This window comes from Nansenia antarctica (assembly GCF_963989245.1).
Source record: "Nansenia antarctica genome assembly, chromosome: 16".
Classification (NCBI taxonomy): Eukaryota; Metazoa; Chordata; class Actinopteri; order Argentiniformes; family Microstomatidae; genus Nansenia; species Nansenia antarctica.
In genome coordinates, this window is record NC_137686.1 from 1,468,213 (window position 1) to 1,535,000 (window position 66,788).

Here is a 66,788-nt window from a genome sequence, read left to right on the forward strand (position 1 = left end):
TAGGACTAACACTGCTTTATTTACTATAGGACTAACTGCATTATTTACTATAGGACTAACACTGCTGTATTTACTATAGGACTAACACTGCTTTATTTACTATAGGACTAACTGCTTTATTTACTATAGGACTAACTGCTTTATTTACTATAGAACTAACTGCTTTATTTACTATAGGACTAACTGCTTTATTTACTATAGGACTAACACTGCTTTATTTACTATAGGACTAACTGCTTTATTTACTATAGGACTAACTGTTGTATTTACTATAGGACTAACTGCTGTATTTACTATAGGACTAACACTGCTTTATTTACTATAGGACTAACTGCTTTATTTACTATAGGACTAACTGCTGTATTTACTATAGGACTAACACTGCTTTATTTACTATAGGACTAACACTGCTTTATTTACTATAGGACAACACCGCTTTATTTACTATAGGACTAACTGCTTTATTTACTATAGGACAACACTGCTTTATTTACTATAGGACTAACTGCTTTATTTACTATAGGATTAACTGCTTTATTTACTATAGGACTAACTGCTTTATTTACTATAGGACTAACACTGCTTTATTTACTATAGGACTAACTGCTTTATTTACTATAGGACTAACTGCTTTATTTACTATAGGACTAACTGCTTTATTTACTATAGGACTAACACTGCTTTATTTACTATAGGACTAACTGCTTTATTTACTATAGGACTAACTGCGTTATTTACTATAGGACTAACTGCTTTATTTACTATAGGACTAACTGCTGTATTTACTATAGGACTAACTGCTTTATTTACTATAGGACTAACACTGCTTTATTTACTATAGGACTAACTGCTTTATTTACTATAGGACTAACTGCTTTATTTACTATAGGACTAACTGCTTTATTTACTATAGGACTAACTGCTTTATTTACTATAGGACTAACACTGCTTTATTTACTATAGGACTAACTGCTTTATTTACTATAGGACTAACTGCTTTATTTACTATAGGACTAACTGCTTTATTTACTATATGACTAACACTGCTTTATTTACTATAGGACTAACTGCTTTATTTACTATAGGACTAACTGCTTTATTTACTATAGCTTAACTGCTTTATTTACTATAGGACTAACTGCTCAAAGATAAGGACTAACACTGCTTCTGAATGGCTATATGACTTTGGTTTCAGTACAGAATACTGGATTCTTCCTAATGATGGTAACAAATGGTGCAGTCAAGGATCATTATCCACGTTTTAAATGACGCGGTACAGTGAAATCAATGAGGTTATACAGTCAAATCTCAGCTATTTACCAGCTGTATACTAGTTGATGAATACAAAGCGACACAAAGTTGGTGCAAGGGCGACACCCAGTGGTTGACCTCTAATGTAGCTCCTAGGCTGTGAGCTTGTTATGCAAAGGCGTCCACTCAGCATGCTGTCAAACAGTACATTTAGCCTAGGTCTAGTTTAGCCAAATGCCTATACTGAATGAATATACTTCCATCTCCAATAATGCACCAGCCCATGTTCTAATCCTAATGCACCACCCCATGTTCTAATCCTAATCAGTTTGATTGGCAGGTAGACTAGCCAGTGCAACACCTACAGACACGTGTGTCTCTGATTGATAAAACAATCAGAGGCAGCTGCGTGTGAGTGTACCTCCATACAGCTTGAACAGTCATACAGAGCTCAAACCATACTCGTGTATCAAACGGTGGGTCTAGTTAAACCATCATACTGTTAATTGTGTATCTTCTAGTTGCTAAAATGACTAACGATGCAATCAAAAAGAAGGGGAAGGGAACTGGCGAGAAAAAGGGCAAAAGACGCGCCAAGAGAAGGGAAACGTACGCGGTGTATATCTATAAAGTGTTGAAGCAGGTGAGCGCCATCGATGAGCACTTCATTCAATCTATACACGTGACTGTTCCTGCAGGTGGGAACACAACGTTATTGTGTGTTTGCCTTCCCCAGGTCCATCCTGACACTTGTTTGCCTTCCCCAGGTCCATCCTGACACCGGCATCTCCAGCAGAGCGATGAGCATCATGAACTCCTTCGTCAACGACGTGTTCGAGCGCATCGCCACCGAGGCGTCCCGTCTGACCCAGTACAACAAGCGGTCCACCATCACCAGCCGGGAGGTGCAGACGGCCGTGCGCCTGCTGCTGCCCGGGGAGCTGGCCAAGCACGCGGTGTCCGAGGGCACCAAGGCTGTCACCAAGTACACCAGCTCCAAGTAGGCTGTCACCAAGTACACCAGCTCCAAGTAAAACATGATTCACCAGATCCAATGGCTCAAAGGGAGGACTGCAGTTTTGCAAGCAGGGTTGCACTATTGACCAAAAAGCTGTTTATGTTGACTTATTATTTTTGGTAAATAAATCCCCCAAAATGCATGATGTGTCCTGTTATTTTCCTCCAAGATATGTTTAATGTGGGTATGTGTGTGGTAGTGTGCATTTTTATTAAAGCGCCAGGTTTACGTTTTTTTGTTTGTTGTTGCAGTCTTTTAGATGAAGCCCTAGGGCCTAGATTAATATAGGTGATTGATGTAACGGGTCTTTCACGTTGTAATTTCCAAACATCCCTGGATCTAAAAAGTAACTTATTTCTCTATTTTTATCATTGTTATCCTTATGTTCCCATTCCTTCCCTGGTCATTGAAATGCATGACAGTTCCCCTAGTGAGATTCTTTCATAGATATACTCCTTCAATGCTCAATTATTTCTCTGCCTTGCAGTGTCTCGTTTTGCAGTTAGATGTTACTACATTGTTGGTGAGTTACTTTGGCACAAACTTTAAGTGAAGAGAGAACAGGTCGTTTTTCTAGCGTGCAAAATATACTGTCCTAGATCAAACAAGGTTACTTGTTTGTAGTAACTTAAACTGCATAGTTTTCTTACCATTATATTTATAATGAATGGGAAAATATTTTTTTCAAACTGCTCTCATATTTGGAGATGGTCAACATACTGTTCACATTTTCACAGTGTTACATCAACCTCGTGCAAATTCCATGTAAAACTCATCAAGGCGCAATGTTCCATTTGTAACGCTAGGTGGCACCATTGCTTTAGTATTTTTCTATCAACCATAGGCCTGTGTAAGTTTTGTTACCCCAGCTTTATGTGATTCACTCCACATGTCCTTATCAAAAATAGTTTAAAGTGATATAATATAAATATAACAAATGAATTGTTCTTTGATAGTACTGTAAGCAGGGTTTAATTACAGGTGTGGCATCTTTAATTGATATTTGTCAAAGGTACAGCAGAATATCAGATCTTTATCTGATATTTTAGAATGTGGTGAGTCAACTTCTATAATCTGCTTCCTACTAATTTCAGACAGTCTTAAACAATTGTAATACAATATGATACCATTTGTTGATCATTTGCATGGAAATACATTTTTATGAGGTCAGCATACAAGATACACCAATGAATACGCTATAATAATCAATATACCATACAACTGTACAACAAGACTGGACTGTGAGCACACAGCTAGTAAGCCCTTTCTGAATTGTTAGAAAATGGAAACTTGATTCCTTGTGTCCTCTCCACTCTCCTCCCCTCACTTCCTACTCCAAACGCATCAGAAGAGAAGATCTACCAGCTTCCTTCCTTTAGACATCCTTCTAAGCCCTAATCGCACGGGACTAGTATTATCTGGTGACCTCTGGTCATTTGTAATAATTATGGAGGTCGTCTGTGTTCTTCATCCTGTGCGAGTCGGCCATGTCCGTAAAAATGTCTGTAAAGAATTCCACTACAAATCACCTACCATATTTCGCTGACTACGGAGGTCCTGTGATGATAGTAAACGCGTGCAAATCGGCATTTCGATTGAATGAATGAATGAATGGTCTTTATTGTCATTAATACAGTACAGGTACCATACAACGAAATTTAGGAGGGGGGGCTCCCCTGGTGCTTGGAAAAAAGACTAAAAACAAGAGGGCCAAGGGTAAAATAAAATGGAAAAGAGCTGGTTTACATAAATAAAGGCTACATTTTGGTAATTTGGGGTGAGTTTGTTTTCTCCGCCCCCTTCTTTTGCCGCATTTTCGAGAACTAACCAATGCCTGTTGTTCATGAAGCGGATGTTTCATACAGCCATGACAACATATCCGGGGGAATGGGTTAGGATAGGTTAGAATGGGTTAGGATAGGTTAGAATGGGTTAGGATAGGTTAGAATGGGTTAGGGATTTCTAAACTACAGAGGTCACCAGACTAGTCCTGTGCGGATACGGTGGTGGAGTGGAGGATGGAGGAGAGGAGGAGAGGAATCTAGTTTCTAAACAATTCAGAAAAAAGACCCATCGTTCCTGGCATGGCCCTGCCATGTATTGGGCCTCCTTAATGACCTATGACCCATTGTTCCAAAGCCTGATGGCTGTAGGGATGAAGCTGGCTCTGCTTACTAAACAGTGGGACCTTATATTGCCTTCCAGAGAGCAGCAACTCATGGCATTGAGCAAGGTTCTGTGTGGGTCCTCTAGGATTCTGTTGGTGTTGTCCCTGACCTGATTTTCCTAGAGCCCCTGAAGCCCCTGCACTCCAGGCCTCAGAGAGCCCATCCTCCTGAGGATGTTCTTGTTAGTGGCAGGTAGAATAGTTGAGAGAGAGAGAATCTTACATTCAAATCTCTCTGCTTACATTCAAAATCTCTCTGATTTAAAAGTCAGTCTTGTTAGATTGTGTCTTTGTTGTTTTGAATCTCGTCAAACAGACCGACATCCGAAGCAGGAGAAAAAGCGAAAGATAATGGAAATGGTAGAGAATCATCACGTTTTCTAATTGAGTGAAAATATATGGTGTAATCCTATGGTGTGGAATCACTGAATAGTCTTTGATTACTGAATAATAACACTAATGAAGTCTAATGAATATGCAATCTGTGAGAAGAGGAAAATTATTTATTTTCTCTGAATAGGATCATGTTTCTATTAATCTCTACATACACCTATTACCCCTATCAGCAGCCCAGAAAGTCAAACACCCCCCTCTCCCCCTCCCACACACACACACACACACTCTCTCTCCTGTCACTCTCATGTGACTCATTTCAGATGTGTCCTGATATGTTGCTAATGATGTCACATCTACGGACACATAATCATGAGTGTGATACGATCATTAATGCGCAGTGTTTTTCTAAATGATTGTCATCGTGACCATTTGCGGGCTGGTATCCACCCCTCCCCCTATATCCCCACTCCAGCCTCCGTGCCTCCTCCTCGTAGTCATTGCCATCTCCTTTAGGGAGAGTGTTATAAACACATTATGGATGGATACATTAGTGACTGATGCGGGGCCCAAGCTCGCCTTGTTTTGGTGCGAGAGTGCATCATTAGAAAATGTTCCACTTGGTGGGGAAGCGCGTATTAACTGCACTCGCAATGAAATGAGGTTATGATAGATGGTTAAAGTTATAGAGAGACTATTAGGTTGAAATATGAACCTCTCAATTGTCATAATGAAGCAGAGGGCTATTTGCGTGGCGATCAGAGCGTCGGGAAGACAATTGGAATCTGCGACGACAGACACAATGCGTTATAGGTAGTGGGTTTAGAGAGGCCTTAAGAGAGGGGGGAAAAGTAATCATGCCTTTGCCGAACGGTACAGGGCTGCCATCAACCAACAATTCAAAGGTCTCTACATTCATTGTGGTTCCTCCTACGATTTTTTTTGCAAAGTGATGAGACTGACGTTGGACTGGCACGCGGCAGCAGGTCTCAGTGCAAGTCTTTGATGACTTGATGGACTATAGATGAGAGCATGACTCATCACCATGCGTCTGTTGGCCATCAGAGGTATGTATGTGGCCCGTTAAAGAGGAGCGTACACAGAGGCATGCCAGTGTGGCATATATGGCACCTCTACCGTGTCATACCGTCTGACACATTAAAGACTTTGACAATGAAGTAAAAGTGCATTTGGGGAAATGGCAGGCTAATGCTATGGTGCCTAACTCTTCTTAGCCGGTTAAAGATCCCTATTACACCTTGTCTCCCACCCCATCAATAGTGACATCCACGCATGTGGAAAGTAATACAAATAAGGTCAAATAAGCAACCTGCATGCATTATAAGATACAGGTTCACAATGAAAGACAAGGGCTCCCTGAAACTCTCTAAAAGTTCACACTGCAATCCATTGCCCCCCCCCCCAAAAAAAAATGTGACCCTGCATTCTGAGTGTCCAAACTGCATCTACTGTAATCGTTTTCATGAACTTTTGAAATAATTAAATAATTAAATGTTTTGAGATGAGAGTAGGAAGGAGAGCATCTCTAGAGTTCTAACCTGAGGTACTGTAGAATGTCTTTCTACATCATAATCTAATTACAAAGAACAATTTCAACGCCATAAGCTGTTAATATTTCTGTAACTACTGTGTTTATTCCATTATGGTTTCAGTATATCAGATGACAGCTCTTTGTGGAAGGGAGGGCTATAGTTGAAACCCTTCCACTGCCTGCCTTCCTACTCAAAACAGCATTGAGAGCCAAGTAATCAGAGGGAACTAATTGCCTAATTGCCTAAATGAAGTGCCCCAGACACATTAGCTGTTTGGAGGAGGAGGAGATTGACCATCGAGGAGGTTGAAACCTCCACAATGCAGAAACCCTCATAGTCAGGATGCTAGTAGATCACCATAGGAAATCAAAGATGTCGCATGTCCACAGAGGGGCTATAAGGACAGGAGGGGTGTCACCGCCGACAATGTTTTTTGTCAAAAGAGTCCCCGCTTCACAGAGAGAGAGAGGGGGGAAAAAGAGTGAATGCCCACCATTTGAGAAATGAATTTATCGAAGTCACTGTCTTTTCCCCCATTAGTAAGTGTTTAGTTCAGCGTTTTAAATAATTGCGTTACCAGGAATGATATTTAAAATACATTTGGGAGTCAATGAGGCGGGAAAGTGCCTACATGTTTTGCTGATGACACCCGGGCCATTTGGAAGACATGGAAGTAGAGAGGAGGTAGCCCAGATGCATATTATAAACTCATTATGGATATCATTTAAAAAGGATGTACTCCAGCAGCAAAAAACAATATTCCCAGTCTCTCTCTAGTAATGTGTGTTTGCAAAGTCGAAACTCTTAGACGCCTTCAGTTTAATGTGGCATCTATTATCAAACTGTAACATGAAATAAATGGTATTGATTTCCATACCAGAATAGTCATTAAGGTATAGATGAGATGCAACTGTGTGAGTCTCTGTTTTCAAATGGAAAAGAGGAATCAAAACGGAAAAGAGGAAAATGCACTTCAAAATATCATCATGAATTCTCCCACAGGTAGTGCAACTCAGCTTAGCAGTAATATGCCTCTTTTGAAGAACATGCAAGCGAGCAGACATCTCTCATCTCTCTAAGCACATATAAACACACAGACAGACAGACAGACAGATACATAACACAGTCACACAACATCTCAATAAAACCTGGTCAGTCACACTGTCAGAACAATTTAGAAGTCTATTTCCATAGGTACAGCAGTCCGACGGTGATTATGCAATGTCTATTCCTTTAGACATCCCTGCCACCCCTACAGACTCTCCCTGCACCTCTACAGACTCTCCCTGCTCCCCTACAGACTCTCCCTGCTCCCCTACAGACTCTCCCTGCTCCCCTACAGACTCTCCCTGCTCCCCTACAGACTCTCCCTGCCTGCACCCCTACAGACTCTCCCTGCACCCCTACAGACTCTCCCTGCCTGCCTACAGAAACATCCCTGCACCCCTACAGAAACCTAGATTTGGTATCTACAGAAATCTACAAAAGGCACAGGATGTATGTGTTGATGATGGGCACAGTTTATTCCCAGCCAGGAAAATGGAAGTTCATCCTTCAAAAGAGACGTGTGTGTCAGATGCCCAGCGAGTAGTGAGCTTAAGAGCCTTAATTGTGTGCTGCTCCTCCGCCATCATAACACTACCCGTGGGGTGGAGGAGCCCAGCGGTGGCCACTCGTTCAGCCTAATGTCCTTTAATGTAGAAGCCATGTGGATGCAGGGGATCCATGACCATTAATGTCCATTAGGGCCCGAGCACAAATACTGAGCTGAAAGTCCCATTTGAGTGTTCATGTGTAGAGGGTTCTGTATCCTGTCATGTTGTTTGGGATTCATGGATTGATGTCAAGCCTGATAAAAGAACAACATATAAACAAGGAAGACAGTGAAGTCATATTTAGAAAGGGAATATGGTTTGGCAGTATAGGTGGTATGTTCCCTACAGCAGAAAGGGAATATGGTTTGGCAGTATAGGTGGTATGTTCCCTACAGCAGAAAGGGAGTATGGTTTGGCAGTATAGGTGGTATGTTCCCTACAGCAGAAAGGGAGTATGGGTTGGCAGTATAGGTGGTATGTTCCCTACAGCAGAAAGGGAGTATGGGTTGGCAGTATAGGTGGTATGTTCCCTACAGCAGTATAGGTGGTATGTTCCCTACAGCAGTATAGGTGGTATGTTCCCTGTGTGTGTGTGTGTGTGTGTGTGTGTGTGTGTGTGTGTGTGTGTGTGTGTGTGTAGCAGTATAGGTGGTATGTTCCCTGTGTGTGTGTGTGTGTGTGTGTGTGTGTGTGTGTGTGTGTGTGTGTGTGTGTGTGTGTGTGTGTGTGTGTGTGTAGCAGTATAGGTGGTATGTTCCCTACAGCAGAAAGGGAACATGGTTTGGCAGTATAGGTGGTATGTTCCCTGTGTGTGTGTGTGTGTGTGTGTGTGTGTGTGTGTGTGTGTGTGTGTGTGTGTGTGTGTGTGTGTGTGTAGCAGTATAGGTGGTATGTTCCCTGTGTGTGTGTGTGTGTGTGTGTGTGTGTGTGTGTGTGTGTGTGTAGCAGTATAGGTGCTATGTTCCCTGTGTGTGTGCGGGGGTGTGAGTGTGTGTGTGTGTGTGTGTGTGTGTGTGTGTGTGTGTGTGTGTGTAGCAGTATAGGTGGTATGTTCCCTACAGCAGAAAGGGGATATGGTTTGGCAGTATAGGTGGTATGTTCCCTACAGCAGACAGTATAGGTGGTATGTTCCCTGTGTGTGTGTGTGTGTGTGTGTGTGTGTGTGTGTGTGTGTGTGTGTGTGTAGCAGTATAGGTGGTATGTTCCCTACAGCAGTACAGAGGTATATAGACAGAGGTATATAGACAGAGGTATATAGGTGGTATGTTCCCTACAGCAGAAAGGGAATCTGGTTTGGCAGTATAGGTGTATAGGTATATATATATATATATATATATATATATATACAGTATAGGTGGTATGTGGTATAGGTGTATGTTCCCTACAGCAGAAGGTAGGGTAGTGTAGGAACATGGTTTGACAGTATAGGTGTATATAGTATAGGTATATAGGTGTATAGGTATAGGTGTATGTTCCCTGCAGCAAACAAGAGTACTGTTTTGGTCAGAATCAGATCATAATCAGAAGCGCTTTTTCTTCTTTTTCTTTTTAGACAACAAACATCTAGACGTCACAACAAGGACAGACATTGGTAAGTTTTTAGACAACAAACATCTAGACGTCACAACAAGGACAGACATTAAGGGAAAACAAATAACTACATGAAGTAGAAAGTAAGAAAAATAATGTAATTATAAGACAAAACACAACAGCAAACTAAAGCCCCTTTCACACATAGTTCCCTGTAAATTCTATGGAATCCCGACCCGGGTCTGCCAGGCATGTGCACCGTTCACACATGACCGAATTGCCCGACGATTACCGGGTTGCTCCCTTTCACACATGCAAGTACATTCCCTGGTTAGCACGTGATCTGGTACTGCAGAAGATGGCATTAATGCAACTGTTGCACTATTAATACTTACTTATGCTTAGTTTAATGATGGAATGTTGATTTGACTCTGGGACTTCTGGATTTATAACAGTGCCCTAACAGCCTAACAGGCTTTGTATACTGTTGCTAGTGTTGTACAATAAAGACTTACTATGCCTTTTTTATGCCTACGTTTAATTCAATTGTGCAGTGTTGAGTTGTCTCAGGGACTTATGAATCTTTAAATAGCCTACATGAAATAGAAGTGAAAAGCATATAGCTTAACCATGATCTGTATTCATGTCCAAGCCTCAGTTAAGGTTCAAGCCAATCACATACATTTCCAGTCTGCATCTGCGATGCAAATTATGAAGAGGTTATTGGGGATTCACCCCCACTTGAGACACAAAGGCCACAGCATGGTTCTGGTCTGGTTATTGGAGTGTTGGTTCTGGTCTGGTTATTGGAGTGTTGGTTCTGGTCTGGTTATTGGAGTGTTGGTTCTGGTCTGGTTATTGGAGTGTTGGTTCTGGTCTGGTTATTGGAGTGTTGGTTCTGGTCTGGTTATTGGAGTGTTGGTTCTGGTCTGGTTATTGGAGTGTTGGTTCTGGTCTGGTTATTGGAGTGTTGGTTCTGGTCTGGTTATTGGAGTGTTGGTTCTGGTCTGGTTATTGGAGTGTTGGTTCTGGGGAAACAAAGGCCCAGAACTGCTTTAGATTGCTCAGGTCAAGAGAAAAGAGAGCAATTAGGTTTTGTGATCATTTAAATGTGTCTGTTGTCTAGCCAATGCCATAGTAGTAATAGTAGATAGATAGTAGTAATGACAAAACAAAAATGTTTTCCCCCTACAAAGCGTAGTAATATCAAACCTGTAGTGTACATTATGGAAGAGCCTCAGTCTACAGATTTCTATCACAAAATGTACATTTGAAGTAAAAGTAAGCTAGCTAAGTAAGTCATCCAAACTATGATTGGAAACGAAGTACTATCCAGTTAGAATTATAGAAGATCTAGTTGTGTTTTCCTGCTGGTCTCGCTGCCTGGGTTTGAACAGACTTTGGGATCAACTACAACATCTCCATAGGCTACATTATAACTTCGCATCCTTTGAAAAAAATGGTGTGATGTAAGGATCTTGTAACATCGCAAACAATAGCAGCATTTAAATAGTAGTAATAAAGGTAGTGAGCAGTGAGCACAGAATTTCGTGTTTTGACTCTGCTGGGAGTTCGTTAAACATGCCTTTAAAAAAAAGCCATTAATATATATAAATTTGCCATATATCATACCTCCACTATGATTGGAAATTAAGTAGTGTCCAGTTGTGGAATTATATTTAGCAGTAGCGATATTGAGGCAGTTCTTGTGCGCTCTGCCCTGCTGGTTGTGCGATGCAGGACAGCTGTGAAAGGAGTCTGACCAGGCAATAATCAGGGTCCATTCAGACATGCAGCGACCCTGTAAATTTCATGGAATTATACATGGTCTCGACCAGGGAAATTGCCTGTGCGGATTTCTCTGGTCAGTCCCATTCACACTTACACCGACCCTGGAAATTTCATGGAATCTACTGGGAAGGCTCGTATGTGTGAAAGGGGCTTAAAAAGACAATAAGCAACCGCAAAAAGACAAAAACAAAAACAAATATTACATATGCCAGTAATCAAACATGTGTGTGCAATGGGGGAAGGGGGGGGGGGGCATTACCACCATCAACAAAGCATTCATATATCTAAAAAAAAATACATTAAAATTAAAATTAAAAAGTGGGTCTCAAATAACTTTAGTAAATTAGTAACATTGTCATGGATTCTCTTCCATAAAAGATAAGAAGGGGGACCACACTTCTGAAAACACAGAACACAGTGTGTTTCTCTGCTATTTGGTTTGAGGTGTCCCAACATTAAAATAAGCATATCTTCTTCAACTAAAGTTTTTCAGTTTTTCAAAACTGAAAAATGACATTGCCCTTCTTGAGGACTTTTTCACCAGTCCCTGTCACACATACTTGCCTTCTATGTATGTCTCCTACATGCAGTATTTTCAGCCACTGGGCAATATCACAGCATTGCTGTTATATCAACCAAAAATAACTGAATGATGAAAATACACATACTGTGTGTATACGTCTGTTAAATGTCTATATTGCTGAGGTTCAAATTGTTGATGTGTTTGATATGACGTTAGTTCCTAGAAAAGCATGATTGGGATTGTTTGGTTTAGTTATTGTGCTGTGGCCTGATCTTGAGGCCCGGTCTTTTGCCCCACAGAATAACAGTAGCAGCAGAGTTGACACCTGACTAAAGGGTGACCAGGGTGACCAGGGGAGGCAGTGGCCATGTGAGAGGGGTAATAACAGTAGCAGCAGAGTTGACACCTGACTAAAGGGTGACCAGGGGGACCAGGGGAGGCACAGAATAACAGTAGCAGCAGAGTTGACACCTGACTAAAGGGTGACCAGGGTGACCAGGGGAGGCAGTGGCCATGTGAGAGGGGTAATAACAGTAGCAGCAGAGTTGACACCTGACTAAAGGGTGACCAGGGTGACCAGGGGAGGCAGTGGCCATGTGAGAGGGTGACCAGGGTGACCAGGGGAGGCAGTGGCCATGTGAGAGGGTTACAGTAGCAGCAGAGTTGACACCTGACTAAAGGGTGACCAGGGTGACCAGGGGAGGCAGTGGCCATGTGAGAGGGGTAAAAATAGCCCTTCTCCTCATGCTGCAGGGCGGCTCATATTAGATATCAAAACAAGCGCACTGAACAGCTGGAAGGAAGAAAAGTGGACACGAGAGAGGGATAGAGAGAGAGAGAGAGAGAGAGAAAAGACAGACAGACCTTTGACTACCCTCACTCAGGTTCCACACATACCACCTGAGCAAGAAGCCGGTCAGTCGTTTAAAACATGTCGCGAGGCACTTTCGTTTTTACCCCCACGGCCCTTCGCTCTTTCCAGCTGGATGAGGACATGCTCGAGAGGTACAAGTACAAAAAGCAGCTGGCCACCTATCAGCTCAATGGCTATCTACTGAAGAAGGAGGCCAGGGACAGGGGGGTGCTGAGGTCGAGAGTTGCCATACCTCCAGCAGTGTGCCATGATCTGGTCATCCAGAATGCTCTGTATACAGGGGACTCAGACGCTGTGCAGCGTGTCTTCCCAAAAGGCACCACGGCCAACCTCATCATCGAGCCACAGGGAGGGAACATGCGCTGGGTGGCCAGGGGGGAAGGTAAGAGCAAAGAATAACTCTCTAAAATATTGTATCTGGTATTATAGTGAGGATTGAAATTGTTTGGCTCTGTGCTAGTCTAGGCATGAGCAAAGCATCAGGTGATTGTTAAAAGGATAGTATGGTTTAAACGTCATGTCCAAATCATCTAAAAGGAGCTTCAAGGAAGTGGAAGAACTACACAGCCCCATTCAGAATGACTATTTAGATTACCTAGACATGAAATACAATTTTAAAACATGCTAATTTGAAGACACTGCTATTTTGGAACGATTACAAAATCCTTTCCTGTGAAAAGTGACCAATTTCATTTGGGAATGTTAGCACATTTTCGAGAGTGAACATTAAAGCATGTTCAAACAAATATGAGTGGACATTTTGAAAATATATAGCCTACCAACTAATTTATCTTGCAAATATGTCTATAATATAATATAATATATATATATATATAATAATATGCCTGTTTTTATCTGTTGCAATACTGTGAAATCAGCAACCCGTAACCAGATCTAATTATAATTTATGTAGACTTTAGTATTTATAGATACCGTCCACCCCAAGTCCAGCACAAACATTCCAGCAGTAAGCCAACTTAGTATTAGTCATGTGCTTAACTTGTGTACACATGCCTTGTTTAAATGGATTCTCTTGTGGCTAGGTGGCTATAATCATTGCAGCTGTGTGTTCTGTCTGTGAGCATGATTTCTGGATTGGACTCTTCATAATTCACGTTTACATATAATTCATAATTCACTGTTGAATTGTGTAGGAGAGGGTTATTCAGTTCAGGGCCTATACAGCAGCCTCATTGGTTTTCTCCCTTGTACTGTTGTTATTTGATCATCAATATTCTGATTAATCTCATGAGAGTTATCGAAAATAAACCTGGATTTTCCTTTAGCAACATTGATCCCAACTTTATATTAGATAGCATTCCTTCTGTCACAACTTCCTTCCTTCAGATTTTTTGAGGCTACTGGAGGTGGGGGTTTTGATACAAATGTGTACACTCATTTCTACATAGAACCATTCAGCTTAGCAGAACTCTTTGGTTTTCCCTCAAAAAAAGGTTCCAGGTAGAACCGGAAATGTCTCTGCCTGCCCTGACAGGGGTCTATGTGGAACCTCCTTTAGAAGGTTCTTCTATGGTGATAAATTGTAAAACCGAACCCTTTTAGTTCCACATAGAACCTACAGTAGAAGGCTTCTACTTAGCACCAAGGGTAATGATGAACTGATGAAAAAACAAGAATCCTTGTTTGGGACAATTTGGAACCTTTTTTTCAACTACATTATCTTACTTTTATTCTGTGGGGCCAGGACTAAATCACACTTTCAATGAAAACTATTCAGCCTTTTACGTCTAGAAGCAGGCTTGGTTTTTGTCTTTTGTCTGGGAAACTCGCCTTCGAGGTTTTGAATAGTGAGCGCAGTTCATCTGTCCAGTGACTACACACTAGGAGGTTGAGTAACCTGAAAGTGCTACATATAATTAGCTCTTGCACCATTGGCAGGTGGTTTCTGGGCCATCCAAAATATCACATAACACTCACTGTGCCCTCACTGAAATAGCCCCCTCTGGAGTAGCAGGCTTCATAAGAGCACAACATTTTCCCACAGGAGAAACCACCAATACTGCTGCAAGATCAAAACAAAACACCTCAAACGGACCAGCGACAGTTTGGCAATTTTGACTTTCCATTGCCTGTTGACGGCAGGCTGTTGACGGCAGCTCCATCTGCATCACACATGGGTACTAAGGTCAAGTATGACACGCCGAAGCGGTACCGCAGCGACGTGATTGCCACGGCAAAGGCGACGGGTGACATCCTTCAGTTCTGGAACTCTCTTATTGTGGGCGATGACCTGACTCTAATCAGCATCATTGATGATCCTGAGTGCGTCCATCTTATCAATGCCATTTACGACACCAGCGACATCGAGGAGTGGAAAAACTTCAGGTTCAACTATAGAGGGCTGAGTAGGTCTAAGAGTGCTTTACAATATGTCACGGTTTGAAATCAAGCTTGTCTACTCCGTTGTACAGAGATGTTAATGACCTCTGTTCCTCTTATGGCTCCCAGTTGTTGGATGTGTGATCTACAGTATGTGTCGTGCATAAGTGATTATGTCAAGCCAACAATGTAAACAACCAACTTTTTTTCTCACAATTTCTTATGTTTGGAGGCGTTAGAAAACACAGTGTATATTACTACACATAAAGACATAAGAGTCTTTACATATTATATTGATATCCATTGCCCTTGTTCTGTACATACCACACTGTACATACATCTTTACTGTACATATCATATTGATATTCATGCTCATATACTGACTTTTTATATTCATATTCATTGCACATACTGACTCTTTATTTATTTACTTATACACATTGTAATACCTTACACCAGCACTGTCCAGACACTCACGTTTTTTGTTTGTTTTGATTTTATCCCTTTTTCACCCAATTTGGTATCCAATTGAACCCAACCTGAACCTAGCATCCAATTATCCCCTGCCTATTGCGTAGGATCCGCCGCACGACCCCGTGGCCGGCAGCCCCAGAGGAGACCGCCAGGCAGACTAGCTGACTGGCTCCTCGAGCCCAGCACCGTTATTCCGGCACCCCGGGGGCGCTGTTGCGCGACGGATCCTTGTCCGGAAATATTCCTATACCGCCCTCGGGAGCGGCCGCTCAATATGCCGCTCCCTGTGTGTGCCTCGGCCATATCCGGGTCTGGCGAGCTGGTGGGCAGCTTGCACTAGTGGCCAGTGCTTAGACCGCTACACCACCGCGGGGCGACACTGGTGGTTTTTGCACTATGTGTATCTGGTTAGACGCCCAACTGCGCTTCCTTGTCTTTGTACTCTGTCAACGACAATAACGTTGAATCTAATCTGTACACATGTCCGTCCGTCCCGTCCCGTCCCCCCCCTCGTCCCGTCCCGTCCCCCCCCCCCCGTCCCCCCCCCGTCCCCCCCACCCTGTAGGACTCTGGTCTCTGACCTACGAGCAGCAGCTGACCACGCCTCTCCACATCACGGCGGGCCGGGGGTTTTCTGACTGCCTGAGGCACCTGCTTCTGCGCGGGGCGGACGTGGAGCTGGCCCCCGGGGGGACCGCCGCCCTGCACGAGGCCTGCGAGAGCAGCCAGCCCCGCTGTGTGGAGCTGCTCCTCTCCCACGGCGCCAACGCCAACGTCATGAGCGAGGACGGCCTCATGCCACTGCACATGTGCACCAGCCCAGAGTCCCTGGAGTGAGTCCAGCCCGTCCAGCTAATAAGGGAACCTGAATTTGAATTCAACAGGGCAGCTGTGGCGCAGGAGGTAGAGCTGCTGTCTAATGATCGCAAGGTTGGCAGATCGGCGGGTCGAGCCCTGGCTGGCCACATGTCGAAGTGTCCTTGGGCAAGACACTGAACCCCAAATTGTTCCCAGTGAGCGGGCCGGCGCCTTGCATGGTAGCTAGCCGCCATTGGTGTGTGAATGTGTGTGTGGATGGGTGAATGAGAGGCCGTTGTAAAGTGCTTTGGATTAAGGCGCTATATAAGTGCAGTCCATTTTTTCCAAATCAATTCAGACTTTTTTTTTTACATTTCATGAATGCTCTGTTCACAATTGTATGCTCTTGAAAACAAACAAAGTAAAAAATAAAATAAAAAAATAAAAAAGTACAGAGGAGCGGCTTCACTTCTGGGGCCACCAGAACCTTCCACATTCATTTTCTCTGTCCGGATTTCTTTCTAGTAATTATTATAAATTCAGTGTTCAGTGAATGTCTAAAAGGAATTTCCCTGATTGTTAATCCAGCCAATATCTTATCTTCTTATATATATAATATCTTCTATCTTATCTTATCTGGCAAAACTGTATAAAAAAAATATACGAAAATGATCTTGTAACTTGTAAACTTGTAACTTTAAAAGTCACAATGGTTGCTTTTCAGGAATACAAGTCATTTGAAATCAGTGATTAATCTCACAAATTGTTGAATGGGTGCGTTCATGCTTTGAAATGGTATGAATTGCCACTCGTAAAATGCCTCTGGCGAAATGTGCAAGGAATTATAAAGTGGACCCAGCAACTACATTACGTCTGCTCCTCTGCACTGTGTAGACCTGAGAAGACTGCTCCTCTGCACTGTGTAGACCTGAGAAGACTGGAGAGGTGTAAACAACATGGTCATATTACTGTAGCTTCATCTAACGATATTGGCCGTTTTTATCATACTTTTTACACCCATCCAATCCTCTCAGTTCTACACATGTAAATAGGGGGTAGGGGCTAAAGGTTAATTTGGGATTCAGGGTGAGACTAGAGTTTACAGTGCTTGTACAGTAGCTCTGTCTATAGCCTTATATCATATGTGACACGGTCTGGTGAAAGGGGTAACAAGTCGGCAGCCGATTTAATGTTCAGACAATGACACATCGCTAGTCAACTAACACAGCTTCTTTAGTGAGCCTTCTAACAATGTAAAGTAGTGTTGTAGTTAACTAGGTAGCAGTGGGGATTACTCACCGAATTCATTACATTGCACTATTTTGGCTTGACTAGCGAGTTTGCATCGTGATTTTCAACAACGTCGACACAACAAACACAACAATGTATTTCCGCGTTTCAAAACGAACGTGAACGTTTTGATGGGTTGCCGACTTGTTCCCCCTTTTCACCAGACCGTGTCACATACCTGCAGAGCCAGAGAGAACATTCCCTTTTTTTTACATTTGACCTGCTTATTGGGTCTACAGATGTGCCAAATACCTCCTCAAGTTTGGTGCCGCAATCAATGGGCGGAGTCTGGAGGAGGATGACACGCCTCTCCACGTGGCGGCCAGGCACGGCCTCCTGGGCCACACAGAGCTGTACCTGCGCTACGGCGCCGCTCTGGACAAGCACAACCACGAAGGCCACACGCCGCTCAATGCTGCCTGCTCCCAGCCGCAGGAGCTGCAAGACCTAGACCGCTACCACCAGGTAAGACCTAGACCGCTACCACCAGGTAAGACCTAGACCACCAGGTAAGACCTAGACCACCAGGTAAGACCTAGACCGCTACCACCAGGTAAGACCTAGACCACCAGGTAAGACCTAGACCACCAGGTAAGACCTAGACCACCAGGTAAGACCTAGACCACCAGGTAAGACCTAGACCGCTACCACCAGGTAAGACCTAGACCACCAGGTAAGACCTAGACCACCAGGTAAGACCGCTACCACCAGGTAAGACCTAGACCACCAGGTAAGACCTAGACCACCAGGTAAGACCTAGACCACCAGGTAAGACCTAGACCACCAGGTAAGACCTAGACCACCAGGTAAGACCTAGACCACCAGGTAAGACCTAGACCGCTACCACCAGGTAAGACCTAGACCACCAGGTAAGACCTAGACCACCAGGTAAGACCTAGACCACCAGGTAAGACCTAGACCACCAGGTAAGACCTAGACCACCAGGTAAGACCTAGACCACCAGGTAAGACCTAGACCACTACCACCAGGTAAGATTTAACACTAGAACAGCCATGGGTGGGGCCATTTAACACTAGAACAGCCATGGGTGGGGTCATTTAACACTAGAACAGCCATGGGTGGGGTCATTTAACACTAGAACAGCCATGGGTGTGGTCATTTAACACTAGAACAGCCATGGGTGGGGTCATTTAACACTAGAACAGCCAAAAAACATTTAGTGAGTCAAATCGTCAAATTTTGTAAAAGTTTGTGGTGCGACGGATTATTGCATCACAATGGGATAATTGGGAAAACTTCAACTGGTCTATCTAAATTAATTGAGTCACTCATAACGGGAAGAGAGACTGGAGCATACATTTTACACGCGTCTTTCGGTCATAGACAGCTAGCTTGCTGAGCATCAACTAATTTTCCATAACGTAAAAAGGAGGCGGTTGGTTGTGGGTCTACGAGATTCTGCAGTCTCACAATGAAATGAGAGTTCAACTTGGTCAACAGTTGAGGCTTTAGTGTACAGGAGGACCGCTCCAGACAACTTACTTCAGGTTGAACAGACAGGAGTTTGACGTGGATCTGGGAGAGATTGGAGCCGTCGTCTCCAAGATGCCAACCACATTGCGAGAGTATAAAATATGTGCTTTAAGGAGGGTATTCAGGGCTGCCAAGTTTCACCAAAAGTTTGGAGTGAGATTTTTTGGCGGTAGAGCGACCCAAAACTGTGCACGTTTTGGCAGCGGCGGCCCCTCTCTCCCACCCAATTATTTGTGCTAGTTTCCTGCAATTTTACATGTTGTTCATAATAAACCAGCACAAGAAATGAAAATAATTAACATTTTATAAAACAATAAAAAATTTCAGACAATATATCATATTTATGAAATCTTAATAAACAAATACAGTAGCCTACAGACTCTAAAAGAAAAATTGGCCCCATCAACAGGACTCAGCCCCTTGGTCAGCAGCAGAAAGACCCTTGGTCATCATCTTATATACAGTGCATTGCTCATAGATGGTTATCATGTTATACAGTACATACCAGGGTTTTTCCTGGGTCAGAATGAGGGCTTGGTGGTGGGTGATTTTGTGCGCGCACAGCGCGCCCACATTTTTTTTGAGGGACCCCCAATTGTTGTATTTGTATTGTAAATTGTAATTATTAATAATAATTATTATTATTAATGTACCTGGTTATGTTACAGTAGAGAAACAAAAAACTGTTACCAAAACTGAGTATTTACTAGCTAAGATTGGCAAAAGATTGGCGTGGTGCAACCGAAATTAGTAAACAACTAGTTTGAAACTAGCTAGTAACAACTAGGGGTTTAGTTAGTTAGTTAGTCCTCTTCACCCCGTTGAGGGGCATAGGGCGTCCACCAGAGCTCTCCATCTCACTCTCTTTTGGGCCTGGGCCTTTGTTTCTTGCCAGCTCACCCCGATGTTCTTCAGGTCTTGGAGTGTGGAACGTCTCCAGGTGTTTTTCGGCCTTCCAACTTTCCTCTTCCCCTGCGGGTTGTAGTCCAAGGCCTGTCTAGTAATGTTGTTGGAGTCCTTCCTAAGGGTGTGCCCTATCCAGCTCCACTTTCTCCTTTTGATGGTGGTAACTATGCTGTCCTGGTTTGTTATTCTCCACAGCTCTTCATTTGTGATTCTGATGGGCCACCACAGCTTGACTAGGGGTTTAGTAACTACTAAATGCCTGCATTTAGTAATGACTTACGCCATATTGGTGCAACCCAGTCCAGTAGGCTACCAGATACGATGTTGTAATGTATGCACATATTTTGCTACCACGGTTGCCAGACGGAATTGACAATGTCCAGCCCAACCGGTCTAAAAGCTGCCGAATCCACCCGTCCAGTGTGACCAAAAGTAGCCCAATTTGGCAACACTGCTTGCTACGTTCTTGCAGCTCGCGTGAACACAGGTTCTTCCATCAGCACTCGCCTGCCGCTTCGATTGCATTACTCAAGTTAACGCGCGTGCAGAAAGATGCCACGAAACTCATGTCCGGTAGCTTTCTTTCAAGGAATTTCAAAAATAAAAGTCCCGTAAAACAATTGTTATTTCTCGCCGTGAGAAATAGAGATGCGGCGTGAGAGCGCGAGAACTGGTTGAAATGCGTGAGTCTCACGGTGATTGCGTGAGACTTGGCAGCTCTGCAGGGTATTGTAGTGCCAAAAAACGAGAGTCGTAGGCGGAGCGGAGACATTTCGGAGCTAGCATCAAAACACTAGTCTATTAGGGTACTGTACTGTTATAAACTGTTTAATAACAGCTTCCAATACAAACGGAACCAAATTAATTGTAACAGTTGTTTGTTTCTACCTGGCTGGCCTGGCCCTGGCTCACAAACAAAGAGGTGGCTAGCTGGCTAGCTAACATTTCGGAGCTAGCATCAAAACACTAGTCTATTACGTTACTGTACTCTTATAAACTGTTTAATAACAGCTTCCAATACAAACGGAACCAAATTAATTGTAACAATAGTTTGAAAAACATTAGTGTAACATACATAATACATACATGCAGGGCCGTTTGGGAGATATGCGAGGCCCTGTGCGAAGTCAGATTTGCGAGGCCTTTTATAATGATGTAGGCTACTATTATAACCGCGCGACACGCACGCACCGATGAATGAATGAATGAAAGCTTTATTTCGAACATGTGAAAAAAGAAATAGTTATAACAACAAAAAACAAAACAAAAACAAGAAAAAACTAAACAAAAACAAGAAAAAACTAAACAAAACAAAAAACACTATTTACTTAACATGTCCGAAAAGGAGTAGGAAGAAGCATAAACATATTTAATCCTACCCCTTCTCCAATAATCAGAGATTAATAATTAATAATCTGCAGTTAACTTCAATATTAATATCATATTTTTAAAATTAAATCACATTTATTTACGTATTTACATATTTACCAACAATAGAAAACAGATAATGTAAATAAACAAATAATCTGTGAAAACAACTGGGCCATATTCCACTAACGGTGGCTTAATATAGCTGCGCTATAATTAAATGCGGCGCTCAGGGACCTCGAGATTGGTATTCAAGCCTCAGGTGATTCCTCGAATGAGGATCAGCCTTGTGTCATCAGTGTTCACAGAAGACAGGCTTACAAATCTTCGATATGGGCGCGTGCTGCTGGCAAGTGTCGATCTGTCGAAATGAAGATACTCCACTCTGCAGGGGTACTACATTTGCGCAGCATTCCGAATTATTGATTTTTATGAAGACGGAAAAATAAGATGTAAAATAGTGCAATACTGCCGCAATTAACAAGGCGAGGGAAATGGTTTGGCAAGAAATTGCTGACCGATTAAATGCGTAGGTCATACTAGCCCCAGTTATTGTTATATGTTCATATTTTAATAAATGAATATTTACTACTGTGGTGATATCAGCAGCAGGCTACAAACTGTCATATCGCCACAATGGCCTAGTGGTATCGACCGCTGCCATAGGATTTATTCGTCATTTTATATCGGTGGTTCAAATCCCTCTTCAGGCGCACTTTTTACTGCATTTCGTTGTCTGAATCTAATCTAAAATCTCATCTAAAAAAGTATGTAGGCTATAAAATTATGGTGCAGGCTAATTTACAAGAACTGACACGATTACAATGGTGTTTGAAACCTTTGCATGAAATCTTCGGTTAAATGTAAAAAAAAAAAAATGAATGACTTAGTCAAGTCTCGAACCCGCAACCTTTGGAACTCGAGTCCGCAGCCTTAACCACTACGCCAACCAGACCGCTGTGATGATAGCAATGCAAGTTGAGACAATTACTTCTTTTTTTTTTTACACTCTTTTCTTTATCGATCTATCTATCACACTTTCAAAATATCAAGTTATCTATCACACAATCAAACTATCTATCGATCGATCACACTTTCAAAATATCAAATTATCTATCTATCACACAGTCAAACTATCTAATCAAACTATCTAATCTATCTATCTCGTGTGAAGTGGGAACTAATATTTCCTAAAAGACACATGAGGAACTTTCGTTCAGGGTTTAGTTTCCGCCTGTGAGCCTTTTTTGACGCACGGATGACTATAGCCTGTGTTTTAGCCTGGTCGGGACCAGGCTAATTATATCTGACTCAGAAGGAGCTCAACCAAGCAGCGAATTATTTGAGCCACATTGATGGCACCGAAAGCAAGCTAACATTTTCGAGGCTTAGAACTTTATCGAGGCTTAGAACTTTATCGAGCTTTGTGGAATATGGCCCTGGTGACTATCAAAGCCCTTCTTCCTCCTCGTACCTGGTGAAAACCATGTTTTTATACCGCTTTTTGAACTGGGTCATGCTTGGACAACGCTTTAGCTCCACACTCAATCCGTTCCACAGCTTCACTCCACATATAGAAATACAAAAACTTGTTAACGTTGTACGTACATAAATATGTTTTAAATGTAACTCCCCCCCTCAAATTATAACTCCCATCTCTATCAAAAAACAATTTTTGAATATTCCCAGGGAGTAGGTTGGTATTTGCTTTATACATTATTTGTGCTGTTAGGAGGTGGACCAGATCTGTGAATTTTAATGTTTTTGATTTTAAGAATAATTAATTTGTGTGATCTCTATAACCGGAATTATGAATTAACCTTATGGCTCTTTTTTTGCAATATTAATAGTGATTGTAGTCTACATTTATAAGTGTTGCCGATATATTGAAAGAAATGCGCTCACATGCTGTGCTGATAGACAATAGAATATCTACTTATTTAGATAGTTGACAACCATGTTTGTTTCATTTCAAACCTTTTATACTCGTAAAGGATTAGGATTTAGGATAAAGCAGTCATCATACCCAACATTAAATACGCACAAGCCATTATTGACATGAATAGAGATGTTACTCACCACCATGTAGGCCTATCCTTTATGTTGAAAAGCTTACAGCAAAAGCAAAAAGACATATCCCGTTTTTGACATATCCCGTTTTTTCCCCATTTGGTAGTTTTCTGAGAAATAAAGTTTCACTAGTTTCTGTTCTCATTATTTTTAGGATAACTAAATCCAGGTTTCATCTTTGGGGGACCTCTTCTAATGATCACATCTGTAACAGTAGAGTGTACCGGCCAATTACCAGGATCATTATCATACATGACATCTGACACCGTAGGCTCGTCTTGCGTTCCATCACCTGTGGCTGCGTCCATGTCAATTAGCTTCTCAACACTTGGCTAGAACAGTTTGGGAAAAAGGTTTTATCTGACAGACTTTAATGGTCAGTCTTACCTGTAACTGCCTCCATCGTTAACACCGTCGTGTAGTATAACAGTTTAAAACGTTCAAAGTAATATATAAACATATAAAACTATATGAATATAGAATTGAACTGAAGTCCTTTATGTTGTGTGTCTTTAATCCCCGCGGTGAAACTGTCATATCGGCTCGCGCTGGCGCAGCGCAAAGCCCGCCAAAGCAGCCTGTAAACAGGGTTGCCAGATGGGATTGACATATTCCTGCCTAACCACAGTGTAAAAACCACTAAATCCATAAAAAAAAAAAGCCCAAAACCTTAGATTATCAGAAAAACTCTATTTACTATTGTGCAGGTGCCCAAATGCTCCCCCCCCCCCCCCCCCCCCAGCCCAGTGTGATCAAAAGTAGCCCCATTACATGGTAACCCGCCCCACCTGGCAACCTTGGTCTCGCGGTCTATCGGGAGATTGTGTTACTGTAGAGCAGAGCTGTTACAGGCCCTTGTACTTTCCTGACGTAAAAAATAAAAAGCTAGCTAGCTAAACACAACGTTATTCTGAGGTACTTTTGCTAGAGGAGTTTTTTGTCCTGTGGTAGGCTACCTGCTTCAGTACCACGGACAGCTCCAAGTACGACATTGAGCTCTATGTCAATACAACCCAACTTGTGTCCTCAATAAGTTTATTAAAGCCGCTAGCAGATGTGGACAAATTAAGCTAATTAGCTATACTTACCCATAATTGATGATTGTCGTAAGAGAATATAGGTCCTGATTCAAAAATTCCCGCTATGAACGTCTCTATTAATAACCGCACGCTCCTCGCGCTCGGTGGAGCGGGTAGAACGTGACGTTGACGCAACGCTAGGTGGAGCCATATAAATGCAGGGCTCTCAAGTTTTGAACAGAGTTCAGAGTGAGATTTTGGCGGCGGCGGGGGGGGGACGGGGGTCTGATCTGATTAATGACATCAATTTGTAAAAAAAATAAAATAAAAAATCACACACACACAGTCTCAGCGTCAAAGGATATGGTCTTCTCCCACGTCGACCAGTCTGGAGCCACTTCCAGATGTGAATGATCAATTCAAATGATCTGTCCTCTCCTGTGTAGCGAGCATCTGAATCAATAGCTCCAGTCAGCCTGTGTCGTTGGAATCAGAACGTTGTTTGTTGTAGCGGGAATATCAAAATGTTACCCGGATACAGCAATGCTATTATTTTCTGATTGGCTGTTCGGTAGCTATATTTTTTTTGTTGATTAGCTGGTGCGTGGCCTTCTGAACTCTAGGGGAACCAGAGGGAACTGACTTGATTCTCTACCTGTTCTATTGTTAAAAAAAATGCGGCGCAACTAGGTGGGCGTTAACCTGGTAATTTCTCTGCGTGAGAAATACAAGGTGTGGCGTGTGAGCATGTGAACGGGTTGAAATGCGTGTGTCTCACGCCCAATGCGTGAGACTTGTGAGCCCTGTTTTTATATAAGGACTGTTGCTAAGAATCTCCCTGTCCTCACAGTCTACAGGTATGCTAGATTTTAGATACAGTATATGATTGACTATGAGTATCACATGTGTGAACATTTAGAAATGTATTAAAGGCAAAAATAATAATATGGTCCCTTGCCTGGCGCTTTGGAGGGCCTCGCCAGCCAGGTTTATTTTTATTTATTTATTTTTACCCTGCCTCACGCGAGGCCCTCCAAAGCGCGAGGCCCTGTGCCACCGCCCCAGCTAGCCCCCCCTAAAAGCGGCCCTGCATACATGCAATTTCAAATTACAAATATAGTGTTGTCAGGGCTTGACATTAATGTTAATGTTAATGTTAATTTTATTTATAATGCGCCCCCCATCCAACTTTTACATCGGCCCGGGGCGCAGCCCGGGTAAAGGAACAGATAAAGACAAAGACAAGGAACACAGAAAGCAATCAGACATAGACGACTTAAACGTAAATCTCAGGCATACAATTCACAACAAATAGGGAGTAGACTTAGGGAATATCATTTAGGAAGAGGTGGGTTTTTAACTTGGCTCTAAAGGAGTCCAGAGTGGGGGCAAACTTGATGGCAGAAGGGAGCGCGTTCTATCACCGCAAAGGCACGGTCACCCATCCTCTTGAGGTTGGTACGTGGGACCCTCAGGCTGAGTTGGACGTCGGACCTGAGCCTGGGTCTGGGCCTTGAGGAGGTAGACTGGTCCAGGAGGTCCTTGATGTAGGGTGGGGCGAGACTGTTGAGAGCTTTAAAAACAAAGGTGCAGATTTTGAACTTCACTCTCTTCTTCACTGGGAGCCAGTGAAGGGAGATGAGGACAGGGGAGATGTGGTCCCTCATTTTGGTGCCTGACACCAGCCTGGCAGCGGCATTTTGGACTAGCTGCAGGTGGTAGATGGTCTTATCAGGAAGTCCAGCATAGAGTGAGTTGCAGTAGTCAAGCCTAGATGAGATTAGCATGAGGACGACCCTCCTCAGGTCGCTGGGGGTGAGGAAGGACTTGATCTTGGCTATGATGCGTAGTTGGTAGAAACATGCCTTCCCGACGGAGCTCACTTGTCAGTCAAGGTTAAGCTCTGAGTCAAAGATGACACAGAGGTTCTTGACATGTGGTCTGACAAGGGTGGACAGGCTTCCCATGTTGGTGCTGAGCTGAGTGATGGCGGTGGTGTTGCCGATGAGGAGGATTTCCCCCTTGCTCTCATTCAGCTGTAGGAAGCTCTGGGCCATCCACTCCTTCCCATCGCGGAGGCAGTCCATCAGGCGCTTCAGATCGGCGGGGTCGTCAGTGTTGATTAACAGGTAGAGCTGGGTGTCGTCCGCATAGCAGTGGAATGAGATCTTGTAGCGTTGAGGGATTAGACATAGGGGGAGCATGTAGAGGGAGAACAAGATGGGACCGAGGATGGAGCCCTGAGGGACCCCACAGGTGAGGTTGGCTTGTCTGGAGGAGCTGTCTGCTATGTGGACGGCGTGGGTTCTATTTCTGAGGTAGGACTTAAACCACGACAAAGCGGTGTCGGTGATGCCAACCTCCAGCTGGAGGCGATCGAGGAGGATGGCGTGGTCTATAGTGTCAAAAGCTGCGCTGAGGTCCAGGAGGACCAGGGCAGCACATTTCCTGGAGTCTGCGATGAGGAGGAGGTCGTTCCAAACCTTTAAAAGTGCCGACTCAGTGCTATGGCCAGGTCTGAAGCCAGACTGAAACTTCTCCAGGATGTTGTTCTGTTGGAGGTAGGGCCACAGCTGGCTGAGGACAGCCTTTTCCAGGAGCTTGGACACAACTGGGAGCTTGGAAATAGGTCTGTAGTTACTGGGGTTGGAGGGGTCCAGGTTGGGTTTCTTAAGGAGAGGCTGGACCACTGCTTGTTTGAGGCTGGGCGGAACAATGCCAGTGGCCAGCGAGCTACATTAAGCTTTTTCAGTGAACTTATCTATAACTTTGCATACCTGCATTCTTATGAATATGTTGGTTTTGTTTATACATGCTTTAGGGAGGGTATTAAGTTATTTAACATGATGGCATATTTTACATGTGAATAAAATATTACTAAAAAGGTATTATCATTGTTGTTATTTGTATTTTGTACTGTGCAGCCAAAAAGGCTATCGTAAATCTTTGAGCAAGTAACTTATTTATACTTATAATATATACTATACTATATATATTATATTAGTTTACTCAAAGATCTACGATAGTGTTTTTGGCTGCACGGGGTTGCCAGATTTCTAGCACGACTGAATGACCAGCCAAATTGTACACACGTTGTATAGACACTGTCCACTGAAAACCGGACATCTGGCAACCCAAAATTAATATTTACTCTACTGTACGTACGTTGTTAAGTGAAATGCATTATATATGTCCTCAGTTGAATATATTGTGTTTATCCTATGCCCAGGTTAATGAGGGGATGCAGTGCTGTTGTTGTACCACTGGGGGGCGCTGCATAAGACTGCAGGCTTGTGTGTTGTTAATATTGTAGCGAACGGGAACTTGGTAGTGTAACTCGCCCCATGCGGGGGTCGAACCCCGATCTCCCGCATAACCGCCGGCCGCGCTAACCACAACACCAAGAGAGTTAACTCCATTGGTGGAGCTGCTAACGGACCTCATACAGGTTCGTTACAATAATGTGTTGATGCACTTGTCCGAGTTGTTGTCTACCATTCTAAGTTAGCTCGGCTGAGCGAAAGAGTTTTATTCCTTTGGGTGAGGAGAAAATAAAACCATGCCCGAGGGCAAAACAGTTCATCGTCTCAGATATTGATTCTCCCCGAGTGCAACGTAGGTGGAAGCTGCCATCATAAACGTTAACATACGTGTATGTAATTTACCGGTAACCTGAATGGATGAAATGGATGACGAAAAGCTCATAACTTGTCAACCAGTCAACATGACATCTTCAATTGTGGATGGAGCAATCATCTATTTTAACGGTTTGACAGTCAAGGGCAAGATATGAACATCACCATCAGCCAGCCACTACACCTATATAGCCCACAGCTGCAACTATACACATTACTAGCTATACGAATTACTGCATGCATGATTTATTTCCGTGTCATGCCACATAGCTACACGGCCCATCTCACATACAAGACGCCTATATTACATAATAATAACAATCGAGCATGTAGGCACAATATTGTAGCGTGAACGCAGGAACATTCGTCAGCCAGACGGACTTACATATTGAGCCTTGATTGATTGATTGAAAACTTTATTAGAAGATTTGCAGAAGTAGGTACATGAAAGTACATATTACATACAAGGTCAACTAAAAGGATAAAAACCCAAGAAAGCCACTGGCTTATTTCAATTGGGGTCCTTGATTCTCAATTCATCGTTACATGTAAGACAGACATCATCGGTTGGACGCAGTGCACGGCGCTCAGACCCCACGGGGGGGTCTCAAATACCCGGCGAGTTACGTGCCCTTTTAATTATTTACTATTCAGCCAATATGTCCAATGTTTGTCTCATTTATAGGCCTATGATTATTTGAATGAGCTGAATTTGTACTACTGTATATTTATGATGATTAATTGAGATGCATGATCAGTTGTGGAAGTTGAGTCCTAGGGGCGGATAGCTAGATGTTGGACTGTCTCCGTCAGGGGCGGCGCTAGGGGGTGGCTACTTGGGCTCAAGCCCCGGATGTTTTCTGAAAAGCCCCGAATGTTTTACTTAAAAAAATAAAAATAAAAAAATCTCGTGAGTAACGTGCAGTACCGGAGTCCAACAGAGAGGCAGCAGCTGCGCGACATTAGCCTGCGTACTGCGTAGCCTGCCCTGCCCTGAAGAAGAAGTGATCTCATTCAGTGCCTGACTTGCAAAATTGTAAGGATGGATAGGATATCCCAAAGTTGTTTTCAACAAAACAAGCGCCAAGAACTGTTGCAGCAGCAGTATCAGCAGCTGACAACAATAACATCACCAGCAGTGATGACATAGATGATGTTTCAGGTTTGTGAATCTTATTAGAAAGGTGACTGACTCACTGACACTACTTTTCCGGTTTGCTAATGCTAGCTGGCTATCATAACATAACGTTATGTTATAATGAAAATGAAACATAGCAAGGTACTGTTACGGTACATGGTAAGAAATCAAACAAAGGATAATACTTATACAAATAAAGTGAATAACAGGCTGATAGTCTTTGATATCTGCACTCTGGTTGACTGAGTAACAAGTGAAAAAGAATGATGTAACGTTAATGTTACAGCTAGTAAACATGGAGTAACCACATTAAGTATGCCCTTATGGTAGTATGTATGTATACAGAACATGACTCAAATCTATCCTAAGATGTAACGCTAACTAACTAAGTTTGTTTAATGTCCCAGGGGGGATTTGATTTCACAGTACTATACACAGGCCAACAATACATGTAATATATCGTCATATAACACAGGACAAGACAATCAATACAATATAAGTGGTGAGCACAGAGTCTGCCCTGATATACATACTGTAACATAACTAGCCTCAGCCCATCAATTATGTAATTCTATACAAATATAAATGATGGTGACTGACAGGGGGAGCTACGTGTGCTGACCTCCCTCTGTGCCCAGAACCACCACAATTAGTTTGCTTCATTAAAGGGTGTGAATGTATATGTGTTCTCCAGTGCCTTTTGTCCGCTTTAAGGTGGTGGTAAGTTGAAGGTTGAAGGCAAAATTTTCCGGCGCGCTCCGCGCGCACATTATATTCTCCCTCTGGGCTAAGCCCCGGATCTCCTGCGATCCTAAATCCGCCCCTGGTCTCCGTCCTCCGAATCTATGAATGAATGAATGGTCTTTATTGTCATTGATATAGTACAGGTACCAAACAACGAAATTTGGGAGGGGGGGCTCCCCTGGTGCTAGGAAAAAAAACAAAAAAACTGCCTATGTCTGCCTGATCATCGCCCATAATAATAAAGTGGCTTTTATAATACACCTTTCTGGCTGTGTGTTTTGTGCGCTCCCTCTCCTGACATTTTACCAATACCCCTAAATCAGGGGACCCACATATTTTATCACAATATGTCCAGTTGTATCTTGTAGAAATTGTGGAAGCAAGGCAAGCAATATTGGTAGAGCCTATTGTAATCAGCCTGCCTGGTCCGACTACGTAACAATAAAGTAACAATTGAGAATGGAATGTTGTGGTGCGACAAAATCGCATCGCACGCCATGTGCATTGGGATGAGATTTTTTATGATTTTCTCATAGACTTCAATGGTGTGAGTTGAAAATCGAATTTTGCGGTGCGATAAAATCGCACGCCGTGTGCATTGCAATCGAATGTTGTCCGGCGACAAAAATCGCACGCTGTGTGCATTGGCCTTTAGGGTCAGCCACCTATGCATTCCTGATACTGCCTTATGTTCATTGTTTTATACTGTATGTCTGAAACCTAAATGTGCCTGTCTTTATATGCTGCTCTCTTGGCCAGGTCTCTCTTGGAAAAGACATTTTAAATGTCAATGAGTATTCACCTGGTTAAATAAAGGTATAATAAAAAATAAAAGTTAAAAATGAGACGTGACCCTCCTGTAACCGCCAGGTGTGCCAGCTCCTGGTGGGCGCGGGGGCGGACGTCCACAAGGGGGACAAGGACAACCAGTCGCCACTGCACATGGCCTGCAAGAACGCCAACGCCGCCGTGGTGGACCTGCTGCTGGCGCGCGGCGCCTGCGTCCACACCATGGACTACGGGGGCGAGGCCCCCATGCACAACATCCTCAAAGTGGTGGCCTACAAGATCGCCCACAAGCCCGAGAGGGTGGTCCGCTCTCTGCTCAACCACGGTGCCACCCGGGTGTGGCCTGGAGCCTTGCCTAAGGTAAGAGGAGCACAGGGGAAAGGGAATAAGGGAAATGGTAAATGGACTTCTTCTTCGGCGTATGGGTTGTTGTTTCCTCTCCACTCCACCAGGCTCGGGGCCGAGGGGCTACTTATTTACCACCCCGAAACCTGCTTGAGGGGCTCACCCGGGCTATATTTCTGGACACCCCTCCAGAAGCCACGTCATCGTCTCGTCATCTAATGCCGACTGACCATGCATCCCGTTGGGTGGGTGGTACACCGGGCAATCCAGGATGATGATGATGAAAACCTTTATTGTCCCCAATGGGGAAATTTTGTTGTCAAACAGCTTAGTTAGGGCAGACAGAAAACATTCAATAAATAAATAGATAAAACAGTGCAGGCTCAATAAGTAAAAAGTTCCAAGTTCCAAAGTTCCAGCTCCAGGTCTCCCCCACCCTGCAGGGCCTGGTTGTAGAGTCGGAGTGCAGCTGGAACAAAGGACTGTCCAAATCTTTTTGTACTTTGACGGGGGAGAACAAATCTGTGGCTGAACTTGCTCCTCATCCCCGCCAGCTCGCAGTACATCGGGTGGGAGGGATTGGCCAGCATGGCCGCCAGTTTTTTCCCCATCCTCTGTTCTGCCACCACCTCTAGGCTGTCCAGCCCGGTCCCCACCACAGAGCTGGCCTTCTTCACCAGTTTGTTTAGCTTCGCAGCATCCCTGGCACAGATGTTTCCACCCCAGCAGGCCACGGCGAAGAACAGAACGCTGGCAACCACCGACTGATAAAACATTTGCAGCAGCTTGTTGCAGACGCCGAAAGACCTCAGCCTTCTCAGGAAAAACAATCTGCTCTGCCCTTTCCTGAGAAGAGCCTCGGTGTTGTCAGTCCAGTCCAGTCCAGTCCAGTCCAGGATAACATGGTCTGCGGTTTGGTCCTCTATTATTCGCACGAATGGTCCTCTCACTCGCACGACGCATTTGGGGCCAAGCCCCATCTGTACATTGATGAGCGGAAACGCCCGACGCCGGTCCGGAGACGATTGAGCCTCACCCAGGAAATTGGAAACCTGGGGGTTGGTCCTTCGGTGTTCAGCTGCAGTATTCTGGGTTCGAGGTCAGCAGACCTCTCCCCCGGCTGCTGCCGAGCACCAGCCCGGGTGAGGGGCCCTGGTTGGCAAACTTTGTTTCGCTTCTTGCCTTTAGCAGTCATTAGCTACTTACGGGGGGCACCACGAGAAGGTGTTTGCCACGCCACATCAACATGCACGGATGCTGAATGCTCTCTATTCGCTTGGTGATTCACAGTTCGCACAAGGTTTTTCACTTTTTGTGAACTTAGAGTTCACTAGCTTCAGAGACCCCGTAAATGGACTGACTGACAGTATATAGCGCCTTGTTCCAAAGCACTTTACAACGGCCTCTCATTCACCCGTTCACACACCATTGGCGGCAAGCTACCATGCAAGGTGCCGGCCCCCTCATTGGGAGCAATTTGGGGTTCAGTGTCTTGCCCAAGGACACTTCAACATGTGGCCAGCCGAGGCTTGAACCGCCGATCTGCCGACCTTGCGATCATTAGACGGCAGCTCTCCCTCCTGCGCCACAACCGCCCCGAAATGATCCCAAAGATCGGTCTTTACAGTAGCATGTATTGTATAGTGACTATGTAATAATACGTACACACACAAATATGTATTCGATGGTTGTGCAGATCATGTTCTCAGTCAGAGGCATGCTCTTGTGTATTGGGTGGCCCACCGCTGTACATAATATGGAAAACATGGTGATGCGCTTCAGTAAGCGATCGGGGAGACAGTTCAGTCCTCAAAAGTGTTGCTTATGGCCAAATTATAGGGAAATACAATGCCCTGCATAAGTAATGGGACAGTGAAGCATTTTTTGTCTTCTTTTGCCTTGACACTCCAAACGTTTGGATTTGAAATCAATGGTTTCATCATTCAGAAACTGTTTTTATGCATAATCATTTTCAGGGTACCTAAAAGTGATAGGGCAATTGGCTTGACTGGTGTGTCTGGCTCGTTGGATGCAATCTGACACATCAATTGTGCAGTCATGAGAGAGCTCTCCAAATTCTAGGCATTGTGTTTTCCTGTGGAGTCTCAGTCTGCTAGTGGTGTCTGTGAACATGAAGACCAAAGAGACATCAATGAAAGTCAGGGAAGCCATTATGAGGCCTGAAATATTGGGGGGGAAAATCTACTAAAACAGTCTGGAACATAATTCAGTCTGGAACATAATTCAGTCTGAAACATCATTCAGTCTGGAACATCATTCAGTCTGGAACATCATTCAGTCTGGAACATCATTCAGTCTGGAACATCATTCAGTCTGGAACATCATTCCAAGGAAAGAAAAACTGCCTGGTCGGCCAAGACCGAAGAATGCTCACCATGATTAAGAAAACCCCCAAAGGCACTGTCCCACCTCCAAGAGGTGCCAATGTATCTACTGACACTACATGTATCTACTGACACTACATGTATCTACTGACACTACATGTATCTACTGACACTACATGTATCTACTGACACTACATGTATCTACTGACACTACATGTATCTACTGACACTACATGTATCTACTGACACTACATGTATCTACTGACACTACATGTATCTACTGACACTACCACAGAAGAATGTATCTACTGACACTACCACAGAAGAATGTATCTACTGACACTACCACAGAAGAATGTATCTACTGACACTACCACAGAAGAATGTATCTACTGACACTACCACAGAAGAATGTATCTACTGACACTACCACAGAAGAATGTATCTACTGACACTACCACAGAAGAATGTATCTACTGACACTACCACAGAAGAATGTATCTACTGACACTACCGTCCACAGAAGACTTCACCAGCACAACTGCAGAGGCTACACTGCAAGGTGCAAACCACTAGTTAGACACAGAAACAGGATGGCCAGGCGATGGTTTGCTCCCTAAAAGAGCCGACAGAATCCTGGGAAAAGGTCTCATGGTGAGATGAGACAAAGATGAATATAAGAGTGATGGCAAGAGTAAAGTGCGGAGAAAAAAAAGGAACTGCCCAATATCTGGGCTTGGGCATGTAGAGTATGTCTTCCACTGGATCTGGCTCACTTCTGTCTTCAACTTCCAGCCCAAGTACCAGCATTGCATCCAAACTCATTGGATGGTGCTTCATTATACAGCAGGACAATGACCCAAAACATACTGCCATAGCAACTAGGGAGTTTTTCAAGGCCAAAACGTGGAAAGATGTTGACTGGCCAAGTCAGTCTACAGATCTTATTGAACATGCATTTCATTTGCTGAAGAGGAAACCTTAAGGCATCCTCAAACATCCTCAAAATAAAGTTATCTGTTGGAATCAATGGGTCGCAGATTTCAGGCAGTTATTGCATGCAAAGTATTGTTGACCAAATACTAAACATGAGTGCTTAATTTGGACATTTGATAAATCTGTCCCATCACTTTTGTTGGCCAAAAATAATATGTCTAAAAAGTATTTTCTAAACGGTTAAACCAATATGTACACAAATGCAATCAAAGAGAAGCTGATCATCTCTGCTTTAACCTCATGGGAATTGTTTGATTTAAAATCCAAAGTTGTGTTAGTGGAGAGCAAAAAACACTTCACTGTGCCATTACTTACGTTGGGCACTGTAGTTGCATTAGATTAGAAAGATGCATCTTTCTCTCTGTTCAGATGAGTATGAGACGAGGTGTGTAAACAAGTGTTGCAGATCCTCAGCTGTGCTGCTAAAACCCCAAACCCTCTTATAGTTTTTGTGTAAAACTACATTTCTTAAGGGTAGTCGCTTAGCTAAACTGTCTCTGTTTCTTTTACCCTGAATACTCTAGTCACCTATAGTTTGCATTATTTTATATTCTCAGCTAATGATAGAAATGCAAGACGTCGAACAGGCAAGAAGGAAGAAAGAAAAGATGTCCCAGTATTTCACTCAGATCTTCTCTTTCTTCAACACAACATGAAATCAGTTCCACTCACTGCGGGAAACGGAAATGACTACTATTCACTGAACCCACGTGCTTGAGACAAAACGCCTGACTTCTAATTAGGCGAGTGTTAATAGGAGATTAATTAGCACTAATTGCATAATTTCCAATTAAACCCCCAGAGGGTAGACCAATCTGTTCATTTCACCAAGTGTTTAATTACTTGATTTCTTATATTCTGTGGACTCCTATCCTTCCAACTTCAACATAAAGTGAGGAGGTCAGGTTACTTGGTTGCTTTTACAATGTATATGCTGCAGAATGACAATAGTTCAATGGAAAATGTCTATTCAAATGTATGTGCATACTGTATTAGACTTACATTGTGTGTGTGCTCACCATTTGGAGTACTTTACTAGGTGCTTTGTTTTGATGCCTTTTCTTTAGTAAGCACTATAACTCGTGAATTATTAATTAATTAATTTATTCATTAATTTTGTATTGTTATTATCAGTATTATTATTAGACACATTAGTATTATCAATATTAGTATCTTATTTGTGTTATTATTGTTATGTTTGATCATTTTTTGCATTATTATTAATTTTGTTAATTTTATAATGTTTTACCATCATTATTATCTCTGGAGTTGTATTATAATAATAATAATAATTATTATTATTATTATTATTATTTATTATCATTATTATTATTTGTTATTATTATGTTGAGTCACATATTATAGCGCTCAGCCATGTATAATTATTCCACACATCCATAATATTTTATCTGTGATTTATTTCAGGTTCTGAAGCACTGTTGTGGCTCCCCACGCACCATTGAGGTTCTCCTAAACGTCTACGACCGCATCAGAATCACTGATGCCTGGGTGGAGGCTGTCGCCCCGGAGGTCTTTAAGGTGAGTTCTTAAAAATACAATGACTTGAGAATTCTCTTTTAATTTGATTGTTTTTGTTATTATGCTTAATGAAAGTGAGACAGTCACTTTTACAACCACCTGCAACACTAAACTGTAGGGCTGCTTATCATCGCCATAGCAGCCAGTGGTTTACAGTCTAACGTGTCTGTGCTCTAACAGTTTGGCTTGTTTCCCTCCCCAGGAGCACCAGGAGTTCTACGAGTCTGTGTTCTCCCTGACCCAGACCCCGCGCACCCTGCAGCACCTCGCCCGCTGGAGGCTCCGCTCCTTCCTGGAGGGCCGCCTTCACAAGGTGGTACCCGACCTGAACCTACCCACCTTCCTCAAGAACTACCTGCTCCTGCAGTTCAGAGACTACGTCCACTGAGTTACACTGACAGACTTGCATGGACAAGCGCGCGAAGAAAAAGTATCAGGTCGGTCCCAGTTTGGTTTTGGGCGACACAGACAGGGGAGACTTTCCTTAGGAGCTCTAAGGACTTGCACTGCTACTCCCTATCTAGCTTCACATCTCCTTCAAGCTGCTGAAAGAATCTCAAGAGAAGAGGTTTCGTGCACCACCATGTACATCATGCTTCATGCAATAGTCTAAAATGAAAGACACAATATGACACTGATGTTATGTTTGTCACACTTTGTGTTTAGATGAACAATCAACAATCAAAGTTCTGATAACATGTTCATGTCATTGTTATGTTATACACAATTAGAATCTATTTCATTATCTATTACAGCAGTACACCACTGTGTTACCTATGTACACCACAAGGGGGTGCTGTGGGCTTTAAATAACAAATTAATGAGAGTGGGCTACTTTTTCAGGTGGCTGGTTTTCTCTGTTTTCTAATGTTGTTTATAAAATAACTTGTAATCTTTCTTTGTTATGCAGCAGGGCTATACATGGGATTGCAGTGTATAGGCTTAGGAACTGTAGGTTAGAGAAAAAACATAATTTTTCATAATGAGTTTGTTTTTGTATGTATAGATAAAGAGTAATATCATGTATTATATACGTTATTGTGATATAAACGAATTAATATTGTTGTGTAAGATATCAAATAATATTTGTCCAATTTCATGTGTGCATAATATTTGGCAAAAAATGTATACTTTATTTCGGAAATGGCTAAGTGTGCGTGTGTGTGTGTGTGTGTGTGTGTGTGTGTGTGTGTGTGTGTGTGTGTGTGTGTGTGTGTGTGTGTGTGTGTGTGTGTGTGTGTGTGTGTGTGCGCGCGCGCGCGCGCGTGTGTGCGTGCGTGTGTTAATGTTCCTCACTTCATGTTAATGTTTATGACGTGAATAAATAAATAAATGTACATTCCCTCTTTAAGATGCTTATAAGCACGGTTTTTAATAATTACAATTACAATATCTAAAATATTTAATGAGAGGAATACGTTTGGTCTTAGCATTATTAAAAGCCTCATCTTTTTAAATAAACGTGATTTTATATGTTTAAAATATCGACCACAATTTAATGCATAGGCTAAATAGTCAACTAACATTCAAAGAAACACAATGCAATTCGTGCTTTGTATTCATAATCTCTTTATAAAAATGTACATCAGGTTGGGCGTTTCCAGCTTTATAATTATGGAGTGGTCCAGATGTATCATGAGTGTGTGGACTCGGAAAACAGCTTTTGAATAGCAACGACTCAGAGAATGAACAGAACCTGTGTCCGAGGGTTGTGACACGGAGACAATGCTGACTTGGGTAATGAACCTGTCAAAGGCTGCTGAACGACGCTGCTCACTGAGCTACAGGCCATGGGGAGCTAGACCATATCAAAGAAACTAACAGAACATTCATCGACGTTTTAAAAGAAATAAGATTGTTGAATGGACCTAATCAACAATAATAATATGACTCAATGACCCATTGAATCCAAATCTCAATATATGGTCAAGTTTCAAAGAAAGGGTATCCTCGTTCCTGCTGTTACAAGCGACAAGGCCCACTTAACACTGGGCTCTGGCCGCATAATAATTATATGAATAGCCAGTATTATTAATAATACTTGTCATTATTATTACTGCTGTGATACCTTACAATTAATAGTTGTTAATTCATTACCACAATGACTCGTTCAACGAGCATATATTTCTTAAATCTAATTCCTTGAGAGAAAAAAAAACGCAGAATAAAAGGAGGGAAATAGAGTCTTAAGCATATCTGATGGGGATAGTGTCATCTCCGAGAGGAAAGTTCTCCATCTCTGATATGTTGAATGGGCCAGGGGGAGGTTCTGATGTGGAATATACAATCACTCTAAAAGAAGGGAGAGAAAAGCGATCTGGTTTCAATAGATGAAAGAGAGGACTGCTGAATGGAGTCATTTGCAATTATAAGAATAATTAGCATTGCCTGGCCCTGCATTGCTCATCAGAGTCGGTAGTGATATGTTTATGTCTTCATGCAATCAGACGGCCAGACGAGGGCCCGCAACCCAAGGACTCAATAGGGCCTAATCATCATCAGTATGAATTGGCATTTAAACGGTAAAATTATCTCCGATTAAATCAACACTTAAAGAAGAGAGAAAAGTAGTTGTATTTTTTTGTCCTTGCATATTTTTTTTTGTGACGATATCCTAGCCTAAATAATCAAATGGAAAGCCCTGAAAGTGCACTTTTAATATGCATGCATCATTTTATGTATCAGAAATGTACATATATAGACTATAACTCTTGACACAGATCTTTAAACATGTCAAACAATTGATATAGAATAATAAATGTTCTATGCCTATATTTACTCAAATATGACGTTTGCCTCCTATTTCAAATAAAGAAAAACTTTAAATAAGTCCCTCAAAATGTGTCACTATCAAAACCGCGCGGCCTCCTTTTAAGATTGCCGTTGACCCTCGATTGAATGTCTCTTATCCGAATCTAATTTTCAACAGAATATCTCTCTCCAGGGAATAATTGTTGCTGCACTTTTCTAAGGCCAAGCGCATTGTTTTAGCCCAGGAGGATAGAAAAGCCATTCTCTCTCTGGAGAGGACAAACATCTGCCTCTCCTCCCTCCCGACTCCGTCCCAACGGCTCAACAAAAGCACCGTTGTTTTATGTCGTCCCTTGAATCCAAAGTAATTACTTATCATCAATCAAAATTAATAATAGCTGATTGGGTTGGTGTGGTCAACGATTATAGAAGGGGCAGGGCTGAAGCAGTCTCTCACACCGATGGCAGTCAATGTGGACCGGGCCAAGGGGGAGGAGGGGGGGGGGGGGGGGGGGGAGAGGGGGGGGGGGGCAGCCCGTCTATTTGGGATCCACATGGGAAACTACCGCCTCTCAGGCGGCCAACAAGTCAGAAGCTGAATAAGGAAATGAAGCGTAATTTGAGGAAGATGGATGAGTCCCCAGGGCAACACCCCCTTTCAGTCCTCTTCTATTGCAGATGATAAGCCTGGTCTCTCTCTGTGTGTGTGTGTGTGTGTGTGTGTGTGTGTGTGTGTGTGTGTGTGTGTGTGTGTGTGTGTGTGTGCGTGCGTGCGTGCGTGCGTGCGTGCGTGCGTGTGTGTGTGTGTGTGTGTGTGTGTGTGTGTGTGTGTGTGTGTGTGAGTGTGTGTGTGTGTGTGTGTGTGAGAGAGAGAGAGAGGGAGACAGAGAGAGGAGAGAAGGGGGGGGGGGGGAGGAAGGGAGAGGTAGAGGGGGATAGTGTGTGTGTTTATGTCTCAGTGTGACAAACAGAGAGAGAGGGAGTAGGGAACAGAGAGAGAGGGAGTAGGCACCGAACAAGCTTGTCAGGTCTGGGTAAGCGGAGGAGCAGCCCAGTCCACAGGATAATACCCCAACGCAGGACGGAGAACTTCTCTTTACCCGAACTGAAGATTCAGCGATTTTTTTTTTAGGCAAGGGCTGAGTGAGTTTTGGAAAAATAATCCACAGCTCTTTCCCCCAGCATGCAGAGACCGGGCGGCCACGGGACGGCGTTTTCTATCGACTCTCTAATAGGAACCCCCCAGCCCCGGCCGGGACACCTGCTCTACACGGGCTACCCCATGTTCATGCCCTACAGACCCTTGTTAATCCCTCAGTCTCTATCTCATTCACATCTACCATCTGGGATACCTCCGTTGGCGCCGTTGGCATCGTTCGCTGGACGTCTTACCAACACATTCTGTGCCAGTTTGGGACAGGGGCTCCAGGGGCTCCAGGGGCTACAGGGGCTCCAGGGGCTACAGGGGCTACAGGGGCTACAGGGGATGCCTTCCATGGTTGCACTCACGACGACACTGCCAAATTTTTCGGATCCACCGGACAGTTTCTATCCCCCTCAAGAACTACCCGGACCTCGGTTAAGCGCCGACCCTGGAACCAGGCGACAGGACAGCCCCCAGTCTGAGGACCTGCATGGGAGGGACAAGGGCTCAGAACTGCTCAACTTCTCTGAAACCTTTCAAACTATATCAGGTAGCCTATATATACATTCTTTCTGCTATTTCGTTGTTGCCATTATGTGATGTTAGAACAATTCGTTTTTTGCATAATCTGATATATTAGGTGTTTATTAATGCCTGTGTGGTGTTATTTTTTAAATGTTGACATTTTTGAGTTAGTAATTCATAAAATACAAAGGTTCCATCTCACAAAACATAATGGAATGTAAAAACTTTGACGCTCAACATCTCTGAACTGCCCTAAACGGAGATAGAACCTTATCATTCTAAACTCACGATTAGGGACCTGTTGCGTAAAACGCGCAATCACCATAGCTCCATTAAACGTGTAGCCTACTATACATGAAACTACTATGAAAATATGTGTTTTTACAAATCAACCATATTCAACACCTCCATATTTCCATAGCTTGCTGGTCTGAACTGGACTGATTGAATCAGATCATTTCTACCCTGTAATTCCCAGTGAGGATCACTTTAAACGATATAACAACAAATACATTGTGCACTGTTTTTAATGTAGGCCTACAATAAATAGCTTTGAATAAAGTTAAAGAGTAACCTAACCTATAACCTATTAGTAGTGAGCAATATCATTAGCTCTATGCACCTTGTTAAACCAAACCCATTAGACCCGTGGGACATCGAAGGTAATGCCACAATAAGAAACGTGTTATGAATGGTTTGAAACATATTTTTAGAACAACATATTAGGCCTATATTACTTGATTCTATATATTCATTATGTTAAGATATTCTTGTAAACTTCATTATCCGTGAGGTAAACTGACTCGGTTACTTCGGGAGGCTAAAAACAATATTTGCCATTAATGTGTGATTTATTTTCTTCATATTGTAGGTGAGACTAAATTGTACAGCTCAGATGAGGAGAAGTTGGACCTCAAATCAGCAGACCCGGCCTGCAGTGACAGAGAGGACAGCTCTGCCGACAGCGAGAACGAGAGTTTCTCCGACGGGAACTGTGGTGGTTCTCTGTCCCAGAAGAGCAAAGCCAACCCCGGCTCCCAGGAGCCCCTTCCCCCGGGGGGGTCAGCGGGGAAGAGCCGGAGGAGACGGACAGCTTTCACCAGCGAGCAGCTACTTGAACTTGAGAAGGAATTTCATTGTAAAAAATACCTTTCGCTCACTGAACGCTCTCAAATAGCACATGCACTTAAACTGAGTGAAGTTCAGGTCAAGATTTGGTTCCAGAATCGCAGAGCGAAATGGAAAAGGATCAAAGCCGGCAACGTCAACAACAGGTCGGGAGAGCCGGTCAGAAACCCCAAGATCGTGGTCCCCATCCCGGTGCATGTCAACAGGTTCGCCGTGAGGAGTCAACACCAACAGATAGAGCAGGGCAGCAGGCCATGAACTCATAGCCAAGCTCGAGAAATAAACTATTGATGTTTGACACAAAAAAGAAGTTCCCAGCTGGGTTGTTGAATGCATGGAGCACAAAAAAGGATTCCAATCTTTTGTCAACGAGGTGACTTTCTGCATCAGCAGATGTCCTATAGACTTGACAATGATGAGACGCTGTCCTCGCAGATGAAACAAATGGTCAAATATGCTCTAATCTTTTATTTATTGTTTTGTACATTTGTAAATATTATATGTGTCAGGTGACACAAGTGGGCACTATGAAAATGAGATTGTAAAAATTCTTTTCTAAAATATTTATATGTAGGGCCTATAAATGTTCTGTTAATTATCTGCATGTGTTTTACTCTTTGAGTGAAGCTTCTCTGACTTATCGTATTTGGTACGTTTCGTTGATCATCATTTGCATGTACCTTACACAGTTTTCATTTTGATAGGCAACTGTAGGAATTGTATTCGCCATCTGTTGTGAAAATAAGATGTGAAGGAAATAAATTACCAAACAAGCAAATACTGTAAAGTATACTGACTTAATAAATCAATTTATATCGAAGTTATAATATCAAAATGCATAATCATTACTTAAATAGTTTTACTTTTGATGATGATTGTTTTTGTATCATATTGCTTCTGACACATGGTTAAAAGAAATGAACAGTGACAGTCTGCAATATATATGTGTATGTCTATATACAAACCTCAATAACAAAAACAACATATTCATAACAAAAACTTAATAACAAATGTTAATAACAATATTATCCTAGTGCATTTATCTTAACAATGGCATACTAATAATTACAACCACAATACTACTACTACTACGTATGTTTAATATAACAATGTATAATAATAATAATAATAATAGTAATAATAATAGTAATAATAATTACAATAACATAATAATAATAATAATAATAGTAATAATAATAATGGTTATTATTAAAATTAGGTTATTTAAAATAAAATAAAAACTTGAAAATGATTACAAAACCTATTACATAACACACTTACTGAAGTCTATATAACCTGACCTTGTTATCGCTAATTAGTTTATGGACATACAGTTATCCGGGTACATTTGGTTATCAGTCAGAGCAGTAATGCAATATTATCTTATCTGGAATTGACTGATATGAGATGTTTTTATGCCTTAAACTTAAAATGATGTACAGTATATAGTTCTATAAAATAAATGGGTTGAATTCTACATATTTCCACATTATTTAAGGATGACGATAGACATGTGATTGCTTAATCACTGCAGATCTTCTCCTCTCACACAAGAGTGGCCTGATGGCCTACTACAATGTTGAATATAGACCACTTCACTTATGCAAAGTCCAGCAGCTATCTCTATACTCCTAGATGATACATCCAAATGAAGGTTTCATTAAGCAGTCACCAGAGAACAAGGGGAGAGAAGTGAGCTTTTTGTTAATAGAAGCAGCAGTCATTTATCTCTCTTTAGGAGGCCATGTTGTCTCAAGGTGGAGTGATGGATCCCCATTAGAATGGTCATATCCAACACATTGTAATGAACTTCACAATCAATCACTGTTGAAGAGGAGGAGACAAGGAGGATGCACTGTGTGTGTGTGTGTGTGTGTGTGTGTGTGTGTGTGTGTGTGTGTGTGTGTGAGCATGCATGTTCGTGTTGGAGTCTTGCTTTTATGCCAGTAAAATATATTAAAATATTAATATACAAAGAGAAAACGAGAAAAGAAGTTCAGCGTTGACCTAAAGACGTGAGGAAGTGGAGATCTATATACCTCTGTCAAAACAGAATGTGAAAAAACATTTTAAAACATTTAGCATAATTGCAGCATTGTGGATACCAACCAATCATTCACTCCTAAAAATAAATATGCAATGAGAGGTACATCGTTTGAATTCGAAAACAAAAGACATTTAGATCAACAGGATTAAGTAGCCTATATAATCCTACCTCTGAAATTGACATTATGATTTAACCTGGGTTATAATGATATCCCTGTTTGAATAACATTTCCATAGATGGTAACAAAATCATGAAGTGATTTGTGTATAGCTACGAGTGAATGAATTCAGCAGTAACACCTGCTAGTTCATTGTCTTAATCATCTTAGTTTTTGTTAAGATAGACCTTAAGGTCAAACTTTTATTCCAACTTAGGTGAATACATTAGCCTATTTATTTATTGCTTTCAAATAGCTATAATGGCATTGCCAAATCTGAACCTAAACATGACCTTTGTCGGTCAAGGTGGATTTTAGTGTTTCGATCTCCGATGGCAACAGAACATGTGATGTGTGTGGTCTAGTGCCAAGTTGCTAATAGGCAACTATTAGATGGCAGAGGAATGCAAGAACACTAAACTAAGTGGATTTATAGTGGATTTCATCATCAATCTGTTTTATCTTCATCTACGCTTTGAAATGTGACTTTTGCAGAGCACAAACGTTAAGCCAGGTTGGCGTTGTTTTAAATGTAAAAACTGAAGACTTTACATCTTTAAATGTCATAAAGAGATAATGTCAATTCTATATATATACATGAGTGAGTCTCTTCAACTGTCATACAGTGACTGGGACTTAACCTTTTCTGATCCAACGGACCCACAGGTGGATCCGAAGTGATATAAAGAGCTTACCTCGATCAATTCTCTTCATCGATATCAAATTTTTTTCACAACCTTGCATGCTATACGATGCCACCATTTTGTTTCCGAGACGGTAAACACGGCCGAAGTCACTTCCAGTTTTCTCCAACTGGAGAATGTGTCATGTCCGGTTTCAACGCCGAATTTCCATACCATTGGTCGGCCAACCCCCCCAAAAATCCCCCCCCCCAAAAAAAATAATAATAATCTGATACATGAGAAAGGTCAAAGGTCAAAGATGGTGCCAAAATATCTCCAAATGGCCTAAACATATAGGTGTCCGCCTAAACATACCTGTACTAAAACAGGTACAAAGTTGCATTTGCTCACATTACTAGCATCGACTTTGGCACAAGTACTAATAAGACCCTGGAGTACTGATTCCTAGATGATTTGGGCTTGGTCATCAGGTTTCCAAGGTGATATTCACTGTAAATCTGTTGTTTTTTTAGGCGGAGACTGAATTTGAGATGTTTTATAATGTTCTAGCTCTATTTACTCTGACACAGTAACATAGATTTTGATTCTGACACTTCTACAGCCACCCCACAGGTGTTAGCTTTCATTTGATAACAAGATCATTATGAAGGCCCTTGTGATTGTGGAGATATTCTATATTCACTGTGGGCATGTCATTTCGAGCAGAAAACCAGAAAAATGAGGTGGATAAGAAGAAGACATTCAATATTCACTGGAAGGTGATATATGAGGACCATCACTCCCTTGCGAAACAGAGAGGCAGTTGTGCATGACCACCCAGGTAAGTGCTCAGAGCTATGCTGGAGGTGAGGAGAGTGATATCCCCACACATGTTGAATAGGCCCGAGGCCATAATGTGAGATCCTATTACACAAAGGTGCCATGGGAAAGCAGTAAATGCATTATGTAGACTAGGTTATTCATCCTCTTTCTCACTGTTTTTCAACCCAACATGTTTTGCTTGCCACTGATGCTGTGTCTTAATCAGGTCTGTTATGGTCCATCTAAAAGTTGGTGAGCCTGCCAAATCTCTACTGGGGACGGGGGGGCATGGGGGTCCTGTGCAAAATATCAAGCTCAGGCCTCTGGCCGGATGTGACTTTGAACAGATCTCTTTGAAACAGTTCCAAAAGCGACTCATACTGTTGCTACATTCATCACCTCTTAAAGCTAAACCAACACACTTCATCAGATGAAAGGAAAAGATTGGTCTCCTCATTACCATGGTGGCTAACACTGAACACGCAGCATTCTATCAGAACTTAAACACGTAGGCTACATATTGACGTTTAAGCACTTTTCTTAATCCTAAAATGGAATTTTTACAATGGTTGATACAAATGGAACAATCCTATAATCTGCCAAATGATGAGGTAATTATCAAAGCAATAATACAAAAATAATGAATGCGTTTGCAGGTTTAAGTCTGCTTTGGGACTATTTTGACAAAATAGCTATTAGCGGTTTGGTTTGCTAATTGTTGTTGCTAATGTTCGCTAATACATTCCGCTGACAACTTACACTTACTCTAACCACTTCAAAGCTATTCCTAATGCTAAGTTAATGCCCAACCATGAACCTAATCCTAACCCTAACACTTACCAACCACTTGGTTAAGGCCCAATACTGCCTAACTGCAACATATGTCATTGCTAATGGGCATAGTACCACATTTAGACATAGTATCAGGCTAGGTAGGACTTTAGACATAGTATCAGGCTAGGTAGGTAGGACTTTAGACATAGTATCAGGCTAGGTAGGACTTTAGACATAGTATCAGGCTAGGTAGGGCTTTAGACATAGTATCAGGCTAGGTAGGACTTTAGACATAGTATCAGGCTAGGTAGGTATGACTTTAGACATAGTATCAGGCTAGGTAGGACTTTAGACATAGTATCAGGCTAGGTAGGACTTTAGACATAGTATCAGGCTAGGTAGGGCTTTAGACATAGTATCAGGCTAGGTAGGACTTTAGACATAGTATCAGGCTAGGTAGGACTTTAGACATAGTATCAGGCTAGGTAGGACTTTAGACATAGTATCAGGCTAGGTAGGTATGACTTTAGACATAGTATCAGGCTAGGTAGGACTTAGACATAGTATCAGGCTAGGTAGGGCTTTAGACATAGTATCAGGCTAGGTAGGGCTTTAGACATAGTATCAGGCTAGGTAGGACTTTGATAGAACCATCCTACTAACTGCATAGCCTGATCTCAACGCACAGTTTACTGTCAAATGTGTCCATATATTTATCATATGACCTCAAGACGGTTACGCTACAAGAGGACATATATCGCCAAGCTTGCCATTTCGTTCCTCTTGTTTAGTTTTTCATTAATCAAGGCCAAATATGTCATCCGGAGCCAGGCCATTTTGCCACCAGGGCATGTTAACATGTACAGCTATCACACATCCATATTTGGATTGAGAAAGCTTTTTGCTGATATTAATCATAGACCAAGGCTCTTGCAATATATTTATACCACGAACAGCGGGTAGAGTATTTTGCACTAAGTGGGGATCAAGCTCACAACCTTCTGCTTGCCAACCTACCATGCTACCTACTGTCCCAAAATAATGAACTCATGACCTTCCCTTTACTAACCTACCATACTAGAGTTACTACCCCAGATACAGTAGTTACCTCCCTTGTGGCGGATGCTAACAGGCCTTATGCACAGATACAGTAGTGACCTCCCTGGTGGCGGATGCTAACAGGCCTTATGCACAGATACAGTAGTTACCTCCCTGGTGGCGGATGCTAACAGGCCTTATGCACAGATACAGTAGTTACCTCCCTGGTGGCGGATGCTAACAGGCCTTATGCACAGATACAGTAGTTACCTCCCTTGTGGCGGATGCTAACAGGCCTTATGCACAGATACAGTAGTGACCTCCCTGGTGGCGGATGCTAACAGGCCTTATGCACAGATACAGTAGTTACCTCCCTTGTGGCGGATGCTAACAGGCCTTATGCACAGATACAGTAGTGACCTCCCTGGTGGCGGATGCTAACAGGCCTTATGCACAGATACAGTAGTGACCTCCCTTGTGGCGGATGCTAACAGGCCTTATGCACAGATACAGTAGTGACCTCCCTTGTGGCGGATGCTAACAGGCCTTATGCACAGATACAGTAGTGACCTCCCTGGTGGCGGATGCTAACAGGCCTTATGCACGGTTGTCATAGTTACCTCCCTGGTGGCGGATGCTAACAGGCCTTATGCACAGATACAGTAGTTACCTCCCTGGTGGCGGATGCTAACAGGCCTTATGCACAGATACAGTAGTTACCTCCCTTGTGGCGGATGCTAACAGGCCTTATGCACAGATACAGTAGTTACCTCCCTTGTGGCGGATGCTAACAGGCCTTATGCACAGATACAGTAGTTTCCTCCCTTGTGGCGGATGCTAACAGGCCTTATGCACAGATACAGTAGTGACCTCCCTCGTGGCGGATGCTAACAGGCCTTATGCACAGATACAGTAGTTACCTCCCTTGTGGCGGATGCTAACAGGCCTTATGCACAGATACAGTAGTGACCTCCCTTGTGGCGGATGCTAACAGGCCTTATGCACAGATACAGTAGTTACCTCCCTCGTGGCGGATGCTAACAGGCCTTATGCACAGATACAGTAGTGACCTCCCTTGTGGCGGATGCTAACAGGCCTTATGCACAGATACAGTAGTTACCTCCCTCGTGGCGGATGCTAACAGGCCTTATGCACAGATACAGTAGTGACCTCCCTGGTGGCGGATGCTAACAGGCCTTATGCACAGATACAGTAGTTACCTCCCTTGTGGCGGATGCTAACAGGCCTTATGCACAGATACAGTAGTTACCTCCCTCGTGGCGGATGCTAACAGGCCTTATGCACAGATACAGTCGTTCCCTCCCTGGTGGCGGATGCTAACAGGCCTTATGCACAGATACAGTAGTTACCTCCCTGGTGGCGGATGCTAACAGGCCTTATGCACAGATACAGTAGTTACCTCCCTGGTGGCGGATGCTAACAGGCCTTATGCACAGATACAGTAGTTACCTCCCTGGTGGCGGATGCTAACAGGCCTTATGCAGATACAGTAGTGACCTCCCTCGTGGCGGATGCTAACAGGCCTTATGCACAGATACAGTAGTTACCTCCCTGGTGGCGGATGCTAACAGGCCTTATGCACAGATACAGTAGTTACCTCCCTGGTGGCGGATGCTAACAGGCCTTATGCACAGATACAGTAGTTACCTCCCTTGTGCGGATGCTAACAGGCCTTATGCACAGATACAGTAGTTACCTCCCTGGTGGCGGATGCTAACAGGCCTTATGCACAGATACAGTAGTTACCTCCCTTGTGGCGGATGCTAACAGGCCTTATGCACAGATACAGTAGTTACCTCCCTTGTGGCGGATGCTAACAGGCCTTATGCACAGATACAGTAGTTACCTCCCTGGTGGCGGATGCTAACAGGCCTTATGCACAGATACAGTAGTTACCTCCCTGGTGGCGGATGCTAACAGGCCTTATGCACAGATACAGTAGTTACCTCCCTGGTGGCGGATGCTAACAGGCCTTATGCACAGATACAGTAGTTACCTCCCTTGTGGCGGATGCTAACAGGCCTTATGCAGATACAGTAGTTACCTCCCTGGTGGCGGATGCTAACAGGCCTTATGCACAGAGACAGTAGTTACCTCCCTGGTGGCGGATGCTAACAGGCCTTATGCACAGAGACAGTAGTGACCTCCCTGGTGGCGGATGCTAACAGGCCTTATGCACAGATACAGTAGTGACCTCCCTGGTGGCGGATGCTAACAGGCCTTATGCACAGATACAGTAGTTACCTCCCTGGTGGCGGATGCTAACAGGCCTTATGCACAGATACAGTAGTTACCTCCCTTGTGCGGATGCTAACAGGCCTTATGCACAGATACAGTAGTTACCTCCCTGGTGGCGGATGCTAACAGGCCTTATGCACAGATACAGTAGTTACCTCCCTTGTGCGGATGCTAACAGGCCTTATGCACAGATACAGTAGTTACCTCCCTTGTGCGGATGCTAACAGGCCTTATGCACAGATACAGTAGTTACCTCCCTTGTGCGGATGCTAACAGGCCTTATGCACAGATACAGTAGTTACCTCCCTGGTGGCGGATGCTAACAGGCCTTATGCACAGATACAGTAGTTACCTCCCTGGTGGCGGATGCTAACAGGCCTTATGCACAGATACAGTAGTTACCTCCCTTGTGCGGATGCTAACAGGCCTTATGCACGGTTGTCATAGTGACCTCCCTGGTGGCGGATGCTAACAGGCCTTATGCACGGTTGTCATAGTTACCTCCCTGGTGGCGGATGCTAACAGGCCTTATGCACAGATACAGTAGTTACCTCCCTTGTGCGGATGCTAACAGGCCTTATGCACAGATACAGTAGTGACCTCCCTGGTGGCGGATGCTAACAGGCCTTATGCACAGATACAGTAGTTACCTCCCTCGTGGCGGATGCTAACAGGCCTTATGCACAGATACAGTAGTTACCTCCCTCGTGGCGGATGCTAACAGGCCTTATGAACAGATACAGTAGTGACCTCCCTGGTGGCGGATGCTAACAGGCCTTATGCACGGTTGTCATAGTTCCCTCCCTGGTGGCGGATGCTAACAGGCCTTATGCACGGTTGTCATAGTTCCCTCCCTGGTGGCGGATGCTAACAGGCCTTATGCACGGTTGTCATAGTTACCTCCCTGGTGGCGGATGCTAACAGGCCTTATGCTTTAAGGTTGTTACAATATTGTTGCAGAATACCAATACAAAGTGGCAACAGGTTTGTAACAAACTGTGTAACTGAGAGAATGAAGGCTGTTCTAAGTAGTTCCACCTCCTCCAGAAATCAAACACTTAAATGGCTGGCAGACAGTGAACAAACTGAAAGCTGAAATGTCTACTGATATCTCAATTGAGTTTTGGGGGCATTTAAATGAATAAGTGGATACATTTCTCAGCCAAATGACTTCATGTCTCGCCCTTCACCTGTTTTGGTATAACGTTGAATGTGACCTCTCATTTGAATTGTGATAATGTATGATAAAGACAGATATACCAGGCTCATGAGGCTCAACGAGAACCAACAGCATCAATTCAAATGACGGCCAAGTGATTTCACTGTGATGGGATGAGGGGAAATCCTGACCTTCTGGTTTTGACAGACCAACTGCACAAAGACAGCCACCCTCCAACGCCTTGAGCATTGCCAACTGACCAACAATATGAAGTCATTTATTCACTGTCTCACTTCATGCATCAAGATTGTGACACTTGGATGCGGATTTAGGGATGGATGGTGAGGCTGTGGTAAAGCTTTATTAGGTCCCAGAGCTGACTACTGTATGTCAAGCTATGACATAGTGAGAGTGTAATGGCTATTTCAGTCTAGGTGGCCGTATACACAAGAGCTATGACATACCCAGTGGTAATATTACACTTGTTGCAATGATTTTCCAGGTTTTGTGATTGTCTCAAAATGCACAGACATTTTTGCTGGGTAAGGAGATAGATAGTAGCCCTGTGTTGTGTAAACAACATTGTAGCACTTGAATCTCAAATGGACATAATATACGATTACAATCCTCTATGATCTGAAACCGGCTTCCCTTTTCCTTTGTGGATTTTACTTTACTGTGGATACAAAGAGAGAGAGTTAGAGAGAGAGAGAGAGAGAGGGGGAAGGAGGAAGGGGAAGAGGGAGGAATAGAGGGAGGGAGGGAGAGAGGGAGAGAGAGAGAGAAGTAGAGGGAGACAGAGAGAGAGAGAGAGGGGGAGAGAGAGAGAAAGAGAGAGAGAATGAGAGAGACCGTTCCTCATTGTGGCGAGCGTGTGTACGGACAGGAGGCCCCCCTGACTTCTTGGGAGGGTCTGCTGGACAGCCGGCTCCAGTGATCTATGGGCAGACGCATCAAATCGCACAAGATAAACAAGCAATGGGTTTCATCAGGGCCATCATAGCTTTAATTTGGCTGCCTAATGAGTCAGATCTAGTGGCGGAGATAAGAGTTGTCAGAGGCCCGGCTCTAATGAATTTCTTGCCACTTGTAATCAAGGTTGCCTGTCTGAGGGGGGATGATTAATGGAACCCTGGAGGATTCCCTCGGCCCTCAGCCTTCATTACAGCTAATGCATTCTCAGGCAAATTAACAGAGAAACACGCGCACGAGCCAAGGGGGGAAAGAGAGAGAGAGAGAGAGAGAGAGAGAGAGAGAGAGAGAGAGAGAGAGAGAGAGAGAGAGAAAGGGGGGGGGGAGTGAGAGGCATGAAGGTAAGTGAAGGAGAGAAGGATGGAGAAAGAGGAGAGCGAGAAAGGGAGAAATGAAAGGGTGGCGGAGAGAGAGAGAGCGAGGGAGAGAGAGAGAGAGAGATGTAAGATACACTGATTAGCGCATGGTTTAAGGATATGGAAATGAGCGTGGGGAAACGAATACAAGGGCAGGTCAGAAAGGACAGGGAGGAACATGGAGGTTAGCTAGCTTACTGGTCACACATGATGGAGAGGAAATTGATGAGTGGATATTGGACTTGTCAGGAGGGACAGAGGATAAATGCCCATGAGAAGTGTTCAAGAGGGGAAGAGCAAAGAAATATGGAAATGATAACTGGGGGAAAGGGAGAAAGGCGGAAAGGGATTGAAGGGGAATCATTTTGAACAGGGATAGAAATACATATTTCACAGGTGTTCACATCAAAAACACTATATATAGTATATAAAAAAATTATTGTTGTAATTAGCATTCAATAATACTGTAAATAACTAAAGAAAAATAAAGAATAGTACAGTATATCTAAGAAGATAGCTCATGTCTTTGATTGAATATAGAAATGATAATATCTAAACATACCTATTACTATAAGACACTTTCCTAGGTGAGTTGTGTTAACAGTTCCATGCATAATAGGCCACTGGTTAAATACTGTGAACACATTTGCCTGTAAGTAGGTAGCTGAAAAATATTTATGGAAATGTGTATTTAATGTTTGCGAACATGGTCTGGTCAGGTGTGTTCATCGATCAAGAGGAAGCCCTCCTCTGCAATCTGGGAGGTGATTTGTCTGTTCTGAGGTGGGCGGGGGAGAACCCTCCTCAGTGTTTAGATAGATAGACTTTATTTGTCATTGCTACAGTACAGGTACCAAACAACGACATTTAGGAGGGGAGGCTCCCCTGGTGTTTAGGAAAGGAAAAAGAAACACATTTTAGAAAAAGCATAGATGCATAAAATCACAAGAAGGTAAGGAGCTGGTTTACATCAATAGAGGCTATGTACACAATCCACTGTACTATACTGCACAGATAGTCAACTAGGGTTGTCATATTTCACAAGAAAGTATTTTTTCACATTATTTTAAAGTGTCACAGTTTGCAGGCTTGAAAATGTACATGTTTGTGCCTCAGCACTAGCTGCCATACAATCCGTCCGGACTGTCCTGGGCCCAGAACTTAGGCCTTTTCTGTGTTCAGGGCCTTGACGGCCCTGTGGTAGAAGCTGTCCTTCAGTCTGTTTGTCTTAGCGGCCGGGGTCCTGTACCTCCTGTTCGAGGGCAGCTTGACAAAGTGTTTGTGCCCAGGGTGGGTCGGGTCCTTGGAGATCTTGGAGGCCCTCCTGAGACAGCGTGTTTTGTACAGCTCCTCCAGAGAGGGGAGGGGGGCGCCGGTGATCTTCTGTGCTGTTCTCACGACTCTCTGTAGCTCGCTTCTCTCCGCTGCCGTGCAGCTGTGGAACCAGTTGGAGATGCCGAAGGTGAGGATGCCTCCTATGCAATAACAACACAGACACACATGGTACCTATGCCTCCTACAATAACAACACAGACACACATGGTACCTATGCCTCCTACAATAACAACACAGACACACATGGTACCTATGCCTCCTACAATAACAACACAGACACACATGGTACCTATGCCTCCTACAATAACAACACAGACACACATGGTACCTATGCCTCCTACAATAACAACACAGACACACATGGTACCTATGCCTCCTACAATAACAACACAGACACACATGGTACCTATGCCTCCTACAATAACAACATGGCATCAAACACAATTCCTCATTCCATTCCAAGCATTACAATGAGCCTGCCAGCCTCCACCAGCCTCCACCAGCCTCCCCCAGCCTCCACCAGCCTCCACCAGTGGCCCTACAGAGAGGAGCGCTGGATCCTCACTGGTTTCCCCTGCGCCCAGCCTGCATTATGTACAGGAGCACACTGTACAAGAAGTAGGCACTACTCACACAGTTGAAAACTCATTTTTTTCAATTGAGTCAAAATGAGGATGTTTTGGAACGCCAAAGGCCTTCCAGAATGGGAGAAGAGGACAAGTCAATATGGTGGTAGAGGGTGTCAGGGTGGTAGAGGGTGTCAGGGTGGTGGTAGAGGGTGTCAGGGTGGCAGAGGGTGTCAGGGTGGTAGAGGGTGTCAGGGTGGTGGTAGAGGGTGTCAGGGTGGTGTCAGAGGGTGTCAGGGTGGCGGAGGGTGTCAGGGTAGTAGAGGGTGTCAGGGTGGTAGAGGGTGTCAGGGTGGTAGAGGGTGTCAGGGTGGTGTCAGAGGGTGGTGGTGTCAGAGGGTGCTGGAGGAAAATGTGAGATCATCAGTCCAAAAAAGTAAGCTGAAGGGGATGTGGGCCATGCAACATGACAATGACCCAGAACACTGTTTCCCCCGATGTCAGAGAAAATGTCTAATTGAGGTTATTTCAGCCAAAGGGGGCGATATCAGCTATTTGCAATTTTTTTGTTAAAAAAAGAAGATCAAATATTGATATATCCATATTTCTTAAAGCATAACTAAATATTTCATGGGGGGGGGGGTCCTAATTGTTTCACATGACTGTGTGTCCGGTTCATCAGATGTTTAACACTTCTCCAGGTGCTGTGAGATCTGATCTGCAGTGCAGCTGCAAAGAAGACACCCAGGAACACAAGTTCTTATTCTTAAGAATATGGATGATTAAGGCAAACACCACCTATCCTCCCAGTCAGCCAGGTACAAACACCACCTATCCTCCCAGTCAGCCAGGTACTAACACCACCTATCCTCCCAGTCAGCCAGGTACTAACACCACCTATCCTCCCAGTCAGCCAGGTACTAACACCACCTATCCTCCCAGTCAGCCAGGTACTAACACCACCTATCCTCCCAGTCAGCCAGGTACAAACACCACCTATCCTCCCAGTCAGCCAGGTACAAACACCACCTATCCTCCCAGTCAGCCAGGTACAAACACCACCTATCCTCCCAGTCAGCCAGGTACAAACACCACCTATCCTCCCAGTCAGCCAGGTACAAACACCACCTATCCTCCCAGTCAGCCAGGTACAAACACCACCTATCCTCCCAGTCAGCCAGGTACAAACTGCACCAGCATCTCTGACATCATCAATGATCCTGTAACCGTTATGGAATAACATTCATCCCCAAAAAATATGTCCAGAAAAAGACAAAATAAAGGATCTGCTTGTGATAACAACTTTGCCTTAACAAGGGAATATTGGAAACATGATTCTTTTATTATTCATTTTACAAATCAGTCATCAGAAATCCCTAATTAGAGCATTAGTGTCATCATCACAGTTCCACATCACTGTACCTTTCTGTATGGGCAAGGAGCAGGGCAAGCGTGACCATACACACTGTGTCAACCCCTTGTCTGTCTGAATGTGTTTGTATAGAAGCATCTCAGTCTGTCAGGCTGCACTGAGGAAGTCAAAGGAAAAAGACAAAAAGAAGAAAGCAGATGATAAAAGACAACCGAGAAAACAGAGAGAGGAAATGGGCGTATTTGCTGAGACCAGATTAGCTGAGAATAAGCAGTGGATTAGTGTGGGCTTGACTCCTCTCCACACTGGGACCTTTCACTTCTCCCCCTGTGTCCTGTTGCCTGACACTAAGCCTGACTCTTTATCTTAATCCTCTTTGAGAGACTGTTGCGGGGGGGGGGGGGGCACAAGCAGGAAGCTGAGGGTACAACCCCCACTTTGCTCAGTCGCTGGCACAGGAAATGTCTTGAGGTCTTGTCCTCTTCTACGCATTGGTGCCCTTAACCACAATAGTACCAATGGGCTGTCCACATCAGCCAACTCCAACAGTCACTGTGACTTTTAAGGAGGCTGGGCAAATGCACATTCAAGGCCCATATTGAACAAGGCTACTTTTCAAACTAGTCAATCCTGTATTCAGATAAGACAAGCATAGTGGAGGTTATTGGGAACCACTCACTGGTGATGGGTAGACATGCTTGAGATGTGTGAGTTCAAGTGTGGCCCTTGGGGAGAACAGTCTAACGGTAGATGCATGGAGACCTGTGTGCAAATCCTGTCTGTTACGTTACTTTACCGTCATGGATTTTCCTGTGGAGAGGGAGCAGGGAGTGTAGCAACAGTGGTTTTGGACACAGACGCTTGGGTCTTTCACACGGGAGACCAGAGTTGGAATCCCATCTGTCACATGAGCACACAATGGCTTACTGAACACTTCCCCTGGAACATCACACAATGACCATAGTTTCATGAAGAAAGTGGAGATCTTGTTGGACAGACTTCAGAGCTGCCTTGAGGTGACCTATGACCTTCAGAGCTGCCTTGAGGTGACCTATGACCTTCAGAGCTGCCTTGAGGTGACCTATGACCTTCAGAGCTGCCTTGAGGTGACCTATGACCTTCAGAGCTGCCTTGAGGTGACCTATGACCTTCAGAGCTGCCTTGAGGTGACCTATGACCTTCAGAGCTGCCTTGAGGTGACCTATGACCTTCAGAGCTGCCTTGAGGTGACCTATGACCTTCAGAGCTGCCTTGAGGTGACCTATGACCTTCAGAGCTGCCTTGAGGTGACCTATGACCTTCAGAGCTGCCTTGAGGTGACCTATGACCTTCAGAGCTGCCTTGAGGTGACCTATGACCTTCAGAGCTGCCTTGAGGTGACCTATGACCTTCAGAGCTGCCTTGAGGTGACCTATGACCTTGAGGTGAAGTGAAGTGAACATATGACAGATACTCAGTCAAACAAGATACAAAGAGACACATTTCACACATTTGGTTATTTCCCAGATCCAGGAACGGCTGCATTGTTTTATTGGAGTGTTTATTAATAGAACGGCTACATTGTTTTATTGGAGTGTTTATTAATAGAACGGCTACATTGTTTTATTGGAGTGTTTATTAATAGGTCAACAGCCAGCCAAGCGTCCAAGCACACAACAGGGAACTCTTTAGCTTTTGCTTTGTTTCACGAGAAAAGTAACAATAGGAAAAATTAAACAAACAAAAAACAATATTTACATACTGCATTATAAATATGTCAAATGTACATCATTATACACAAAGTACCTCAAACGGTCAAATAATGTTGAGACCTAAACAAAGTACCTAAAATATGCTTAAAGTCAATGAGGAAAAAATTAATAAACAACATATCAAAATAGAGGGTGATCTTACAATTAAAATAATTTCAATTGTTTGTCTGGGGAACATGTCTGGAGATGGAGGTCTGATGACCCTTATTACAGTATTTACAAGTACATGTACTGTCTTTGGGGGAAACCACTTACTTTTCTTATATAATATTATAGTCAGGCAACTTTAAGAGAAGTATCTAAGCGGAAGATAGGACATGGCGGACTGTATGGTGTCATCAGGTAGATACTAAGTTCTCTCTCAGAAACAATCCACTCAGACCTTGAAATGTTGTCAAGAACTCTGTTGGTCCAATTGTGATTTGTACACCACACCAAAGTAGAGGCCAACTCTGTCACATGTACCGTTCTACCTGAAGGCTGTCTGCCTGTCTCCAAGCTGTCACATGTGCCGTTCTACCTGAAGCCTGTCTGCCTGTCTCCAAGCTGCGTTGACGCAGGCTGAATGTCATTTGGTTGAACTTGTGGCCAATGCAGGAGCGGTGCTGGTCTCTCCTTTTTCTGGGTCAAATACTTCTGTCACAATTTGGGCTATTGGCTCCATTTTGCAAACTAAATCAAGCACAGTCCAAGTATTCACCATGTGTTTAATCCATGTCAGGTTGTTACACGCTATCCCCAACTGACCACTTCTCCATTTCCTTATGGGTTTCAATAAACTACAAATACTGAAAGAATCGACAAAACAATGTAAATAATGTACCGCGTTAATACCAAGAGTCTCTGCTCTGTAAACATAAACTCTGCCACAGTGAACCTAGAAGACCAGAACGCTGGATTTGAATGATTCTATTCTTACATGGCAGAAGAGAAAGAAAAAAGAAGAAAGACTTTATAGACTTTATGCCAATAAAACTTGAATGTTCCTGTTGTCCCAGTCTCTCCCACAGCTTGTCTTGGCTTATAATGTCCAAATACTGATATTTACATATGATTTCATGATGAATGACCATTCATGGTTTTCACTTCATCCCATCTTGACCCTATCTGTCTTGAAATAGTGCCCCATTTCAACAATTAGATACTTGCATGTACTTGGTTAGGTACCCCGTGCGAGGGTACAGGGGTTGGATGGTTGGTTAAAGTCACACACATCAGTTTGAGGAAATAAAGAGGAAAATGTTTTCAAAATGACTCCAACAGTCCAGAGTCAGTCCAGAATGTTCAGAGTCAGTCCAGAATGTTCAGAGTCAGTCCAGAATGTTCAGGTCAGTTGTAGGAGGAACAGATACCTTTTCACAGGTCTGTACAACAACTATACTTGTTTCTCCCCAATGGTGTTCATACTCAGAAATGCCCTGTCGCTCACACACACACACACACACACACACACACACACACACACACACACCACACACACACACACACACACACACACACACACACACGCAGACACACACACATACACACACACACACACACACACACACACACACACACATACGCGCACGCACAAGTCACAGCAACAACAGCAGAGCTGCTATCCAGGGTAGTGATCTAGGGGTTGGGGGACCTCGGGGTTTGGCCACAGGGGGTGATGTCCGTGTGGTTTTAGAAACGGGGCGAGGGTTTATCTGTGTCAACACACTTCAAACCATCTGAAAATTACTCCAACAAAGATGTCATAATGATACAATTTCCTCCTTTCAATCACCTTCCTGAATGATTTCTGATTGAAGAGGCATCTTTACAAATCCAGTCGGCTCGATTGGTCATAAAACAGCATGCCTCTTAATTCCTTCTAATCACGGATGATTTGTAAGAGGAACATGATAAGGATGGAAGAACAAAATGCCTCACATTCTACCAAAATGCACAGTGCAATCATGTCTTTTATGTCCGAATGATTTGAACCTTAAAAGAACACAAGTGCCTTTTGAATCCTCCAGGCTTTTCATTTAGAATTGTTTTGCTTTTGTATATGAATGGTATGTGAAGAGTTTGACAGCCACATGTACCGCAAGTTGTATTTAACTGTTATGGGGAACCGTAATCGCTGGTAGTTCAAATAAAACAATTCAGCAAACTGTTCTTAACATATGAATCTTTCCACATTTTAGGCTATGGAAGCATGAATAGAGGGAACCACTCATTTCATAATAAAAACAAAGTTTGGCTCTAACAGAGGAAGACATGAAAGGAACTGTTTAAGCGTGAAACAAACATTTTTAAGAAGGGGTGGAAACCAAAATAGGACCACACTTGAGCTATTCATTTGGTTGATGCTTAATAGTAATAATAATTTAAAAAGCTTAAAGCTTGTCATGATCATTTCTGACAGAGATGTACCTCTGATGATATGAGTGGAAAAAACCCAGAAACAAAACAAAGAAACAATATACAACGTCCACCAGGTCACACCCACTCCCTCCCTTCAGCATCGTGGAATATCAGTCGCCTGTCCGTCGCTCCACCGCTATTCTGCCTTAGGTGACACCGTACGAAGCAGGGGGAGGAGAGTAGGGTCGCTGGGTAGTGTGGTGGTGGTGGTGTGTGTTTGGGACACACTGTGTGTGTGTGCTCTGTTCCTCTTCAGCCCCCCCCCCTCCCACCCCCCCCCCCACCCCCCTCCCTACATAATGCTGACACTGCGGTTGAGCTCACACTGGGCGTTGTTGTTGTTGACGTTGGGGTTGGCGTTGCGGAGGCTGGCGTTGGGGGCGGGGGGGGGGCACCGAGGCCGGGGGGGGGGGGGCCGGAGGAGGAGGCGTCATTGGGGCAGCCGTGCTGCAGCAGGATGTCAGAGCACTCCTGGCTGCCCGCCCGCCGGGCGTAGGACAGGGGCGTCTGGCCGCGCGCGTCCCGGCTCTGCACGTCCACGCCGTACTGAAGGAGAAGAGGAACAACACATAAAACACTGTGGCCTGGGGTGGTCCAGTGGTCTAGCACCATGGCCTGGGGTGGTCCAGTGGTCTAGCACCATGGCCTGGGGTGGTCCAGTGGTCTAGCACCATGGCCTGGGGTGGTCCAGTGGTCTAGCACCATGGCCTGGGGTGGTCCAGTGGTCTAGCACCATGGCCTGGGGTGGTCCAGTGGTCTAGCACCATGGCCTGGGGTGGTCCAGTGGTCTAGCACCATGGCCTGGGGTGGTCCAGTGGTCTAGCACCATGGCCTGGGGTGGTCCAGTGGTCTAGCACCGCGGTCTACAGTGCACACATATGCCCATGTCGGCATAGGTTCGAATCCGGCCCATGCCCTGCTGACATGCCCTCTCTCCCTTCTCCTCCTTACTTTCCTGTCTGCCTTCATATTTGTCCAATAAGATGACAAATATGAGTGGGACTGCCCCACTCATATAACTTAAAAAAAAACACTGAGGAATAAAAAAGTAGGAAGCTCGGACTCGTATGACTAAATCACCTTCCGTTCCCATGACAACACGGGCCAGCGACTAGCAATAAATCAAACAATCGTTGGCACGCCCCCCCCTCCGTATGCAACTCTCTTACGCTCAAACTCTTGTAATTTTGTAAGATGTGCCTTTTAACAGGCACTTTTATCCAAGGCGTGCATCAACGTTTTGTGTAGACTGTGGTCAAAGTTGGAATTGATTTCGTAAAACCTTCGCCGTCCTCTACCGACGGAGCGACACTGACCATACTAACTGCGCCCCGGGCCGATGTAAAAGTTGGATGGGGGGGCGCATTATAAATAAAATTAACATTAACATTAACATTAACATACCCTTTAACACTAGAACAGCCATGGGGGCGGTCATTTGACCCTGTGAGTAAAAAATCTTTGCACTCGATCACATTTCAGGACCCTCCTTTCATGACTTTTCCTAGATATGTGCGTTCTACCACCCGGTATCCTTACATTTTCTAAATCACATCAGGATAAGCTAGTATAAAGCTATTTTGCAGTTTTTCTGTGTAGGAGGTAGGCTAATTTACAAGACGCCAACTAGTGGTCGTTGTGTGTAAATAGCAGCTTCCCATTGTAAAGAGGCGGCTCTTATAGTAGGTAAAAAAGGCATGGCTGTTCTAGTGTTAACCCCACCCCCCCACCCCTAACCCTCTCTCTCTCTCTCTCTCTCTCTCTCTCCCCCCCCACCCCCGAAGCTCACCCAGATCAGCAGCTGTGTGATGACCACGTTAGCCATGGCGCAGGAGAGGTGCAGGGCGGTGCGTCCGTCCCCGTCTCCGTACGTCTCGTTCACCTCCTCCTTGGTGCCGTGGGCCAGCAGCAGCACCACCAGGCGCAGGTCGTCCTCCACCACCGCCCGCAGCAGCTGCTGGCCCAGGGGCACGTCCGACCCGGGCAGGCCCACCAGGAACAGCTTCTGCTCGTACTTGGCTCGGATCCAGCGCTCCTTCTCCTCCCTGTTGAGACAGAGAGGGAGCGTTGAGAGAGAGAGAGACAGAGAGAGAGAGAGAGAGAGAGAGACAGAGAGAGAGAGAGAGACAGAGACAGAGAGAGAGAGAGGAAGAGAGAGAGAAAGAGACAGAGAGAGACAGAGAGAGAGAGAGACAGAGACAGAGAGAGAGACAGAGAAAGAGAGAGGAAGAGAGAGAGAAAGAGACAGAGAGAGACAGAGAGAGAGAAAGAGACAGAGAGAGAGAGACAGAGAGAGAAAGAGACAGAGAGAGAGAGAGACAGAGAGATAGAGAGAGAAATAGAGAAAGAGAGAGAGAGAGAGAGAAAGAGACAGAGATAGAGACAGAGAGAGAGAGGGAGATAGAGAAAGAGACAGAGAGAGAGAGAGAGAGAGAGAGAGAGACAGAGACAGAGAGAGAGACAGAGAAAGAGAGAGGAAGAGAGAGAGAAAGAGACAGAGAGAGACAGAGAGAGAGAAAGAGACAGAGAGAGAGAGAGACAGAGAGAGAAAGAGACAGAGAGAGAGAGAGACAGAGAGATAGAGAGAGAAATAGAGAAAGAGAGAGAGAGAGAGAGAGAAAGAGACAGAGATAGAGACAGAGAGAGAGAGGGAGATAGAGAAAGAGACAGAGAGAGAGAGAGAGACAACAGCATAGGAGAAGAGAGACAGCGACGCTAGGCGAAATAAAGCGGACCTCCCCGGTCAAAACGGTGAATTACCGTAAACGGGTTATTTTTATTCACGACCAGGTATTTAGGATGTAAAACGCAACTGGTGTTGGGGGACCCAAGAAACACTGACATCGGAGAGAGAGAATGACGTTTTCGGGGAACTCGTCGTCCGAACCGAACATCAGCGAACTGGTAAAAACCGATCATTCGGAACATTCCTAAGTAGTTCTACGTCGTTCTAAGTCGTTCTTCAATTAGGACAGCATTAAAGAGGAGGGCACAGGAGATTATGTTCTCGAACGGGTGTAGAGAGGGAACAGAATAGTGAAGGGTCCAGATTTGCTGGCCCGGTCTCCCACCCACCATCTCTCCCAGTGATTATGGTCTTGCAGCAGGAAGGGTTGCAGCGTGGCTATCTAAAGGTTACACATTGTGAACAGCATGTCTGCCGTGGACAATACAGGACGGGAAGAGGGGGGGGGGGGCATGTTTTTTATCAGTTGTGACAGCCGTCAGTCTCCTCTGGTGTCTTCTCCCCCTACAAAAGCCCTTCTCTCCCTGGCCCCGGGGTCCCGGCCTCCCCGGGGGAGGGTCCGGGGGAAGCAGCCCGATCGATGGGGCTGAATGGCAGCCAGAGAGGAGGGGACACGGTGGAACCGGCCGCTCCTTCAGTTCGGGGGAGGCAGAGAAAGGAGAGAGAGCTCTCTCTCTCTCTCTCTCTCTCTCTGCTGCCAGTCAGAAGTCTATCTATCGCTTCCCATCTTGACCCTCCTTTTTACCCCCCCCCCCCTCTCTTCCCCACACACAAACTGTCCAAATAAGGAAAGGAATATCAAAATCAATACGTGAATGGCGGAGCATTGCTCGGTGTCGCGCTCGACCCTGTGACCCGACCGGGCGGGTGTGATAAGGGAGGTAGAAAGGGGCCGTTGTTTGGGTTGTCTGGGTTGAGTGACAGAGAGACGGGGGCTTGCGCTGATAGGGGCAAACGACTTTGCTTGGTTCGAGTGACAAGACCCCCTTGGGACGAACCGCCAATGAGCACCGGGCACGACGGCGTCACTCCAGACGACTCTACGACCAGCCAGTACGCCTCGTAACGGACCTCTAACACACCTACAATAACCATGACAGTCAGGTGTCTAACACACCTACAATAACCATGACAGTCAGGTTACCGTCAGGCCAAACTCCCACATCAAATGAACGACGGAAAAAACAACAACGAGAAAGGAAGTGTTTGAACACCGTCGCTAAATATCATGACTTCATAACATAATGGGCATTTTCATTACAGCAACTGCGATAATAACAACAACAACAACAGCAGCAACAACAACAACAACAACAACAACAGAAGCGGCAGTAACAGTTGACGTTGAAGGAGTAATAATAATAATAATAATAATAATAACTTTTGATTTGTATAGCGCTTTTCTTGCAAACGTTGCAGCTCAAAGTGCGCCAATCATTAAATAATCACAATTTAATTATTTAGTCATTTAAAGGCAATATTAAAAAGATGGGTTTTTAGTCTTGACTTGAACATATGTGCTGAGGTTGCATCTCTAATGTAAACTGGCAGTGCATTCCACAATCTGGGTGCATAAAATGAGAATGCAGCCTCGCCAAATCTCTTCTTTTGTAGTGAAAACCAGCGTCAGAAGACCTGAGAGCTCTATTGGGCTGATATGCTAGCAGAAGACCTGAGAGCTCTATTGGGCTGATAAGCTAGCAGAAGACCTGAGAGCTCTATTGGGCTGATATGCTAGCAGAAGACCTGAGAGCTCTATTGGGCTGATATGCTAGCAGAAGACCTGAGAGCTCTATTGGGCTGATATGCTAGCAGAAGACCTGAGAGCTCTATTGGGCTGATATGCTAGCAGAAGACCTGAGAGCTCTATTGGGCTGATATGCTAGCAGAAGACCTGAGAGCTCTATTGGGCTGATATGCTAGCAAAAGATCTTTCAGATATTCTGGTGCTGCGCCAGTGAGAGCTTTATAAACAAGCAGAAGGATCTTGAAATCTATTCTGAACTTAACAGGAAGCCAGTGTAGAGTCTCTAAAATAGGAGTTATATGAGCCTCATTATGACCTCAACAATAGCAGCTAGCTCCTCGGATGAAGGCCATCCCGACTCATACAGTACCAGTCAAAGGTTTGGACATACTTCCCCCAGCTGCCAGGCCCGCTGCGCACAGTGCTCCATCTCAGCCCTGGCCCCACATTAGCCACAGGGGTTAATCACCTGGGTGACAGGGGGCAGCAGTCGTCAAAGCCAAGTGCAGAGTTTGATGTACAGTAAAACCACCATTCCTAACCCTATCCTCGTAGATAAAAAATGCTTCCCGTGAACTCTTACTGCCTTGTCACCAATTAGAAGACCATGCCATATACACCGGGAGACGTGAAATGATGGCTCATTGACTGAGGGGGTCCTTTAACAAGTCCTCACAGAGCTCGACACAGAAAACTAGACCAGAGCTCAACTCTCCCTCAGCATTCCTGAGGAATTCCTGTCGATTCAAATTCGGAAAAAGGATCGCTCGCTTTTCTCTTTTTTTTTTTCTCACTGCATAAATAAATCTTTTCTTAAGGATGGGGGGGTGGGGGGGGGGCGCTAGGAAAGCAACAATGTAGCCCTAATGGCAGGCGATTGCAGCAGCCAGCAGTTTTATGGTGTAAGCCCCTCCATCAAACCGTAGTCCATCATTATGTGTGGACAAGCCTGTTAGTAGATCAATGGGCCCCAGAATCAGTGGAGTGCTCTGGGTAGGGGGGTGATAGCCCTCCCCACCCCCCTTGTTTCCGGGCAGAAAGAATCAAGACTTTGAAAAAACATGTCCTTTTTTATCTGAGGCCCAGAATAAATGATGTGTGAAAAACTCCTATATGCTCTAATTACTAATCGTACACGTCAACGTACTACCTCATAACGCTTTAGTAGGAAACTGAAATTGGTTGGAAACTCACTGAGGCGAGGCGGTTGGTGAAAAGTTTGTTTCAGAAAGCTGAACCGCTGAATGGGGTCCTGAGTCAGGGAGGGCTGGTGAATTGACATGAGCTAAATGAGGCAGAAAGTTAGCGCCAAGACGTGAAACAAAAAGGCTGAGGAGAGCCATTAAGAAGATGTCAACCTCTCCCAAAAAGACTTCCCCAGAAGCCACTTTGTTAGCCTCTGCTAGCAACAAACTCAAGCCTCGAATTTGTCTTTTTGCCCCCCCCCCCCCCCCCCCCCTGAAAAAAACCTGGTAGTTATGGTCCACACTAACTTTAAACTTTAAAAGACTTCCGTTTAGGAAGATGAAAAGCTGAGCCTAGGCAGCGGTGTCTCAGATTCCACAGCGGCTGCCACATGAAAGGTGGGAGTGTGAAAGGAAGTGGAATAGTTATCCCGCCTCTGTCTTTTGTTTGAAATAGAACAACAATCCAAACAGAGGTAGGGGTTTAGGCGGTCGGGGGGGGGAACTGAGACCCTTGAAAAGGACACTTCCTCTCCACAGGAGGAAGAAAAATAAAATCAGCAGATTTAGCATGTCAAAGAGGGGGAAGAGGGAAGGAAAGGGAGAGGAGATAAGAGAGTGAACTTTCTCAGCAGGGGATGATATTCAAGAAATCAAGACCACGGTTACCCAACCACACACACACACACGCCCTACACACACACACACACACACACACACACACACACACACTCACACACACACCATGATAGGGCCCTACACACACACGCCCTACACACACACGCACACACACACACACACACACACACACACACACACAGTCAGACAAATGGACTCACTTGCACACACACACCCACACATTATGCGCACAAGCACACACCAATATCCCCACCCCTGTGCTCATGCTTGCTTCAAATTCCTTGGTTGCTCAGGGGACAGAGGGGACACACAGATCTGAATGAAAACCTCTGTCTAGGTCTCTATGAACCATCAACAACTAGTGTGTGCTGTGTTTTCCCTGACCCCCCGAGCCAACAGTGATTCACTTTCTTAACTTTCTGTCCAAAAGTTTGATCCAATTCTAAGCATTAAAAGATGATGGGGTCACCAAAGGTTTCTCTTCCACAAAATCGACTAACATCAAGTCAAATGATTTTCCTTTTCAAGCACGCAACCCAGGCCCCATCGACCCAGCCCAGCCCCCATCGACACAACCCAGCCCCCATCGACACAACCCAGCCCCCATCGACCCAACCCAGCCCCCATCGACGCAACCCAGGCCCCATCGACACAACCCAGCCCCCATCGACGCAACCCAGCCCCCATCGACGCAACCCAGCCCCCATCGACCCAACCCAGCCCCCATCGACACAACCCAGCCCCCATCGACGCAACCCAGCCCCCATCGACACAACCCAGCCCCCATCGACACAACCCAGCCCCCATCGACGCAACCCAGCCCCCATCGACGCAACCCAGGCCCATCGACACAACCCACCCCCCACAACCCAGCCCCCATCGACACAACCCAGCCCCCATCGACGCAACCCAGCCCCCATCGACACAACCCAGCCCCCATCGACGCAACCCAGCCCCCATCGACACAACCCAGCCCCCATCGACACAACCCAGCCCCCATCGACACAACCCAGCCCCCATCGACACAACCCAGCCCCCATCGACACAACCCAGCCCCCATCGACACAACCCAGCCCCCATCGACACAACCCAGCCCCCATCGACACAACCCAGCCCCCATCGACACAACCCAGCCCCCATCGACACAACCCAGCCCCCATCGACGCAACCCAGCCCCCATCGACCCAACCCAGCCCCCATCGACCCAACCCAGCCCCCATCGACACAACCCAGCCCCCATCGACACAACCCAGCCCCCATCGACGCAACCCAGCCCCCATCGACACAACCCAGCCCCCATCGACACCACCCACCCCCCCACAACCCCCCCCCCCATCCACAGTTTAGAACGGCAGCGTCAGACGCTGA

General features: G+C 44.3%; 4 protein-coding genes across 4 annotated transcripts in view; 3 read left to right on the forward strand and 1 right to left on the reverse strand.

Moving 5' to 3' along the window:
• Positions 1 to 1,780: 1,780 nt before the first annotated feature.
• Positions 1,781 to 2,255, forward strand: h2bk1 (H2B.K variant histone 1; the record flags this gene model as incomplete). The annotated part of the gene is made up of 2 exons (XM_080547175.1): positions 1,781 to 1,894; positions 2,019 to 2,255. 2 exons carry the CDS (start codon positions 1,781 to 1,783, stop codon positions 2,253 to 2,255), a joined length of 351 nt encoding a protein of 116 aa, XP_080403301.1.
• A 10,437-nt stretch (positions 2,256 to 12,692) lies between these two features.
• asb10 (ankyrin repeat and SOCS box containing 10) lies at positions 12,693 to 36,313 on the forward strand (the record flags this gene model as incomplete). Its single annotated transcript, XM_080546271.1, has 6 exons — positions 12,693 to 13,017; positions 16,015 to 16,282; positions 17,777 to 18,002; positions 30,782 to 31,060; positions 35,812 to 35,925; positions 36,128 to 36,313. The coding sequence occupies 6 exons, from the start codon at positions 12,693 to 12,695 to the stop codon at positions 36,311 to 36,313; spliced, it is 1,398 nt and encodes a 465-aa protein (XP_080402397.1).
• Positions 36,314 to 39,859: 3,546 nt separating this feature from the next.
• Positions 39,860 to 41,731, forward strand: gbx1 (gastrulation brain homeobox 1; the record flags this gene model as incomplete). The annotated part of the gene is made up of 2 exons (XM_080546538.1): positions 39,860 to 40,370; positions 41,217 to 41,731. 2 exons carry the CDS (start codon positions 39,860 to 39,862, stop codon positions 41,729 to 41,731), a joined length of 1,026 nt encoding a protein of 341 aa, XP_080402664.1.
• Positions 41,732 to 59,396: 17,665 nt separating this feature from the next.
• The window catches only part of agap3 (ArfGAP with GTPase domain, ankyrin repeat and PH domain 3), a gene marked incomplete at both ends in the record, with an annotated part of 219,861 nt that continues 212,469 nt past the window's right edge, over positions 59,397 to 66,788 (reverse strand). Inside the window, 3 exon segments of the mRNA XM_080546686.1 lie at positions 59,397 to 59,492; positions 59,495 to 59,650; positions 60,894 to 61,149. Of these exon segments, the coding sequence (XP_080402812.1) occupies positions 59,397 to 59,492; positions 59,495 to 59,650; positions 60,894 to 61,149 (508 nt within the window).